The sequence below is a fragment of the Lagopus leucura genome, unplaced genomic scaffold (assembly GCF_019238085.1).
Source record: "Lagopus leucura isolate 7727_CA_CO unplaced genomic scaffold, USGS_WTPT01 Super-Scaffold_739, whole genome shotgun sequence".
Lineage (NCBI taxonomy): Eukaryota > Metazoa > Chordata > Aves > Galliformes > Phasianidae > Lagopus > Lagopus leucura.
Window position 1 is genome coordinate 5,059,035 of NW_024962255.1, and position 72,089 is coordinate 5,131,123.

Sequence of the window (72,089 nt, forward strand, 5' to 3'; positions counted from 1 at the left end):
AGGCTAGATCAAGCAACACATGGCTGCAACACGTGTAAAGCTAACAGTAATCAAGTCCGATGTGAGGAATGGACTTCCCTTAGTGCATACTTTTTTTGGCATTCATGCACGATGTGCTGTCTCACCCTCAAACAGAATGAGGTCAACTGACTTCATATCCCCTGCTCTCTTACTTCCTAGTTATACAGCTATGATCAGAACACCAGCACAGACAAGCTGCAAAGCCTATCATACTTCAGTTCTCTGCACGCACTTGCCAAAGATTATCTGGTTGTTAATTATGTACAAAAAAATTAACTGTCAGCTAGTTCTAACAGTACTTTTTCTGTGACCAGAGACTCTTAGCTCAGTTTAGAGAAACTTTAGAGTCTTTAGAGAAACCTGCATTCATTGCTGATAATGCAGCTATTACTTAAAAACTCTGTAACTTTTTTATACGAGGGGCTATGTTGTAGAAGAATTCTGCAAGTAGGTGTAATCTATGCATTTAGCTATTTCTAATCCTTTACTGGCTTTTGAACACTTGCTATCTGAAAGTGCAGGCAACAGTAACAACAATTTAATAATGTTGAGCCAAAATGTTTAGAGAAATGAAGTCCTGTATTGAAATTGGAGAAATTAATTCCAGTCCAACCCTTGTAATTAGAAAATTCTGTTTGGAACTAGAAATGTGAGCATTTCTAGTATAACCTCAATGTTTTTATCACTACTTCTAACCCAGTGGTTCTGAGTAATTAGCTTTTTGCAGTTCAAATGCTGTGTCTCCTTCTTTGCCTCTGAATTTAAATAAGCTACTATTGGGGAAACAAACAGAAACCGTAAAAAAATGAGCTGCCCTAGCATTCTCATGAATGGATACTAACAGCAGCCTTCAAAAGAGAAACTGTCAAAGAGAACAGGCATAACAAGGAATTTCTTACATATTTTATTGTTTTGTTCTGTGTTTTTTTTTTTTTTACATTCTCTGATGGAATTTTTATGCAACTATTATGCCACAATCTATGACACACAATGAAAATGGAAACCTGCCATTCACCACTTACATTTCTAGGTTAATTTTGTTTCTTACCTCTGCATTTACTGTGGCACAAGTGCATTTATCATATTTCATGCAGCACTGACCTGCTTTATGCAGACTGAGAACACAATGAGTGGTGCCAGCGATATTTAGGCGCATTCAATTATTACCACAGAAACACAGATTCATAGAAGCATTAAAATACTTTGGGTGATGGTTACTGCCCATCAGTGTAATGTTTTGAACTGCAGAAATGGACAGGAGACAATCTTCACTGCTGTCAACAGCAGTATTTTCCAAGTTCATTAGGTTTCAAAAGATTGAATTAACTTCAGCGTTTCAATGACAGAGAAAGCCCAAGGCAACCAGCCTAATTCAAAAGGATGCTACTGATTTTTCATGAACATTTAACTAAGCTTGGTTCTGGAACCCACGTAAGCACCTTAGCACACCAATTTTATGCTCTAACAGGAGGATTGATTTTATTTTTACCATGCTACCTCCAGGCTAAGCGAAGGGACAGCATGAGGTGCACATCCCCTTTTGGTAACCTGCTTGTACTAGCAGCAAGTGATCATAGCTCAAAGTTTTTAATAGAGCTTTTTACTTTGACAAGACAAGATGCCTTTCAGCATCACTTGACTATTTCCACCAAGCATAAACTGTCAACCCTTATTATGTCACAGCCAATACAGCAACAGCAGGGCAGAACTTACTTCCAGGAACAAGAGCATGTCCCAGGAGCACATTCAGGACAGGGAATTGGAGATGGCGGTCTCCTCTACGTGTTTTCCAGTCATTTGTTATGAATGGATCTAGCACAACCCTCAGGCACTGTAGGGGCACAGGGTCCTCACACAGCTTAGTATTGTTTTCTGCCTCAACACAGGCACAGCCATTCCTCCGATTCCTGCCACACCCATTGCAGAGTCTGCAGCCAAACAGCTCACCCCCCATCCCATTTCTCCTGGAGCAGACGGAGCAGAACATCCAACAACACTAGGTCTTACACAGAGAGGGGAGTGGAAACCTGTGCCCACCTGCTTTTTGGCACTGCAGATAAAGCTCAAGCAGTTTGACATCACCCTGCCATGCAGTGCCTCCAATGCAGCCAAGCACTCTCTAGAGTGCAACCATCCCCTTGCTGCCCCCTGCCACAGACCTTCTTGATCTTGCTGTCCCTAAGCTGCCTGCCAGGGTCAGCCCTTAGAGGAAGTCCCCCTTTAAGCCCATACTGAAAGTAAACGGCAATTGATAGCCTAACCAACAGGTAAGCACGAAGGATCAACAAAATCAGTTACAATTTCATATAAAAATACAGCACGTGCTTTTGGTCAATCAGGAAATGTTGCTTGCCCACCTTCCTTGACGTAAAAATGGGTGAGTAAATTGGAAACTGACATTTCAGAGTTGAATTAACACCAACACGGAATTTTGAGGGACTGATTCAAACTGGACAAAGCAGAGAACCCAGTACTTGCTGACAGATGCACATTTCTCACAGCCTTTTTACAGGTGCTACCAGGTCAAAGGTGGCAAATCCTTGTACTATAATGAGAGAAAGAAGCCAAAGAGGATGTTCATAGGACCCCCCCCCAGTTTCCTACATACTGTAAAGCATCAAATCAGGCATCCAAAGGAATGGAAATAATTGGTACTGTCATCTCTTACTCTCAATTCATTTATCCCCCACTTTGCTGCTCAACTCTACTGTTGATATGCCACTGCTCTGATAGCTGTGGTCAGCTCCATTGTGGTGCCTCTATTTTACATCCAAATAATCCACACCACTTCTGTAATCACCCATAGTTAACTGACTTTGTAATCCTGACTATTTTGAGCCTTGTCATGGCAGTTTACCATCTCCTTCCAATATCCACACCCAGTACGTTTCTGTACCTAAGTAATCCATCAGTGTCACAATAGCAACTTTCCTTTTTGGTTTTGTTATTCCTCTCCAATATGCCTAGAAACAACTGTCAATCGCTGTCAAATGATGCATCTTGTTTCTTTAATGGCTTCTTAAACTCACTTTCCTCTTTTTTGGGGATGTGCACAATGACATCATGCTGTCCATGCCCTCTCAACTTAGAGCAATTTGAAAATGTCAACAGTCTGAGATCAGAGCCTTTCTAAACTAGATTCTCCTTGTCCCAAAGATCTCCCAATCTAAATAGAAAAGTGACACAAAATGGTAGAAGTTGCTTTTTTGTTGTTTTTTTTTTTCTTACAAACTGGGAGAAAAGTGCAGAGTAATGAAGTTAGCTGCTGGATCCTTACATAATTTCCAGCATTTCTCCTATTAATTCTTCCCTTCGCTGCTGAAATTTGAGACAGTTGTAGATAGAGATGAGACAGTGTCCTGCAGTTAGAATGTCTTTCCCTCAAAGGCCTCCAGGTTGAAAGCTGTATCCAGGAACCTTCTGAGCGACACCAGATGTGTGTTCTTGTTGCCTGTGGCAGCTGCAGCAGCAGGCTCTCGGCCAACATACCTTTGTGACAAAAAGAATTGGGCAGTCAAATGAGGTAAGAAGAGAGATTATTTTGACACTAACGAGTATGGGAGCATGCTGCTAAATGCATTTATTAAGTCAACTCAGCAGATTTGAACAAATTATTATCAATCTTTCTTAAATAAAAATATAATCAAATCTAATTTGTACCATCAGTTGTACCTTCCAGTCAGCTCCCACCTCTTTCTCCTTCACTGCATCTTCTCCCCATCCCACCTACAACAGACAGCTACACTGTCTCATAATTAGATAGCTTGCTCCAGGCAATGAAATGCTCCTTCAACAGCTGCATGTGCAGATTTGAGACAATCACCTACAGTAAATGCAAAGCTAACTGAATGAATGTAATTCTTACAACTACTATTTTCCCCAAGAGCCCAAAATGTAGATGGAAATTTTTATTAAAAAAGACACATTCATAGACAAAACAAAAAAAGCCAGAAGAGTTAAGCACTGTGCAAAGAAGTAATAAACAGAGCTAGATGCTACTGATTTTGTTTCAGAACTACAAAGAGGATTGAGATGCTTGTTATGTATTTGAGAAATAGTCATCTAGACTCTTCCTCCTTCAACTAAGAACCCAAACTCACAGTTTTCTGATTTATGGACAGACTCTGCCTTCTGCATAAATAAAATCCTTAAGTCAAAAGCCTGCCAAACAAACTGGACCAGGAGATGGAGCAACTGTTAAAAGTCTCATACCAAATAGGTCGAGTGTGGTTCACAATAGTGCGGAAACGAGGTTTGACGTAATCGTAATATCCACTGTTTTTGTGCTCCTCCTGACACCAAACTAGATCTGCATCTGGATACTTGTCAAGTTCTTCTTTGAGCAGGTCAAATGGGAATGGTGAGATCTGGGAAGAGAGATTCATAACTGGCAAAACTTTCTCTTATAAGGCTTTAGCCTCCGGTAGTAAAACTTTTCATCTCTCACGTATTATAACCAACTATTGTAATGAACTATTTAGTACCAGAGGTAACTCTGGCACAGCAAGCCCTTGCTAAAAGTATCCCCAGCATCTGTCTTTGGAAGGATCAGGGAGCTCACCTGCTCAAGTCTGGTTATAGCTACTTGCTTCTCCAAGTCTTGATTCTTTCTCTCTTTCACAAGATCATAGTACACTTTTCCTGTACAGAAAATCACTCGCTTGACCTCATGTGGTGCTTGAGCTGCCAGTCCATTCTCAGGAATCACACGTTGAAAAGTGGTACCTAATTATAGCAATAATTAGAAAAGCTTTCTCAGTGGAAGTGACACTGGAATAAAGCAGCACAGGAAATGTAACGTCACCAAGCAACTGACAGATTACAATGGTCATGGGGCTCTGCTACCTCTCTGTCTTTTCAGACTGACAATTCTGCTAAAGCAAATTTCAGTTTCAAAAGTTGAAAGACCATGAATAGTTAGCTCTTCCACTCACAAGATGGAGAAATATATTAACAGAGAACTGTATTTTAGCTTTGTGTTGTGCTTTACAGCTTTAATTTGATTGGACAGCTGACTGTCCTGGTTTCAGCTGGCATGGTGTTGATTTTCTTCATAGCATTTGCTACAATGCTGTGCTTTGGCTTTAGGAGAAAAACAATGCTGATAACACACAAATGTTTTAGTTGTTGCAAAGCAGTGCTGTAAAGAGCCAAAGACATTTCAGTTTTTCAGCTTCTCATATCATCCTGCCAGTGAGGGAGTAAGGGAGCACAAGGAGCTGAGAGGGGACAGAATCAGGACAGCTGACCTACACAGACACAGGGATAACCCAGATCATACAACACTGTGCAGAACTACCACACTGAGAAGATGGCTGGGGGAAACCACTGCTTGGAGACTGGCTGGGCACTGGTCAGTGAGCAGGGAGCAACTGCATGGTGTGTCACTTGTTTTGTACACAAGGGCTGCTCTGAAAGTAATACCTCCTATTTTCTTATGTTGGCCTCCAACACTGAGAGGTAAATTTGAGCGGTACAGCAATAGAGGTTGAACCTTTCCACCAATATTGCTACATTTTGCTGCTGTGGGACAGGTGGCAGCAGAGGGGCAGTCTGACAAACAGCATCTGGTATAGAAGCGTATATGAAGCAAATGTGTGGAACTGAATTCCTCCACACAGAAAAAAATTGGCACTCATTGACATTCATTGATGTTTACTGAATATTTCAGAGGCCAAAAAGTGAATATGAGACCAATGAAGGATGGGTCATGCATGTCAGCAGTGGCAACAGCAGTGCATAAGACAAGCTGTGTTCTGGACAGCCATACATAGCTGTCACACCATGAAATGAAGAGCATTTCAGTCACCTCATCTGTGCAAATCAGTAGCCTATGACCAAGGAATTGTGTACAGAGCTTGCACAACGTGGAAGTTTTTCAGGATCTATTGGAATGAACACGAGGATGAAGGTGACTGTTTCTTGGTTCACATCATTACTGATGATAAGATGCGGTATCACAACTATGAGCAGGAGTCAAAACAACACTCCATGGACTGGTGACAAGTGAATTTCCCCTGAAGAAGAAAAAGTTAAAGATGCAGCCCTCAGGAGGTACAGTCATGAGCACTGTTTTCTGGGATAGGAATGGAGTGATTCCTCTGGACTTCCTGGAACTTAGGCAAACCATCAACTCTGCCTGCAACACTGTGACACTGACGAAGCTGAAGGCTCAAATCTAGAGTCAGACCAGAGGAAGAGAGAAGCTTGTAACTCCATAAGGCCATGACCCAGTTGCCAATCTTGTCCTTACCACACCCAGCTGTGCGTCCAGATTCACGTAGTCCAGATTTGTCACCTTCTGACTTCCACGTGTTTGGACTGATGAAAGGCAGACTGCATGGGCAACATTTTCTGAGTAACAATGCTGTCACAGCAGCCATGAAACAGTGAGTTACCTGCACTGGTGCAGACATCTACAAGTGCAGCATGCAGGCTCTTGTTCATAGCTGACAAAAACACGTAGATAATGGTGGTGACTATGTTGAAAATAATGCCTTGTAGATGGGAATTTGCTCCATCAAATAGTGTTATTGTGCTCTTGGTAACTGTTGTAGTTTCCACATAAATAAATGGGAGGCATTACTTACAGAGTAAGCTACATACATATACATAACTATCCTAACTGGTATTTTTCCTTTTTTGTCTTAGTATTTTTTATTTCAACTTCGTGGTTTTCTTTTTTCCATTTTTCTCCCCCATCCCACTGGCAGAAGGTGGTGCTTAGCCACCTGCCAGCTTTAACAACACCACTCACCTTACACAGCGCAACTAAATATGGTAACTGCAGAAGTATTTAGACACATGCGCATTACCAGCACATATTTATGCGATTTAAACCTCTGAGAGCTAAACCAGCATTAGCTAAAGGAAGAATTAGCATAGTATAGATCCATATGCGTAAGTGATAAAAAGAAATTTCAGATGCAAAACCTGACTGCTAGGTGTCTGCTCCTCTATGGTATCCTCTCCCAGGAGAACAGTTTGCTTGGGATATATGAAACTGGAAGGTATGAAAGGCAATAATCCTACACTGGCACAAAGGGGAACTAGAGAGTCTAGAAATTCCTTTTCTTTGGTCCTTGCTATGATTGATTAAAATTATTCCCCCATTAACCAGCTGCAAGGTAGCAGACAGCAACACGACCTCCCAGACTGAATAAGCACACCCACTTACTAGGAAAATAAGCTACTGTTTGAAGAACCATTTATCTTGGGGGGAGAAAAGCAGCAACACAAACATAAAAAAAAGAACTGATTTATGTCAGAATTAGCCTGTCTCACTGAACAGCAGAATTCATCATTAAAAAACACTGAATCTGTGCTTGACTGGGCCAGCTGTCTCAGCTTTCAGTCAAAAACAAAGCAAAAAGTGTGCTGAGAGTCAGCAATACTTCTTGCTGTCAACAAGACAGTAAGAACATGAAAGTAGTCAGAACTGGATACTAACTGTGAATTTTGGCAACTATCAAAGGTTATCCTCCTATCCCTGAAGTAGCAGGGGCTCTCATTAAGCAGAGACAAATCACAGTGCTCACAAGATTTCTGATTTGACTCATTCCAAAAAATATTTGAGCAGTAATTGAAACTCACAAATTTATTTGCTTGAAAAGCAAACTTCATTCACTTACAAAAAGGAGATACTGCAACATTTCCATATGTTTATGCGCTACAACATGCTTTGAAAAACCTGAGCGGTTATTTTTTTCTGACAGCAATCAAGACACCAGCTAGAATCTGAAACAGACCACCACACCTAAGCACTCACTATGAGCAATTATTTTTCATCATTTACTATGCTTTCCTCATGCCACTCTAATATATTCTAGCCAGCTCATGGCAAGACCTATTCCTTCATTTTTTGATGTCACATCTGTAGTAAACACCTTATCTCTTGGTGCTGCCAACAGTAGTTTCAGGTAGTAGTGTATAGCTCTGAACTCACTGTAGCAATGAACTTAGCATAGATCTCTGGTTTGACAACTCAGCCCCAGAACTGACTGCAGCAGTAAGAAATACAACCTTGGTTCTTCCAAATGGGCACGTTGTGATTACAGCCTATTCCTTCCTTCTCTGGGGGGACAGAAATTAGGACAATCCAAACTTTCAAGTTTAGGGAAAAAGAACAGAAAGATCTAATAGTCTATCTACTAAGAAGAATATCTCTACAGAGAAGGGATTGCAAAACTAATGCCTGGTTACTAGATAACATGTTAAACATCTGCATCCGAATGCATACATTTCGGCCAAAGTCTAGGCTAGAGCTTGTTAAATCAGCTCCACAGAAATTAAGCCAAAGGAAAAGGCAAGCTCCCCAGAACAGATTCTCTTCTTCATGTTTTCAATCTGACATGTAACTTCGTATAGCTGATTATTTGTTCATAATACTTTAACATCACTTACCAGAGACCATTTCATCAAAACTGGATTTAGCTTCTGGATGCCTCAGCAGTGACTTGGGTGTCAAAATGATTAACTGCAAAACAAAAAAACAACTTCCAGCACTGAGGAGCAGCTTTATCTACATTATTATTTGCAATATTCTTATCAATGTTCATACAAAAGACATAAACTGAAAAGACAAACTGAAATAAAATTAATATGAATAGCAAACAATAAATTTTTGTGGTTTTTCTCCTGTTTTGAAACCCCATGGAGTTTAATAATTATTATTAATTTAATAATTATTCCAAAGATTTGGGTAATTCACTCTCTATATGGATTCTCAAAAACCACTGCTTTATGCCTCTCTTTAAGAATAAAATCAAATCACAAGCTACAAACACATGATATATACCATAGCTGTATATGTCTAAGTGTCTTCAAGTTTTAAAGATGCCCAAATGGCTTCAAAAGTTAATGGAGTTTTCTCCAAAAATCTGTGTTTTAGCAGCCATGCCTGAAATCAGTTAGCCTCTAAAAGGATTCATGGTAACTGGCCTTGAAAGGAAGAAATAATTGCAATTCTATCCAATTTTAGCTATAAGCAACATCTACAAGTTTAAAAATCTCAGAGTGATGGAGCACTTTGGTCAGTATTTCCATGTGAAACCAGCTGAGAAGATGTATTCTGAGGAAATCCAAGCTGAGCTTTCAAGTTTCCGCTCGCTGATCCATTAGCCACTACTGCAGTCACAGCAACGCAGTGACACAAACAGCAATGCCTTACACTATATGGTTATCCCAGTGTAAGCATGGACAAATTTGCACTTGTGAATTCTCCATAATAGTACAGAAGAACACCTCTAAAAGAGCAGAGGGAAAGGGTCTGGCACTGGAGTGGAGACAGCATTATGACTCCAAACAAAAAGAGCCTTTTTAAAGATGGCAGTCAGTGCTTACACAAATAGACACAGGTTTTTGGAGCACAAGCAAGTAGACATGCAGGTTGTAGCCGTGCAACTTGTTAGCCACACAGTGTCTTGACAAACCCATCTGATGGACTGCACAGTCATAAAGAAGCCAAGCTGAAAATACAGTTTTAGACTTCTAGTGAGAGTTAAGTTTCACTCCAAACTGAACACCTGCGTGCAAGTAAAGCTTTTCACCTTTTGTTTTCCTTTCAGCAGTACAGCATATGCAAACAAAGATCCCTTCTTTACTCAACAGTTAATACAGCTAGAGTAATGAAGTCCATTAGAGTAACTCTACCGGTTTTCTGAATGGTAGCAAGATCTGTCTTCTGAGGACATGAAAGTAGTTGGCTGGAGTTGAACAATTCACCACAATCCAGTTGCATTCATACAGCTGGGAAACTTCAAACTGTTTGCTGAACTCCTGAGAGAGATATTAAAGCCATTAGAAAAACATCTAAAAAAGATCAGGGAAAAAAAAAGCTTAAAAGTCATCTTTCTATTTCTGATTCTCACCAACTCCCTGTCTCAGAAAACTCCAATAGCAGAGCTCTGCTGAGATTATATTATTAGCTTGGGAAGCATCCCTATGAAACACTCTTCTGTTCTTACTTACTTTTATATTGTTCTAGGAAGAAAGGCAAAACATTTCCTTTAATTTCAGCAAGCTGGGAAGTCCAGGAAGGAAGGGTGAGGAGAACTAGGACTTCAGTAGGTCTAAGGCACAAAATAGAACCTCTCTGAAAGATTTAGAACAGTAATTCAATTTTTGAGAGTATAGTTAACCTTCTCCCTTTTTTTTGGTAGGTGTCCTGTCCTCATCTCAGTACATAAATTTCATATTTTGTATTTATTTTACACATACATATGTTTTATATACAAATGCATATATGGATACAGGTAAGTATTTATGCAGGTAAAATAATCTCAATATTGACTGATACAGCACCTAACACAATGTCCTAGTTCATGTTACAAATTGTTATTTAGCTCCTCTGATAATATTTACAACTTCCTTATTATGTGCAATTAAATTTGTCCTTAGACGTACTGAGTCAAACAGGTCTTTCTTTATTCTGCCAGTACAGTGGCAAAAAACACCTTTACATGAAAAGGAACACTGCTTTGGAATTATCCTTACTCCAAAGGTAACAAAATCAGAGCCAAAACTGAAATGCATACATTGATTTTTCAATTTATGAGCTTTTCAATTAATTTTTAACAGTGCTTCTTATAAAACCCACAGTGGGAAGTGAATGCCCAGTAGCCTGTGGAGTTATGTACTTTATCTGTAGAAATGAATGATCAAGCTATGAAGTCTGAGCTGAATTAAATTTAGAAGCTGGCCCTACTTTCATGCTCCCGGCAGTACAATTTAGCTCCAGTGCAAAAAGCCACAAGTAGTTTCACATGGCCTCCTTTAGAAATTTGCTAGAGACACTTATTTGCAGTATGCACAGCAATATATACAGGCAGAATCACTGGCCCTGAGGAACAGCCATAAAGAGATCATGCTGCCAGAGATTAATTGTATATGATCTCATCTCTGAAATGAAACAGCCTAGACTGCACACTCCCATTATTTTTACTGGGATCAAGTTAATGTTACATTAACTCTTGCAGCTAAATCTTATCCCACTTCCTAGCCAAAAAAAAAGGATTATTCAGACAAAAAAAAAAACCTCAAATTTTTATTCTTCTGTGGCAATAAAATGATTTTTCTAATGATGAAGCCAACACAACCTGGGTCAAAATAAATCTCTGAAAAGTGAAGAGCAGCCAAAAGAACAGGGCTTTTGACAAATCTACTTACTGGATAAGCATCGGAATCGTCATTGCTCATCTGCAGAAACCTTTCAGGCCTGGCTGATGAATGCTCTGGACCCTGGTAATCACATCATTCAAAATAATGTTAAAAAACCAAATCAGCAGTCAGACATCAGTTTAGGCCACTCACTGTTTAAGTACTTCCATTCACCCTTGCAGCTCTGCACCAGGCTGCACATACACCCCCAAATCATTGGTAGCAGCAGCGAAGAGATGAAAGACACACTGAATTACTGCAAGTCTTTGTTTCCCATAGAACACTTTCATACGAGAAGGCTAGGTTTCAATGGATTTCCAACGCTTTTAACTATGAAAGAGCAGTAGGTCCACTTGGACATAAAAAAAAAAAAACTTTGCTAACGCTGGGCAAAAATAAACAGGAGGAAAATAAGGAGTAGAAACACTGTGCTTCAGCATAACTGCAGTGTTTCTCATTTTTGGGGGGGCAAATCACACCTGTATGCAAAGTTAACTGCTGACAGTCTTTGCTATGTTAGCAACCAATGTAGGCTCAGGATCTCTCTCTCAGCATTGTTAAGTGATCAGTACAGGACAAGATAGCCTTAACGAATGCTTCAGCTAAAACAGATCAAAATGCATGTAAGCACTGTCTGCCAAATTAGTCTTTGATTAATTACTGCCTCAAGAGGTATTTATTCTGTCAAAGTACTGTATGCTCACATCTGCTTTCCCACTAGAAGTACCGAAGGTAATTTTTTTTTTAAACATACAAATATTGCTAGATTCATTTTTTACTAGCAAAAAGTGCACATTGATCATGGACAATATCAGGAAAAAGAGATGTAACAGAGGGGATGTATCTCCCCTCTCACGTCCTCATTTGTAATGGATGAGAAAGCTGTGAGGAGGAGAATACAGTGTGCTTTTTTATTTACCCCTAATGCTGGCAGTCTTTGCTTGTTCACTTACCAAACAGTAACTGTTAGGACAGACCTTCATTTTGGAGAGTCTCCAAGTATTTTAACCTGAAAAATCTATTACACCTCTCAATTCTCTCCATGGCTTCTAAGCTAATCATGCTTTTTTCTTTGCGTGTATTTGTCTGTTATCATAACTTCCTGAGTCAAAATATGAATGAATGCTCTTCAAAATCACTACTATGACAGCCAGTCGTTTACTTTGATTCAACACATGATTGTCTCTGCTTTCAAGCACAGGGTTTACTCCGTGCACTAACAGAATTCAAAGGAAAGAAACAGCTTCTTCACTGGAAACGTATGAACAGCACCAACAGCCATGAACTGTACCCCACACAAGTACTGTGGAAGTCTGTCTCCACTTTTGAGATGCTCAATAATGCATGTTAGGGCTTGTAAAATAAGAAGCAGAAATAATGATACAGAGTAACAGTCTAATATTGCAGTACCACTGCTTTACTTGTCTATTTGCTGTAAAACTATAAAATCCTATACTGTGTACAGTCTTAACATGTACAAAAACACTGCTTCACAACTAAACTGAATGGAGAACGCTGGAAGCTGAGATGTTACTAAAAAACAATCAGAGGAGTGACACGGGAGGCTTCCCTAACATACCCACACACACGTTGCCCCAGCAACAACCTCAATGCAGGGCCTCAGTCTTCACATCCATCTTTGATTTCTCTGCTGACACTGCCAGTCAGATTATCAGTGACAGCTACGTGGGATGGAGTAGGGTTTATTTCTATTGTGACCACCTCTCTGGTGAGACCTATACTGAATCCATTAGCTACTTTCAGATGAGCCCCAAAGGAGCCATTTGACAGCAGAGTCTTTCAATCACAGCCAACTTGCCTCTGCATGCATGACCTAGAGGTGAAGGGATCCATATCCCATTACGAACCCTTCCCCAAATCATTCTGTCCCCAACACTGTAGTTAGAGAGAATAACACTCCTGTAATGGAAAGCTCCTCTGAGAAGGCAACAGATTTCAACAGCCTGGTGGCATTTTTAAATATTCTAAGAACACCTGACACCAGCAGCAAAATAAGCACATTTCAGAAGTGCTGGGAAAGTCTTAGCTGCCAAGTGGCTATGAGAACAGAAAGACTGATTACTGTAAGTAGCAGAGAACTAACTCCTCTCAGCTGAGTGCTTCTCTGCACAGGACCGTACTTCCTGCTGAGGGCACGTTCAGGCTGTCCCTCCTGATCCATTTAAAAAAAGAAAAAAAGAAATGTATTTATCAAATCTCTTGTGAAATGCTCTAGGTCTTTCATTTCATACACACAAACGGGAATGAAAAGCCATACACAGGATATGAATGCAAATCAGCATTTCAGGACAGGATTATAATTGAATGGAAATAAAACTAAATTGTTTGTGAGAATGAAAATTGAGCAGTTTGTAGTGAAAGGATCTGGAGCATGTTTACTGACAGAGACTGCTGCTGCAACATATGATGCTTTTCTTAGCAGAAAACTAGAAATATACAGGCACCGATTCACAAATGTCTACATATCTGAAAAGGAGCAAGTTATCCTAGTCTCTCATGTATGTATTATACTTAAAAATAATTTTAAACATTTGAAAAACAAGTCTACCACTGATAAGGATTTCATGTACATTATACACAGAGCCTATGCTCTTTCCCTCTAAGACACAGTAAATTTCCTACTGCTAGCCACCAAAGAAGAAAGTCAGCTGCTCTCAGAAACATTTTCCTTTCCAGAAAATGGATAATTTCTTATCAAAGTTACTTAACGTCAGTGATTTCTGAAGAAGCTTTAGAATTTTGCATCATTTCATTACAAGTGAATTTAGTACAGTTTACAGAGACATGCTGCATGCAAAATAAAACTAAGTATTGTTAGACAATTTTTTTTGCTGTACATGGAGAACCCAGCTTTTTAAGGAGAAGTATTTTCTTACAGGAAGAGAAAGAATGCACAGCAAAGTCATAGAATTGTTCTTTGTATTCACTTGCTGCTATCCATTAACACATTAAATGTGCTGTATAACATAGAAAAAGTGGTACACACCACAACACAGAACACCACACTAAGTACTCAAATATTTTTCCATTTTCTCTAGTTCTCACTGATCCATCTATCCAAATTAATCTTTGTAGCAATGAAGCAGTCCAACATATAAGTACCATCTTCTCCTGCTCCACCTTGATATCACCACAGGATCCCCACAATGCTGGTGGATTTTACAGATGGACTTAATTTTCCTCACAGTAGCCCATACAGCACTGTGCTCTGTACCTGTGGTTAAAACAGCACTGATAACATGATAGAAGTATTTTGGCTGCTACTGCTGACTAGTGCTGGCACTGCACCAAAACTCTCTCCAAACCCCTTAAAGCCAGGAGGTTGGGGGTGGACAAGAAGAGAGGAGGTGAAATGACCAGGGCAGCTGACCCAAACAAAAAAAAAAAAAGGGAACATTCCATATCATATGACATCACACTCAGCCAAAAAACACTGGGGAAGGGGCTCTCGTTATAAAAACAGCTGTCCTCTCAAACAATCACTGAGGCCCTGGTTCCAAAGATGTGACCAAACATCGCATGCTAATGCGAGATAGAGAATAAGTGCTTTCTTTCTACGTGGCTCTGCTTATTTTTCTTCTTCCTTCAATTAAATTATCCTTATATCAAACCATTAGCTTTTTAATTTAAATCATTATTTCTTCCCCTCCTGCTCTTGCTTTGAGGAGGGAAATTGAGGGTGTGGTGAAGTTTAGTTGGCCATCAGTCAGAGGCCCTTACCATTCCTTCCATGCCATGCGGCAAGAGCAGAACAATCCCATTGTGACGAACCCACTTAGCCTGCCCTGAGCTGATGAACTGGTCTATTATACACTGCGCCGTGTTGTGGAAGTCACCAAACTGGGCCTCCCAGCACACCAGGGCATTCGGACTTGCCATAGCGAAGCCAAGTTCAAAACCTAAGAACCAGATAAGCAGGAGAGTTAGAAAACAAACACCTGAAAAGACTTAAAATAGAAGAGTTAGAAAGGAAAGACTTGATGAGAATTCTGTTCGTTTCTCTTATAAAGTTAAATTAAAAGAAAACCAAAATGACAGCATCAACTGGATTTTTTTAGTGCTGATATAAATCACGCAGTTTTCAACAGTGCCATCAGAAAGATCAGCAAATAACTCTTTTGCAGTACTGACTCTAGTTCTTCAAGATTTCCTCAAATACGTACATATAATATAATTTTTAAACAATTAGAACTCTCCCTCAGTTCAGAATTTTGTGCAAAGTTTTCCCAAGAACTCACTGAGGTAGATACCATTTTCTCCTGTGGAAATCTACTTACAGTCTAAGATTAGTTCAATAACCTATTTTTTTTTTTTTTTTTTTTAACTACTTGCACATCCCAGCATAATTTCATTGAGAACTAATGAACATGTGATTACAGAAAGTTTAAACAAGGTTGTCCAATTCCACAGGGAAAACTCTCAGCAAAACTAACTAGCTCTTCAGTCACAGTCAGTGTGCAAACTTTCCTGCAAGGTTAGTGGATGGACAATGACAGGATAAACTAACTGCACAAGAGAAATAGCAACAAGAGCTCCAAATTAGACTATTTATGGAAACAAAAATTTTAACACACTGGATTTATAGAATCTTCATAGCATACTCCTTTGTGATTCCAACCCAGCATTTTGTTTACCATCGCCATGGCATGAAAGCTTTGAGTCACTTAGCTTCTGGAGTGAACTCTTAACAGTCCATCCATGACTCCAGCAGATGTTCATGTTCTCACCAAAAAGAAATGGGTACATTACAAAGCCAAAAGAAGACTGAGAAGTTAGCCACACTGTCTTTGAGTTCTACATCCCTACAACGGTGCATGGCTTTTGCTGACCATTCTTTTGGCCTAACTGCTTGAACAGCCTTGCTTATACAAAATATTTTATCTCTCTGTTCTCCTTATTTGTGTGAATCTATTGTATTTAGCACAATGCAAACAGTTAAAAAAAAAAAAATCTACACAACTCCTTCAATGCATGTTCCCAAAGGTATCTGAAAAACAGATTTCCCTAGGTAGGATAGAATCCCATTCTAATTTTACGCAAGCATTAAGAGACCATTTCTACTGATTAGGAGACATGGTTGAAAAAATATGCAATATGTTCAAGGCTTATTTGTGCATATGCTGCTCTCTGTAAGAATGGGGTAATCTAGCTTTCAGAGAAGAAAAATTTGAGGTCCTGACTTCAAATTATCAATAACCACACAGTGCTTTTAGAAGAGCATGGAGTTGTATGTGAACTCAAAACTTGGTCAAAGTACACCAAAAATTCTGTTTCATATAGTGAAATCACCTGTAAAATTTCATATGGAAAAAGAAGTGCCATTTCTCACTACCTATCTGGTTGCTCACTTTGTGCTAATAACCTCTAGCAGGTGATGCTGTCCCAGGTGAAGCTGTATTAAAAGCTGTGATTCTAACATGGATACCTTTGGCAAGCTTTCTGACAGCCATGAAAATAGTTGGGAAAGGATATCCAAATGTAATGTATACTTCCTGATTAATATTCTGAAATCAATGCTACAAGGACTACTATTTAATGAAACATGCATCACTGGTGCACATGTTTGGTATTTCAGAACTCATTTTCCACCATGCAAATTATAATGAGAGATCTTAACATCAAAGACTTTCGACTAGCAATTATAGCAATCACTATGAAGTTTGCCAAGAATTACCAACTTCTAGCTGTATATGCTGAAAACTATTAAAAGAGCAAGATCTGAAGTGCTAAATATATAGATACAAAAAACCATAGGTGCAAAGATGTGTAGAGCAGCAATATGGCCAGGAGAAGGCCAAGTGCTTTCCCTGAGGAGGATTTTTTGGGAGTACCAGATGGATTCAGGTCAGCAGCTAGAAAGACTTCACAGTTCTAAAGATGAGATGGAACTGTGGGGGAGCTGGCTCTTAACCAGGCCCCTTAAGAGGGCTTAACTTCAGACCAGACTAAAGAGTTAAAGAATACTGCAGCAATGACATGTACTGTTGTGACTGCAGAGCCCAGAACTGAACGTTTCTTCACAGTCTTATATAAACTTTGTGATTGTAAAGGATTAATTCTTATATAATGAGATACCCAGAGAACAGGTTTATGCTAAGAGCAAACCTAGTGCCAAGACAATTAGGCTCAGGATTGCAAAGGAGAAAAGCTGAAGAATCTGCACCACCCAAAATGTGTTGGAGAGCCTCCAGCCAGCTCCTTAGCTCCCAGTAGCCTCTCAAGGCTCAGAGCGTATTGGGGCACAGGGGACCAGGAACCAACACAGCAGTTTGATAACCTTCTGTACAGAGAGGAAGACACAAAAGAAAAACATACAGCACTTGACTAAGGCTGCAAAACTAACGTTTTAATTGTTGAAGTTCATTAAGGTCCCTAGATGACAGGCGTAGCAGAAATGCTTGTTTCTATTAGGCCAGACCCTGCTGTGCTCCCTTACTGTTTTTGTCACTCTGGCAGAGGTGGTTTCAAGCAAAGTGGCAGCTTACACAGCATAATACTCTGCGTTTTTCCCCCTAACATTCTGCATCATTGTCATAAGAACTGTAGCTTTTCCAGCTGTCATAAGTGAGGCTGCAGCTTAACTCAGTATGATTGCAAAAGGATTCAAGGCATGAATGTTAACTAGCAGCTAAAGATGGCTTGTCAATGCAGAGATAAAACTGCAGAATGAGAGAAGTTATAAAGTATATACTATGCTTACTGCAAAATCCAAGCACAGGGACTAATGTAGGTACACTCCTGTCTCAAAACATGAGTACAGTTCAGTAATAATTTAAGTTTATGCATATCTGGTGACTGACTCTATAGAACAGAAAGACTTCTGCCTTGGAGCTCCATGTAGGTGCTGTTGAGAACCTGTTCCTTGGTTACTATGTACTGTCCTGTTTTCCAACACCATTTCTGAAAGCCAACAATATTTGTTAGTCCTAACCAAAGAAAGTGCTGTTATGAATGAGCAGTAACATTGTACATTCCATCTTAGCAGTGCATTGCAAAAAAAAAAAAGTCTTCAACAACACCTGTCCTTTTCCCTTGTCTTGTATTTTAAACATTAACTCCCCCTGGAAAAAGCTATACACCAGTGCTGAGCTATGCACTAGTTCCAAGCCTATCATGCTTGGACATTCTCTGGAAGTTCCCAGAATAGGACATAACAGCCCAAGATCTCTCAAAGCCAGTGATGAACCTGCCAGAGAGAACTGCTCCTCCAGGATGGAGAATCAACAACACACAAGTCATTTTGAGGGTGGTAAAGAAAGAGAGGAGATCCTGACACATATTTAAAAAATGCTGAAGAGACACTACATAGAGCACCTGTTAGTTCACCTTTTCTATCTTGATTAGCAAACAAACTCAGATTCATCAGTTTAGATGACTTCACACAACCACTGCTTACTCTCCCAGATATTCTGTTTCAATGAAAGGAAAAATATACAGCTAGACGAGAGGGGACACAGCTAAATTGTAGTAATCTGGAGGTAGCTAAAAACAGTAGACAAGGGATGTCTAACTGAGTTCGTAGAGGTTGTTAAATACTCTGATTTAATGCCCCAATATAAACACTTGATTGCTTCCTGTATACAAAACACAAGCAATTGTTTGAGCTATAACAAGACTGCCTTTGTATTCTAAGAGGAAACAATCTTGTTAGAGTACTACTTTTAATAGAGTGGTTACACTCCAGGAGTTCCTAACCAGCACAACAATAACTTGGTGCAAAGCTCACAGCTCTGAGTGGATGCCAGCTCTTGGCTTGCCCACCTTCCAAGGAAATAATCTGCAGTTTTATCATGCTGAGCTGTTCAATCCATTAGGTCAATTTTCACTTAGCTTTAATTCACAGAAACAAAGGGAATTCCCAAAATGCCTCTGAGCTACTGCCTGTTTACAGTCATAAATTGAAATCTTAGCACTTTTTTTTTTTTTTTTTTGCTTTGCATCCTCCTCCAAATACTTTAGAACACCTAACTGCAAACTATTTCTGTGTAACTCCCTTACACAGCAAGAAGTAGCAGGCTGTAGAAGAGAGAAATAAAATTGTTGGCTTTTTCCTCACTGTTTTACTGCTCATGAAGAATCAACTCCTTGAACTGCAGACATTCACTCACTCTTTCACTCAAACCATGATGATACCAGCTAGACAGATAACAATCTAATGTCCCTTCCAGTTCAGTATTCAGTTAGAGGGGCCATGTTCACACACCGACTGTGCATCTCACACTCTCTCTGTACAGATACAACATACAAATATAAACATATCCGAGAAGGCTGATATGCAAAAGTTAGCAAGGGAGCACAAACTAAATTATAAACATTTCAACATAGAGCAGTTTTAGTAAAATAATCATCTCTTATGAACTGTTTCTGATGATTTAATGCCCTTTACTGATAGAGATCTCATACAAGAGCGATTTAAAACACTTAGCAATTAAAAATATCAGTATTGTTAGCTTTTAGGAACCTTTTATCACATCTCCTGAAGCAGAATTGAACAGGAGTATACTCCTGTTTTCAGTGTAGAAACAAACCTAAATTCTGTTTTGAATTTCTTGCAATAAGAATTAACCTTCATACCATATCAACACTAGGCATCCTAGATCGATCAACTGAGACGTAACTTCTGGAACAAAATCACAATTCAATTGTATTCACACATCTGTCACTTTCAAATTCAGATACATTATTTCAAACCACGACCCACTTACAATAATACTTGCAGTAGTACTGTAAACACACTCAAATTAAGAAACCCCTGGCCAAAAGTGTGAGAAACAGTAAGAAATTGGGAACAACATAAAAAATTTATGAAGTTCAATTTTTGCTTTCTATCTATGCCACATTCTTCTTATCTTTGTACGTATTCTTTCTTGCATTCTCCCATTTAGTTTGCATGTAAATATTATATACTAGTTCAAAGAGATGCAAACTTCTCCTCACACCAATTCTGCCTGGGAGCCAAGAAAAATACCTTAAAATCTCACCTTGTCAGCCCATGCTCCAACCCTACAGTTTTAAACCATTTTAATATTATTAGCAAGAGGTCATATGGAGCATATACAAAAATGATTATGCAGTGAAGTATTTCTGGAACCCTGAAGGAAGCAGTTATGAATTACTATCTTTATAACAATGTTTCATCTTTTTCATTCATACTACTTATGAAATGGGTATGAAATTGTATTTCATTCTTTATCCATAGAATCAATAACATTTTTTTAATAAATTATTAGATCCACTTCTTCTGTGCTCCACATTCCTCTTGCCATCCTTCTCATGTCAGAAGGAGGTTATCTATTCACAAATTAAAATGTCTGTCCAATACCAACAACATACTCCACTATGATTAATGCCATCTGTAACAAGGATTTGTTTTTTCAATATAGCACATTCAACACAGCACTTCAGATAAGCCTAGGCTAGATTTTTGCATTTGTGCTACAAAGTGTTCTTAATTTTGCTGATAGTTCCTCCCCTTTTGTTAAAGTATTAGGTACGTGTTCCAGTGCTGCCAATCACAACAGATGGATACTTTCAAACTGAAATCTACAGCTGTGGAAAGTGAAGATTCCTTTTTAAGAGATGCCAGAACTTGAGAGGGAGAGCTTTGAAATATTTAGTATACAACTCTTTCACAGCCTTTCCCTACACTCTCTTCCTTGCTGAGCTCTTAATGTCTTGCTCAGTGAAATTCATCCTCTGTCATTATATGTGATTTCCTGTTAAACAGTGTATAATCAATGGATATCAAGATGTTACAATCACAATATAGTCAAGAGTGTTAGGCAAAGTGGACAATGATAACAAAAAAGAATAAATGGAAAGCTTACCCTTATGCTGGGCTCACCTACAAAACACAAGAAGAGGCAATCTCCAGAAGAGATCCTTCCCCTCTGGTAGCCAGCTCTTAAATAGGTCTAGGAGAGGTGCAGCCAGGCTCCACCCCTTCCGGCAGCACAGCTGAATTGCCTTCACCTGTGCTCCTCTGGCTGGCTCATGGCTCGCCTCAGGTGATCAATCAGAGGTTCAGGCTGTGACTCAGCAGTTCCCAAACAAACAGTAATAAGATCAATGCTACCGTACTGTGTAATGCTTCCAGCAAAAGTTATTTCAGCCTCCCAGTTTAAATTTTTTAAGTATATACAGGTTCTAAGCAATCTAAGCAAATAGCTGTACTACTGGGAAACAGTAGAAAGTTTTGCACTAACAGCACATTGAAAACTATATATTCATATGCCTCATACTAGAGATAACATATTAAAAAACTAGAAAAAAGAATTTGAAGATATCCCATCTCTTCTCTAATTTGTTATAATTAGAAACAAGAGACCAAACGCATCAAACTATAGAAAAAAAATAAAGCTCAAAGCTTATAGAATCATGGAATCATAGAATGACCTGGGTTGAAAAGGACCACAATGATCATCTGGTTTCAACCCCCTGCTATGTGCAGGGTCACCAGCCACCAGACCAGGCTGCCCAGAGCCACATCCAGCCTGGCCTTGAATGTCTCCAGGGATGGGGCATCCACAAACAATACTACAATAATTTTTAAAATCCCCTTCAAATAATGAACAGGGTTGGTGTACTATAGAACAACCCCTTCAAGGAGAAGTGCTGGAACAGAAATCAGCATTTGGACTGGATTTTACATCCCTGTTTCATACTTCCCAACTGAGTCAAAACTGGTATGGATGCAGTAACATTGAAATACAACAAAAGCAGAGTTTGTTTTTAAATGTCATTAGCAGAGGGAGCCATTTATGCATTTTGAAGGTTGGCAAACTCAAGCAGCAACGCAAAATTTGGTAAGCCAAGAAGCTTAACTGCTTTACAGCAAAATCTGAAAAAAAAAAAAAACATTCTCTAAATTAGCAGTCATCAATTCCAACATCCTGAGACCTATTTAAACATAAGCAAGTCTCAGACAGTTACCCCGAGACGTACCTAAGACACCATATTCGGAAAGGGAGCTGTTGCACACAGTATAGGGGGCCTGCTGCTCCCAGAGGTGGTTCATGGGAACACACGTTCTTTTGTCAACTTCTTGATCATGAAGCACATGATGGCGATGGCTGCAAAGAGTCGTTGAAATCTGTTAGCTAACAACACTCTGGGTTTTAACAGTGCTACTTTCAAAGATAAGCTTTCAAAGCTACATTCTAGAAAGTATGCATGTAACAGTTATCTTTGGTTTAGATAACACGCTAGTTTGGTTGAGATCTAGCAATATGATTGTTTAAATACAATTACTGCACCATACGGACTTGCACTGACTATTCAAGACTGTTCTTCAGCATTCAAGGAAATTCAAAACACATAATTGCAAGTTGAACAGGGAAGGCAGTGAGGTGGAGGCAGGGGGTCGTTACACAACATTTTAGACTGACAGAAATCAAAAATCAAAGGGAAAAAATATTACTAGAACATTTTACTCTTCTTTGTGGAAAATGTCATTAATCTTTTCCTTAGGACAATTCTTTACCTTTCTCACAAAAAAATAATCTAATCTAATCTGAGCGCCAACACTTGAAACAGTTTCATCTTCTTTCCTGCTATTTCCATTCACACCACTTACAGTTCCCTGGAACACCATTAATCAGCATTAGAATGGGGCACCAAGGAGCGCTATCAAAACAAAGATGACTAAAGTAATTACTGCAATCCATTAACTCTCTGAGCAGACTAACTGAGTGAATCACACCAATATGTCCAACTTTATGACTGCTAGCAGAAGGACAGTTATTATACTAGTAACAATTACTGTGTGTTGTATAGCTGCCAATACTGAACTGAAGACCGAGTCAGTTTGTGCTTCCCTTTGCTACAATGAATACTAGCTCTGAAATTTATTTAGAAGTCACAAAATAAAACCAGGAAAAGACAGAGACTTTGAAGATTAACAGAGAGAGAGAGGTAGAATGGAGAAAATACATAAGAACTTCTGCTACAGAAGAAATAATTGTGAAACTATCAGTTTTGTCATTCAGATGAGGACAAAAAGTGTAAAGACATAAGCTTCTTGAACGTGAAGCTGTATTTCTTCAGCAAAAGCTAATTACAGTAAGCATAGGTGGATATCCAGGTTGCTCTGAAAGTAATGATTCCTTATTTATTTCCATGGATATGAGAGACACAAAGAGCTCAATAACACTGCTTGAGAGAGCAAATCCTCAAGTACAAAACACTGTTTTTCAACATAGTTACCATTAGATGTGTGGTTTTGACAGTGGTGAACAAGAGCTCTTCATTTCATGGTGTGACAGCTGTGCATGGCCAACCATAACACAACTTGTCTTTCATATCGCCGTCACAACTGCTGAAATGCACCACCTCCTGCCCCACTGTGCTCACATCCACTGTTTGGTCTCTAAAACATTCAGCAAGCATCAACAAGCATCAATTGGTGCCATTTTTTCCACATGGAGGAATTCAATTCCATATGTTTGCTTTATACACACTTCATGTCAGATGCCTTTTTGTCACACTGTCCCTCTGCTGCCATCTGTTGCACAGCAACAAAATGTGATGGAATGCCGGTGGAAAGGTTCAACCCCTACTGCCCTATCACCATTTGCCTCTCACACTGTGGGTCAGTACAATAAAATAGGAGGCACTGCTTTCAGAGCAGCCCTTGCATGTAGACATGCAAGTCATATTTTCCTGTTGTAACACCGTTGTCAGTTAGCTGTCAGACTGGTACAAAATCAAGTCTCTTTACAGGAACACCTCTTTAATTCTTTTTTAAAGGCTGAAGAATAACATCCAGGTAGGACACTAATTTTCAGGTAGTCTTTGCCAGTCAAAATAGCTTTTATTTGTGACATTTGTTCTGTGTTATCTCAGTATTTCTGTGAGCGCAACAACTATTGTCATCTTAAACACTGAGAAAATCTGGACAGTAGGTCTGGCAAATCCTCTTCCACCAGTTAGAGAACTGAGAATACAGAGAATCAGTCTTCTTCAGACAAGTCTATAGCTGTGCGTCAGACTTAACACTAAGCACTCACCAGAATTAGGTAGGTAGTTTGCTGAACAATAAATATGCATTCCTGCCATTTACAAGACCCTGGTACTGAAATCAGGGATGATGAGAGAGGGGAATCTCCAGGTTTTCAGCTTTTTTTTTTTTTTTTTTTTCTCTTGTCTGAAGGATTTTGTTAAGCTGCCATTAGAATAGGAGTGGGGAAACAAAAAGCCCAGTGACCGAATACCAAAGGAAGCTCAGCACAGAAACACAACACTGCACCACACGATGGAAGTCAGGCACCAAGATTTCCTCCTTTCCTGCAAGCATTCACAACTAAACCTAGTGAAGCTGTTAGTTAACTCAGCCCCAGCAACAGGCTTTGCATCAAAGAGTTCAATTAAATACATCATTAAGATTTTACTCTGTGGAGAGACAGGTAAGGCAGCAGAACTGCATATATTTTATGAAGTGATGAAATTTACCATTCATTCATGCTCCACGGTCTTTAAGAGTCTCAGTACAAAGGATCTTGTTTCATAGAAGAGCCTTGCCAACTGGCAAGATATTTGTTCACAGGACAGTGGAGTTTCAAGAAGCTACCAATAGAGCAGTATTTAAAGGCTTCAGAATTTGTAGCAGCAAATGCCTTTCTCTTACTTATCAGCAATTGGTGGATTGTAGCAGAATTCTTACTTGAAAAGTAAGAAATAATTTCTGCTTTTCAGTCAGATAAGGAAGAGAATATCTAAAAACGTTTATTCATTTCTTCTACCTTAAATATTACTCTTTAAAACACTCCATTTACATAAATGGGAGATCATCTGCTAGAATCTATGACATTAAGACTGATGTTGAATAGCCTCAGCCTCCCTCTTCCCTCAAAAGACTATATTGTTTAAAAATTGCTTATGTGTTTCTTGAAGTATCGGACAGCTTTTAACAGTTATCCCAGTACTCACCTAAAAGTGCCTCTCTCTACGTCTTGTCCACTCAGTCGGACATGAATCCCTTCTTTCAGAAAGGAGCCAAAAGCCATGTACTCTGCCAAGGCCCAGTCAACAACCCTGTTCTTGGTCATTTCCAAGCGGGCTCTCAAAATCCGGGAGAGTCCTATTGGAATGAAGATCAGAAATCAGTGGATCTACTTCAGAGATATTTGACATTCACATTACAATCACCATTTTCCTCACTGGTTACAGTATACAGGAACAGGAGAACTCATCAGGAGAACTCAAAGATTGCTGTTTTTAGTCTTAGTTGCTGATCCAATGTCTCCATGAAATGCAGAAGAACCGCATCAAGTTAAAACAACATTCACTTTGTAGACCATATTAGTTCTCCTAGGTTTGAATTGCTAGCAAAGTAAAATAACTTGTTTCCTAAACAAAGGTTTGTACACTGTGTGTACCTTGCTCTATCAGAAGAAAATGACAACTCTGCTACCAGAGACTACTGAGAACAACTAGAGTGACTCAGGGTCAGATACTTCTTTCTAAACATTTACTTTCACTTATCTACCACCAAGTACTGTTTTGTAAAAGACCGAAGATGTCATCTGTTAAGTTCTTCTGTCTTTATCACTCTTATTTTTTCTTGGCATTTGTCTTATAGGATTCTAGAGGTACTATAAAGAAACAAGCAAAATTAATCAATATGATGAATATCTTATAAATAAAAAATCGTAGTAGCTGCCAAAGGATTTTCAGTTGGTAAGCAAAGGTTAATTTTAGGATAGGTTTTTTGTTTCTTTTGCTGGTTTTTTGTAGGTGTGTTTTTTGTTTGTTTGTTTTGGGTTTTTTTTTTGTTTTTTTCTCTCCTCTTAACTTGCTGTTGTTTGGCTTTGGCTTATTTACAAGTGAAGATTGATTCACATTGGTGAGTCAAAATACAAGTTGTAACACCGCAATTTTTACTGGAAATAAAATACCCTTTGAAGTTTCATACAGGTGCTCCCAACTGAGGCTATATAAGCCTAGAGAATTCAGTGTCACTTAACACTACCTTATTTGCATATCTGCACTGATGCTCTTGGCAAGCTATTCTATTTGCTGTATTCCTATTCTTCCCTTTGTTACTTTCCCAACCTTTACAAAAATCACTCTATTTCCTCTCCATTTAAAACTACATTCTTACAATTTGTCTCTATTTAAATAAGAAAATCTTGAAGATCTTTCAGAGAATATACAAAATACTTGACAAAACAAAATCAGCTTCCACTTTTTCCAGGAAGACTGGGAGATATTAAACTGTAGCTTTCTTAGTGGAAGGTCAAAGCACTCTGAAGTTGTTCTTCCCCTTTTTTTTTTTTCCCCCCTCTTGTGGCCTTTTAAACTGTGTAAAAGAATCTAGAAGACCAAAGTTAGAGAATTATTTGCCCACGTGGAATAGTTATAATGGCAAATAATACTTGCTGTCAAGGTCAAGTTAATAAAGAGAGGCTGCCTCTTTAGTTAGAATGTCTAATACTGAATTTTATTAGCTGACTATATTTTAGAATTTATAGTTCAAAATTATAGCATCACCAACAAAGTGTGCAAATCTGTAGAAGAGTTTTAAAGTTCATCTTCAGTTGTACCTGCTCAATAAGCTTACAGTTGATAACTAGTAATGCCCTATTTCATTACTCCAGAGGAATATGAAAACATGGAACAGCTTCAGCAGACACTTTATTCCTCAATGGGTGATTCTGGAGATGAAAGAGTATCTGGAGGTTTTGCTCAGAAAACAAAACAAAAAAAAAATAGCTCTTTCTTTTAATCCTAAGTACATTCCCAAGCCAATAAAAGAAAAAGGTCCCTAAACAAAGCAGTTCCATGTTTCACCAGGGAATGAATGTGTCTTTGCTCCCTGCAGAGCTGTTAAGAGTTCAACCTGACCAGGAAGTACAAGAATTCACTCAGAAGCTTGACAGAGTGCCAGGAGCTCCCCAGTGTGACAGGCACATTTAGCTTTTTACTACAATAGATGCTAAATTCAGAACTGAATCCCTTCAGACCAACAGTTAAGACTTTTTGAGAAGGTAGATTTATGCTATCAACACTAAATGCTGTTGAAAGGAAAACTGTGTCTGAATTTGCCCACATGGAGTTCATTCAGCTGTACTACAATTACTCTCATAGCATATCAGCAGTGCTGCCAGGCCTGAAAAGATCAAGCTATTCTTCTGAGCAGAAAACCGTCTAACTATAAGAAAAGTGTCTTAAGTGAACTCCAAATTAACACTGCTTTTAGTATTTGTAAAAGCATGAATAGCGCTGAGATGGATTCCTTACTTCCCCCAAGTGCTTCACAAAAGGACTTGACAAATCAAAGGATTACTAACTTAACATTACAAAGAGTTTAACCTCCCTCAGAGAAAAAACTATTTTAAGGAGGTAGGGAACAGAAGCAGTGTGAAGCCGAAAAAACAAGAACAGGCAGTGTGAACCTGTGTATAAAAACTGTATGGATGTGGTGCTCAGGGACATGATTTAGCTGTGGGTTGCTTGGGTAGTATGGTTGGGTTATATGGTTGGACTCGATTTTTAAGGTATTTTCCAACCTGAGCAATTCTATGATTCTTTGATTCTAACCTTAACTGACACATTCTCCTTTTCCCCTAGGATAAAAGAGGTGAAATAAAAATCACAGGCATTTTCCTCTATGGAGAACACCCAATAGCAATTGATTTGCAGAAAAACAAAATCTGAGCAAGAAATACAGCCACTAACAGAAACAAAGATTCCAGCTGACCTGCATGTATTTTGAAGTCTTTGACTGGCACTGAACTAGCTACATTGCCAATGTGAGTCAGCAGGTCTTCTGAAATGCCAGTTGGAGGACAGGACATGCTCTTGGGTTCTCCATCCACATTAAAGAATCCTGGAAGTAAAGATCTAGTGAGGCGATCACGTTGATTCTAAGAAACATACTAATCCCGTTCTTCACCTTTCAAAGGGAGACAACCATATTCCCATTTTCTGCATGACAACACTACTTAATCTTGAAGACACATGATGATCTGCTTTATTTCTACTTTTGCTTCTTGTGAAAGAGGTCCAACTGTGTGGACATAGGTAGACAATAAAACGCCTACGGCACTTAAATCCTTCAAAAAAAAAAAAAAAAAAAAAAGGATGAGATATATTTCTTCTTCCCATATTTTCTTCTTCTCCTTTTCTAGTGAACTGAAAAGAGAGCTTTTTAAGTGTCAATCTTAGTTTCCACATTTCTTTTTAAAAAACCATCCTCTTTCAATTTGATCTGGCAGAATGTTTCATTTACTGTTAACATGGGCAAACCAAAGGTCTACTTTAAAGAAATACTGGCTGATAAAACATTGAAGAATTCCAGACTTAGGATTCAAAACAGAAGCACAATTGTATCAATACCAGGTTATAGGAAAGGACAGTCCTTACCAGGCCAAGGTGAATCAAGCCAGTGTTTAATGTGTAGAATCTTATTATCCTTAGATCTGGTATATGCTTCTTCACATATTCTATCATACTTTGCAATTTCTTCCTGTAAAAGAACAAGAATGTTCTTTTTAAAACATCCTTGCAACTCCCATTCAGTATTTAACTCCAGAACAAAATTTAGTTAAAATTATGGAAACGTTTTCATTTTATCTCGGATTTTATCTAGGATAAAATAGGGTAAAAATTCTTCTAGAAAAATGCTTATTATCCACATAACTCTGAATAAGTTATTTAGTTTACTGGAAAGATGTTAGAGAGGATAGGACTGAGAGACAAAGTGACAAGCAGTACTCTCAAAAGACAGAATTGAATATAATTTGCAGTCACATTTCTACATCAGCATTATTCAGCTTTTACTTCAGGCCACAGATACTAGTAAAGACTAGAAAAGAACCTTCTAGAAAATTGGCCTGATTCTAGCTAAGGATCTGCTTAGATCCGATAGAAAACTGTATTCTGAGGGAGAATAAACTGTTTGACAATACCCACATTTCAATTGAAAACCACATCCAAGTGATTTAACTTGCTCATCTTGGAAGTATCAACAGCAGTGTGAACGTTAGTCTGCACAGCAAAATATCCAGTCAGGATCCTGAATCTAGTTGAAGTCCACGCCAGCACTGGTCCACTCTTAGAGCTATTAAAGTTAACTAGTGCTGCATAAACTGTAATCGTTCTTAAGAATAACAGAAGGCTTTTTAGCTCATCCTCAATACCAGCTTCCCAAAAGATCCTTTGTTTCATCTGCACTCTACTTACTCCCTTTTAGAGAAGACCTAACTAGCTCAACAAGGACACCAGACCCTACATTTCATCCTTCTGGAGCATTTCAAGTTATCTCTGTCTGAACCTAGGTATCTGAATCATTGCAAGAAAATAAAAAGCTTACATGTTGGTGTTTTATTTTATTGCTGAATATAACTGCCACTTGGTGATGAACATGAAGCTGTATGTTATACCTACGAGTACTCCAACACCATCCTACTAATGGTTTGGAGGTGAATAATTCCTGCATCTCCAACCTCTCCTTCTACAAATCTCAGAATCGATTATTTTTCTTTTTTCTCCTAATATATGTATTAATTACTTCACAGTACTTTCTGTTCCTTCGGTATAAGAATGCATATGTACATTTATGTGGAGTTTGCTCCTAATTCAATCATAAGGCAAGGGTTGAAGTAACAAATTTGACCAAAGTAGTACCTCTGTGACAATTAGCTATTAAACATGGTATTTTACATAAAAATGCAAACTGAATTGGATCAGAAAAGTGTCAAAATCACAGCAATGTAAGAAAGATTTGCAAGCAGACAACATGCAATGACAACTGTGTCTTCCTGCTGACAGTTCTGTAAGTTCCTTTTAACTCTATTGATATACTGCACCTCAAACTCCTGCAGTGTTACAGTCCCATCTGCGATCAGTTTATCAGCATACTTCTTCAGCACTGGCACCTGCTTGTGAATCTGCTTGTACATTAGGGGCTGGGTGAACATTGGTTCATCCATCTCATTGTGCCCTCTCCTACGGTAACAAACCTACAAAAGGAAAGATTGTTTCCATTGGTGACGGAAGATGTAAAATGGAATTCTTTTATTTCATAGTTGTACAGAGATATGGAAGCCTCTGGTAGAAAAAAACGTTTATCGATTACTGCAGATCGTTTTTTTTGTTGTTTTGTTTTTAAAAAAGAGTCATTCAAATGACTTTTAAAAGTCATTCAAACCAAACTATGTCTCCTGAACAGAGAAAACTTAAAAGAATTATACGTATACACAGAATGAAAAGTTATGAAAACCAAGACTTACTAAGTCAACAACCACATCTTTGTTGAATGTGTTTCGCCATTCTGCAGCTACACTGCACACATACATCACTGCTTCAGGGTCATCAGCATTCACATGAAAAATGGGAGCATTGACCACACGAGCAACATCAGTAGGATATGGAGACGAACGTGCCATACGGGGGTCTGTAGTGAAGCCAATCTAAAAAAATCCAGGAACTTCCATTACAATGATGTAGATGTCACCCTCTACTTTGCTTTGAACACTTGGGTTTTCATTCGACAATCGCTTATGCAGCAGTAGTCTTAGCTTTTCATTTTGGTAAGCCATATGAGCTTTTTTCCCTTTGCTCCCTTACAAACTAAACAAAGCAAACATAACCCAGTTGTTACAAACTGAATGAAATAAACGTAGGTGTTGAAGTGTTATCCAGTCAGTTGCTAGACACTATGATTGTTTTCAGGATCATTCTAGCCATTCTAATGGACAGAGGATACAAGACAACAAGCTAGTAAGCAAGAATAAATAAATAAATATACCAGCAAAAAAAAAAACCCAAAACCAACAACAGTCAGTACATAAATTGATTTGAAAATGTTCTTTTTATTACCTGGTTGTTGACAACAACATGAATAGTTCCATTTGTGGTGTAAGAAGGAAGGTCACTAAGATGAAATGTTTCATAAACGACACCTTGTCCTGCAAAGGCAGCATCCCCATGTAACAATATGGACATAACCTAAGATGGAGGATTGCACGCACAAAATCACACACGTATTAGAAAGTAAAACTCCAGTTCTCGGCATGATCTCTCTGCTCTGTGTTTCTGTAGTGCTTATGAAATAGAATCATATTTTTATATCAGCATCCTGCACTGTATTTTTACAATAAACCATAGACTTGTCAGCATTCTGTTGCCTTTGTTCAGTTCCAAAATGAAATAGTTTTAAGTCTGCCTTCTGAAGTTTCCCTTAAGGCACCATTCTGAAAGCTTTATCCAGTTAAATAGGTTACCATCTATCTCTTCTGGGAAGGGGACAGAGTGGAAGAGTGCAATACAAAATTGTTAGTAAATTATTTTTATTAAAAATACTTTAGAGCCTACTAGCAAGAATTACTATAACATTATACAACCTTTACCTTTTTTCCTGCAGTATCCCCTCGATAAAATTGTTCAGCCTTTGTCTTCCCCTGCACAACAGGATCGACTGCTTCCAAGTGAGAAGGGTTAGCCATCAGGGATAGAGTAATCTTCTTGTTTGTTGCTCTGTTAATCCTCTCATGATACATTCCCAGATGATATTTTACATCTCCAGATCCCTAACGTGCAAGATGTAGTCAAAGCTCAGGAATGTTATACACACAAACTGCATCTGACTACAGATTTTTTTCTGTATGAAAATTCTGCTTCATTCTGAGAAATGGATCTAGCTAATTTTGCATCAGTACGCGCTACCATTTTATGGAATGAACACAGACCCCAATTCCCAGTGCTGTGTGGGAAGGGAGGCTGAACAGGATAGATCGACTGAAGACTGTCTTTAGCTTGCCTTTACTCCTCACTGCTCAAGTCTGTTGGTACTTGGCAATAAATCACATTGATCTCCCTTTGATGAGCCTTGTTTTGTTTGTGACGGTGATTGGTAAGTAATCTCCCTGCCCTTACCTCAACCCAGGAGCTTTTGCTTCATTGTATTTTCCCCTCCTGCTCTGCTGAGTGGGGAAGTCAGTGAGCAGCAGTAACTAGCTGTCAGCATGAAACCACCACAAATATCTGTAAAATATTGATTCTCATTTCATACATGCAAAGGTCACTCCAAAAGTAACGCCTCCTGTTTCATTATGTTGGCTCATGATGTCAGAGGTGGATGTTGGTTGTATGGCAGTAGAGTTTGAACTTTCCATGGGTATTCCATTCAATTTTGCTGCTGCATGATAAATGGCAGGAGAGGAGCAGTCTGACACAGCAGCATCTGACATGGAAGTGTGTAAGAAGCAAAGGTGTGGAATTTTATTCCTCCACGTGGAAAAAAATGCATCCAGTGATATCCGTTGACACTTGCTGAATGTTTATAGAGACCAAACAGTGGATGTGAGCTCAGCGAGGCAGTGGATGGCGCATCTCAGCAGTTTTGACAGTGAGTCACCTCTGCTGGTACAGATGTCTGTGACCACAGCATGCAGGTTCTTGTTCATAGTTGGTGAAAATGCACAGCTAACAATGGAGACTATGTTGAAAAACAGTGCTTTGGAGATGAGAATTTGTTCTAGGAAATTATTATTGTGCTCTTTGTATCTGTTGTAGTTCCCATGTAAATAAATACAAGGCATTACTTTCGGAGTGACAACGACTCCCGAATACAACAAACTCAGTTAAATCATCTGGAACTGACGTATCTTCACTCATTTTTTTAAAGTCTCTATAATCAAGACACCTTCTGCATGTTAAAGGCACAGTACAGTCTTCGAATTTATTAAGAAATTTTATCAAATGACCTTTGTCCTTAAACGAGAGAATACAACAGTGCATTTCAGCACCTGATAATGCTAGCATGACAACTATGAAAGGTTAGGTCGCAGTTGGACTTTGTGACCTTTAAGGTCTTTTCCAGTCTGAGCAATTCTATGATTCTATGACCAAAAGCATCTAAAAAGTACACTGAATGTTTATCTCTCTAGGTATATCTACTGAAGAAGCACCTTACCTCATCAGCTGCTTCAAGTTTGGGATCAAACTGACAGAAGATCTGTTCCAGCTCTTTTCGGATGACATTAGCCAATACATTCAGCCTACCTCTAAGAAAATTCCAAACAATATTATGTCTCAAAAATGTAAATTGCACAGAGTCAGGAGCATAAAACTTTTAAAACCGCAAGACACCCCTGTCAGAAATTTGGAATTCAGTAGTTCACTTTGAACTACTGAGCTTGAAACCCTTCATTCTGTCCCCTTCTAATGCATTCCCAATGTTTTTAACATCTACTTATCCAACTACAAGCAATGAATTATGCAGTTATCCAGCAGTTTTAACATGATATTAATTAGCAATTAGCAGACCGCAAAAGTATGTCTATCTCAGCCTGCTTTCTCAATTCTAGACTCAATGGAATAAATATCACAGCTGCTGCCACACTTGCTTTCAGCTCCAAAGTTCACCTCTAAGGGCCGCAGCTGTCACTGACACGTCTGTTACATTTCTGCATAGCCATTGCTCACTCTAACAAACTCTTGCTTCCACAGCTTCTCTAACATCAATTTTATTAATAAAATTCAACTGCTCAAAGCCTGCCTTAAGACTAAAACCATGCACTGGGGGTTTCTGTTGGCATTACCTATGAGGCATCCCCATTATAACATATTCAATTCCCATTTCACTGGATTTATCAATGATCGTCTTAAGCGCAGGAATCATTACTTCACATCCTTCCAAGCCAAATCTCTTCTCAGAAGACCACTTGCGAGCAAGGAAGTCTTCAAATCTTCACCAAAGGAAAACAAACAAACAAACAAACAAAACAAGAAACAGTATTTACATTACGAAAATGTAGCAAATACTTATTGTTTATGAATACATGCTTATAGGCCTCCAGTTATCAGTCACACTTTGGGGAAAGGGGTAGAGAGAGGAAGACAAAACAAAATTAAGTCTTCCTCCTCCATTTGAGAATTATTTACCCTGACTTTGAAACGATTTGGATAGGCAGAAGAGTCACCATCTTGGTCAAAATTCAAGTTAAACAGTGCTCTTTCCCATGTACAGCCCTTCCTAGAAAAGAAGTCTTCTCTATGGATTGAAAAAAATAGAGAATCTGTATTTTCTGGAGATAACTATTAAATGCTCAAAGAAAACAGCAGCAGAAAGCATGCCTATTTCAATAGCAGAGCTCCACAAATTGCCTGATGTAATGGCTGGAAATGTGCCAAGAGAAAAGACACAGGAATTTCTGGTCCAGCTACATCAGGAGAAAAGTGTGGATCCTTGACAATTCTATGCTTTTTCATTCTTTAATGCATTTGGACCAGAGGCAGTGCAAGTGGTTAAAAAGCACCTTTTAACAAATACCAAAAGGGTCATATGTTGTCAAGCATGGAGATAAAAAATGCAAAGAGAATACATCTTCATTAAAATAACTGTATAAAATCATCTTTGCAATGTCTGGGCTTATAACGCTGCCATCATCCATTAAGACACGGCTTATTCCTCACTTAAAACGTTGACATCTACATCTTTGAAATGAAATTGAGGAGAGAAATGAAGAGACTCTCCTTAGATAAACATTGAATACCTCGGCTAAAACATGCTGCCATAATTCTGAGGAAGTCAGTGGGGTCATGCCTGCTCATATGAACTGAAAGTGGGGTCCCTATGCAAACACCAAGCCTTACAGAGCAAAGAAGAAACTGCTTGTATACAGTTTTCCTTCTCTTTGCAGCTGAAAGCCAATACTGCACAATTAGAAAGCTTGTAATTTAAGTCAAGCTAGCAATAAGCGTGTAGAAGTACAATATTTCAGCCACATCTTGCAAGGCCCCCATACGCTGCTGTGAGTTCACAAGGGCAGGCAAGCTGCTGCTGCTGCTGCTATGCATATCTGGTGCTCAGCAAGGAGCAAGTTTTATGTAAGACAGCTGCTAACAGAAGGGGAAATACGGAAAGACTTGACCCTGCACAGGTATAAGATGCCCAGACTACACAGTCGTTGTCCAGCACTGATATGTGGAGTAATGCACAAAGCTCAAATATCTACAGTCATTGTTTTGTGGGAAGAAGATCTTTTGTTCAACAGGCTACATGTAAACATCGCAAAGAATGAGAAATCTTGCTTTAAAATACAGTTTCAAGTACCTGAAGTATGTACTTGGAAGTAACAATTTTAATATCAGGATCCTTAGGTAAAATGATGTAGCTTTACAAAGTCTCTTTACAAACTGTTCTCAAGACCACAATCAGTTGTTCACAAAACCAGATTTCTTTTTTTCTTGTTCATTTTCAGACAAAACTAGCACACTAGATGGACAGAAACTTAAGTAAAACTTTTTTCTTCCATTTACAGCAGAAAATTTATTTGGTAGAAGATGAACATTTGGCTGCTTTGTGCCACTACAAACTGCAGATTTTTCCGTAACTTAGATAAACAGGAATAACAGCAAAAATTTTTGTCTCCAGAGAAATGGCGATTATTACACTGAGAGCTTGAAAAATGAACTTACACAGGTGCAACATTCACTTGATCAGTAAGTGACTTATTTCTGTTTAACTTACAACTGGACAAACAATCTTGTTATAATATTGGCAAAGAAAATGCCTGGCAATTTACCTTCCAAGACTTCCAATGCACCCTTCATTTTTAAGTCTTTGAAAAGAGAAGCTTAATCAAAAAACTTGCCTTTAAATATTGCTAACTCTCGTGTTTACCAAGGAATATGCAAACTGTTTCAAAACATAACAGCTAGCATAAATCTCATGCCTGGGAAGAGAATCTAATTCAGGCTCTGGAAATAAAGCATTTCTATACAGTCACAATGAGAGAAATCAATGAGCTGCTTCCAGACATGCTTTCCTACACTGCAGAGAACAAAACTCTTGCTGCCAGCACATTTCAGTGTACCTCAAAAGGCAGAGGACAAAAACTAGACTTGAAATAATATCTAAATCCAGTCCCATCTTGACACAGCTTTCCAAAGAGACTATTAGTATCCCAGTGAGTCAAACAAAACTCAGGTTAACATTCCACTCATCTAAAAATTCTCTTTGAATTGATAGTTATGATTGATATGATTTCTTTTGACCATGTGCTACCAGAAAGATATACGCGTGGCAGAATATCAGCACTCAAATTTGTTATAGAATCCTTAGAGTTGGAAGGGACCTTTTTATGACTCCTATTTTTTGAAACAGGCTATGAATGTTCTCACATAGATATCACTAGTCTGCTGAAACATTTTTTCCCCATTATTTCTCCAAAAGCTAATCCAAACATTGCCGCATTTGCCACAAAAGTCTGTGTGAGTGGCAAAGATCACCACTTCCCATTTAAGAAAACAGAACATTAAAATTCACTACACAGACCTTGATAAACCTCATAGTACGCGCTTCCCCTTGATAATGTGGCCAGGTTAACTATACACACTTGCATTCTAGGTTTCATTTCAACTCTTAACCTCTACCTGAAATTTACTGAGCCCACCAGCTTCCCATGTTGACGTATACCCAGCAGTCACAGAGAAGTTTCCCAGCACCACCCCAGCATACCTCATTGAGCGCACCAGCCGTGCCAGCAAAGTCCTTTTTTCCTCATTTGTAAACTTCATAACACCTGGTGTCTCAAACTTCTGCCGGATCCATTGGCACTGCTCCACGTCATTGATGAACATAAATTCCAAGCCTATGTGTTGGCAGTAGGTATTCTAGGGTGTAAAAACACCAATTCAGGAGGCTTTAGGAATTAATGGGTCATGAAAAAAACAAGTAGAACTTGAAAATCATACTTTCTTGCACTTCTGAAAATCCTGTTTTATCTTCTCTTCCCCTAGATTCTCCTCACACAAATCCTATGGGCAAATAAACTATTTTACTGAATGCAGGCTTTGCCTCACTAAATTGAAAGCTTCCTCCACAGAATAACATTGAATAGTTTTGTACTGAAAGACTTTCCTTTGGATTACCAAAGGATTTTCAAAATAGGCCAACATGTCTGCCTTAAACTTCCCGCCATATTTCACCTAACTCAAGACTCCTCTTCTGGACATACACAGTCCTTCCTTATACGCAACAGCAAAAATTCCAAATAATTTATTAAAATATATCCCGCCTTTTTAAAAAGTCACCTAAAGTAATAAAGACAATGAAAAGACAACTCATACCTCATACAAGTAATCAGATAGCTACCAAGAATGGAAAAAACAAAAACAAATCCAAGCAGCTGAGAGCAGAGAAAGAAATGAAAAGCAAAAACTACACAGACACTTTAAAATTTTAGCATATTTAGTATTTATTTTCTTCTTACCTCAAAACTAATATTTTACCAGAAAAATTGTGTTTAAAATACAGTCAATAGAAATAAGGCATTGTGAATTTGAACACATAGCATGTGTTCTCTACTGCATCTAAGAAGTCATTTAATTCAGCTTCAAATGAAAAAAAAAAAAAATCCAAAGCTCTGGTGGGAGGAAGGAAACTGGAGGGTTATTCTCTTTAACACAGATCAGTTTTTCAAGGCTTTTAGATTTTGCTATTGATTTTTTCCCCTTATTTGTACATTATAATTTTAAGGATTTTTTTTTTTTTTAATATTACTGCTGAGAATGCTGGAAGTACAAAAAAAAAAAAAAAAAAAAAAAGCACATTTTGAGCTCCAAAGCAAACACAGTAGACACTGTCTGTGCATTAGATAAGCTAATGTAACAGTGGGTCATATGTGCAACCCAACTCACTCTCTTACACTTCAGCAGATTAAAGCACAGAGTTCCTATAAGCTCAGTATTTATTTTCTACTTACTCATGTTGCTTACTCATGATTCAGTTCTCTATTTTACCCTTCTAAACCCCACTCACCCCTAGCCCTATCTACTGCAACGGATTTCACTGCCATGCAACAAAATGAAATCTCTACTACTTCAACACTACAAGATCCCCAAAAAAACACAGTCAAGAACACTCCATGTCTACTAGCTTAGTAGTTCACAAATTCACTGCAAGTTCTACTTAATGTTTGTAACTTCCTCTATGTACATTTATGTAAATCATTTACTATCTTGGATGACTTCACATGGCATAGCTGTATTTGTCAGAGAACAAAACTCAAAGAAGGGGACTGGGGATAGAAGCAACGATCATCACCGTCTACAAACAGGACACCAAGAGAAATCTCTGCACATCCTACATATTGTTTGCAAGTGTTTAATATGTGATAGCAAGTAAACACAAATTATAAAGGTTCTACTGGTTTCAATCAATGGATCAATATAAGATCTTTTTTGCAAAACTATGGGCTGAATTAGTATTCTACATATTCCTTTTTTATATTTATCCTTCAACTACGTATTTCAGATGAAACTCATGGAACTACTATCTCTAAAAGCAGTACAGGAGAATTTCTTTTGTCATCTGAATTCTACGCTTGCTGTATTAATAAATGACAAATAAGTTCTCTGTGACTTACAATTGGAAAAAGTTCACTTCTGCAGGGATGAAAACAAGCCACAAATCAAAGATGTCATACTGACCTCCAGCCGTTTGATGATCTCTCGTAAAGAAAGACTGTTCTCATTTCCTCCTATGAAGGTGGTTGTAGGTAGTTGAAAGACTTTGTCCAAATCTGATTCATGCAAGCCGTAAAACCCTAAAACATGTGCATTATCAATTTGCAAAGCAAGGTGCAAGGCAAAAAGGAAATCAGAATTGTTTTTCAAACAACCACAAACCGAAGTTTAATAAAGAAATATTGAGAAAGATTAAGAATTGAAAATGAGAATATTTTGAAGGCATTCCTTGTTATAATGCACTTCACTCTGTATTTTAAAGAAATGTGTTCATTACAGTTACTGTTTGACTGGGAGTTACAAATCATTCTTTCTTAAACGCTCTTTAAATTTTACCATTTAAACACTGCCACTGACTCACTGACACTCCGTACTGCATTTTGTACTTCACTGTTAAGTGAAAAGACTAATTCACAGAATCACAGAACTACCAAGGTTGGAAAAGACCTTCAAGATCACCCAGTCCAACTATCCACCTATCACTACTAGTACTCAGTAAACCAGGCCCCTCAACACAAAATCCAAACATTCCTTGAACATGTAATTGTAACAATCAGTGTAATTGTAATGATCAGGATCTCTTCCTTGTGGGAAAAAAAAGCAACAAACCAAACCAAAAAGAACGAGCTTTCACACACAGAAACAGTTAATAGGCTGGTTGGATGCCTACCAGATTGATTTATCTAATATTAATAATGAAAAAAAACCAGAACACATTCAATGCAACTCTGCCCAAACACTCTGGTAGAATTATCAAGGTATTTCTTCCCCTGTCTTTTCATGGGGAAGTTAGTTTCAAAGATCACTGTGTGAAATGACCTGTACAGCACTATTTCCAAAGCAGCTTATAAAGCAGATTACCCCACTAAAACACAGTGTTGTTCAAGCATATCACATCATCTAGATTTAGAGCTATACAAATCCATGGTTTAGAATACAATTAAAAGAAAATATTTAACCATCATGCAGTTTCAAAAGCCAAAATACAGCACAGGCAAGACAGGCATCAATGCAAGTTAAAGAGTCCATGGGACAACGTTCAATCTTGACTTGTTAATGAAAAAATACATATAATCTTAAAATCTTGTTTTTATTCTGGAAAGTTGCAGGCATCCACTTTAACACTGATCTGAAAGCCAACACACAACTTCTAAACCCTCATGTAACAGTGCTGTGTTCTCTGTTATTTTTTATAATACAAAAGAAAAGAAAAAAAGGCAATTAAAGACTAAATAACTACAGAAGTTAGTATTTAGAGCTGGAATCGGGCCAAAGGACTGTGCTGCAAGACTTTTACTATACAGCACTTTCAGTAATTCTGTTTTAAAGTTAATACTATACATTGTTAATTTTTTTCTTTTTCATAACACACACAAAAAAAAAAAAGGTGGGGGGGAGGAGGTGAACAGTTCCATTTAAAACAAAGTAGTGCTACCACTCTATACCCTTTTCTTTGCTGTCTGCCAGACTTCACAGGCTCTTCATACTCTGTTATAAAAAAAACAACAGAACAGAACATGTACAGGCACACATAGAACACCTGTGCTTTGTACTGCAGCATATTTACAGAAGCATCACTTTGTATTTAAAGAGCCATACTCTTAGTGAAACTAAACAGTTCCTCAGCAATTCTAGGACTTGAATGTGCAGTAGGTATACTGTATATACTGTTACTATACCTGTAACTACTGCATTTCAAAAGCAACTCCCAGAAGAAGCTTCCTACCAGAAAGTTGTGACAAGGAAAAATGCAGAGGAAAATGAAACATTAAAACACCTTCTGTGCTATTTGAGGCTGTTCTTATGTTTTCTGCCTGAAACATTCAAAGATTTTTGTGACAGACAACACTTAAGATAACTTCTAACCTAATCATGGAAATTTTAGCTCAGTTGCTAAGATTTCAGACACATTCTTCCCATCTCATTCAGAGTCCAAGCATGTTTTTCCTGTGCTCACAGAGCTTGCAGTATCGTCTCTCCTGCCCAATCACTGCACTAAACTATCTGTAAAAAGTTAATCTGTATTGACATTGCAACAATCATTTATGATCTGAACAAATTATCTTCAGTTAGTACATATCCATTTTATTTTTAGTAGGTTCTTGTCTTTAAGGCTGACAAACTTCACAGTGAACCTTGATTTGTGTCAATACCTCTCTGTTTACAGACTTCAGCACTCCACTGCTTTTGTATGATCAAGGATCAGAACTGCTTCCCTTCGTGCCACCAGAAACAGAAAACACAGAGACTAAGCAGCAGCAGAGGTACTTAAAGTAAAACAAAGCAGAACGTGTTTTATCTGCTTCTTGCACCACATTTTATGACTAGTTCAAAAAGCTTCCCTATGTATCAAAGAAAAATTGATTCACTGTCCTTATCAGGCAGAATACCACCTTTCAAACAAACCAGGTATATCGAAGAGCAGAGAAAAATCAATCAGATGTTTTTTCATTCAAGTACAACAGGAATAAAGAAACCAGTCAGTACTACTTCTAAAAGACATGCCCTCTTAACAAGCAGAAACCCTCATCCTTACCAACCCCCTCAAAAGCAGATCCCTGTTTACTCTATTCTTCCAGCAAACTAATAATATATATAATAATATGTTTGATTATATACAATTCATGAATTCTATAGTTCCCATGCTTTCTTCTGATAATTTCAGACTTTGCTTCTTCAAGTGTAACAGAAAGGATAAATACCAGAGGCTAGAACCCAACTTAGGTATGAAATTTCTGCCACGGTGGTTCCCCTGTCCACCATTCTGCTTATTTCTTGTTTCGACTGGGGACATCTGAAGTTCAATCAGGATGAAAAAAAGGTACCAAGCATGAAGGCACAAAAGTGATTTAGATCACCAGAACTTGGTCTGATGCACTGATTAGTAATAATTTCTGGTGTCAAAAAAAGTAAGAATTTGTATATTTATATTTAAAATTGTTACTCATCTGAAAGTGAACTCACAGCAACCTTATCAGTGACCTCAGGGTAGAAATTTAATCTTCATGAAGTTTGAGCCTCCTTACTGAGACTCAAACACCTAACTATTTTGTGATACCATCAAGCACAAAAGGTACAAGCCTTCCCGCAATGTCTCATTCAATCACCTCAGCCCAAGGAGATAGAAAAAAGACAAGTAACCATTGCAAATAACAAGGTACGCTGTGTACTCACCAAGTTTATCGATTGTAGTGATTAAGTCAGATGGAACAAACGAATCCAGGTCTGCATCCAGAATCCCAAGAGGATCTAGCTGAGCCACATGATGGCCACGGATCTGAAAACAAAAAGTGACAGAAAAACAAAATCAAGCTAATTAAAGTCAGACAAAGGGAATAAGTCACCGCTACCTCTCCAAAGCGCGTAGATAAGCCATGAAGTCAAAACAAGGAAACACTGCTAACGTCAAGAGTCAGAGTCGCAAAGTTTGCCCCTAAAGAACACAAAATAAGCATTATTAATATCTCCAGATATTTATACTATCCCTATTAACAACTGTAGGCTACAAATTAGGATGCAAGGTTTTTGCTTGGCATTAAACTTAAAGTAGAATTACACAGAAATATAAATAAAGAAAACTGATATAGATGGCAAAATCTGAATCTTTGGATAAAGTTCAGAAAATAATTTGTATATTTTCTACTTTGGTTGTTTTATATTTATGCCTGAGTCTTCTTTTGAGCAGATGCAGAACACCAAAATATGGTATTACTGACCTTAAAAAATGGATTGATGAAAAATAATTTTATATCAGGATTTAAAAAATCAGTCTTCATAATCACATAGCAATCACATCATAGCTTCACATCACATAGCAATCTCTATTTTCATGTGAGAAATTCCGGAAATTTAGTCTATGATATGAATGATACTGAAGATACTAGAGAACACACAGGAAGTGGGGAGTTTAGTCAGCTTTCAGTTATCAGGATTGCTGCTGTCAATGCACACAAGTTGCTATAGATTAGTGCCTTACATTAACACACAACAATACTACAGAAGAAATAACTAATTAATTCAATAGAGACACACGAGTGCTTTGTGTTGGTTTTTTTTTGTTTCGTTTTGTTTTTTATATGGTCTCTGTTATGCATGAGACTCCTAGACCAAATTACCTCATTAAAAGCTTTTAATTGATGAAGATTTGACTACTTTCTCCTTACTACTTTTCAAGGAGAAATTCAGATCATATGAGCAGAATTTCATTCACATTGCTAATATCTCAATTGTCTCTTTATATTAATAAACTGGAACATTAATAACTTACATCACAAAGTACTAGAGAGGGATTAAAGTGTGGCTCATTTATAAGAAGTGACTTATAAAAACACTATTCAGACGTTCTGTATTTGCAGAAGATTTCACAACAAAAGCCATTCCACTCATAAGCAAACAAACTGAAATAAGGCATCTTATTTAGAACCACCAGCCCTGCAAATTCAGTCTGGCCTCTGAGACTCTTTGCATCTCATGAATCACCAGTAATAAAGCTCTGACAGGCAAAATGATGCCCACGGCAACATCTGTGCCACTTCATTGTTTACAGCAGCACAAAGTCTATCTGACTGGAACTAAGCAAACAATTCTGTCTCCAGCATCATCAACAGGAAAGAATTCACCTCCCTAAGCTACAGCTGCTCTCCAGTATTAGCTGGAAGATTATTAGCAAGAGTGCCAAAACCCATAAGAGCATATTAGTAAAGCATTGTGCCATATTACCAACTGCAGGAGCAGTTGGTCTTTACCTAAAACACAGTACACAATATCCATTGTGCCCAGTTTTCACAAGAGATAGAGGGTAAGAGTGAAGGAGAGGGTAAAGGATGAGCCAGCACAAAATTATAAGCAAACATGAAAAAAGAGATAGTTGAGCACGCATGAGCAAACACATGCAAACAAGCAAGAAAGCAAGCAAGGCAGATCTTGCAGCTCAATCAGATGAGATAAAACAGTCTCTAAGTGCTTCATTTCCAAGCTTAGCAAATCTGTCTTCTACTGAATCATTACAATTCTTTAATCTGGAAAATATACACATCTTCTCAAGTCAAAAGGATTCACACAAGTGACCACTGATTACTAAAAGATAACAGCAAGGGCTAAATCCTGATCCTGTCAAGATCATGAAATATTTTCACACTAAGAGTTAGTACAAAAGACCTTCTAAATAACATAGCAGTTACTGCTGAGGACAGCATATCCTCTAAGTATGGTTTGTAGATTGTTCCCTGATAGACACCCCTCAGCACAATCAATTTTACGCATTTTGCACATTTCACCTTATTGGAATGAACAGGTGAAACAGGCAAGTAGAAATGTCTGATGGTTGTCAGTGTTTCTAAGAAATAATTAAATACTGTCCTAATATTACATCTAACAGGCAATTTGCAAAGCATCACAAAGCCATCCAGCTAAACTATATACATATATATTGCTACATGCAGCAACCATGACCGTCAAGTGAAGTTTACAGTATTTCTGTACTACACTTTGACTTATCATTTGCGAAGTGATTCTGCAGCCCGTGGCAAAAAGTTTTGTTATTTTTCTTGTTTCAGACTAGGGTGCATTAGAGACTGGGTACTTTTACTCTCCTCCTCAGTTGCAGACCTTTTAACATGAGGAAAAATGTATTTCTAATTTGAACAAAAATCAGCTACTAGATATTGAGGCACAACAAGAACAAAATTTAACAAAGTCTTGCAAACGAAGCCATCTAAATGCATCTAAAGGGCAATTTTACTTAAGTATTTTAATTTTTTTTCAAAAAAAAACATTCTTTTTTCTTTTCTTGAACCTAACAAAAGTCATACTTTTCTTTTTCAGTTTAACACTACTAAAATCAAAGCGTTTGCCTGCTATTACAGAGGCACCGGAAATGCCATCCTCCATGCCTCCAGAAAGCTTTCTGTAGTATCCACAGCTTCAAGCTCTGTTTAAAAAACAGAAATGAAAGGAAACAAAGTCAAATGGATATGGCTACTCCTGTAGTTTTTGCAGTATCTTACAAGAAAAGAAAAAATTTAAGAAAAATTACCCCTTATCTAACATGAACTGCCATACTGTGTGATCTACCAAGTTCAACAAGACCAATTAGTTTTATTCCGTACTATTTTATGAAAACAGAGTTTAAGAACATAGTTATTTTCAACACGAGCTCATTCGCCACATCCTAATCAGATAACATTTAGCAGAGGTGCTAACATGTATGTGTTAATTGAGCTGGTTTTACTTGCTAGGAGCTAAACGATATTGAATTCAAAAGAACCACATGCAGGGTCAGAAGACACAAACTCAGAGGGACCAAGCCAAAACACCTGAGTCAGTACTGATGGTGGAGACAGGATGCCAAAAGGTATGCTTCTGTGCCAGTGCCTAGCTGAATTTTTGGAATATCTGCTCCAAATATCAAACAAAAGTCCATGACTGTTATGCACTGGTATAGAACTTAAAACCTCACATCCAATTCAGCTTCAAATCAAAATATAACTGTCATTAATTGTATCAAGACAGTGGCTTATTTCACAGGCATCTCACTAAATCACAGTGCATCAAAAGCAGCAGTCAGAAACACCATTCTGGACACAGATTCCAAACAAATAATTAAATAAAAGAGGAGCCAAGATATTAAACTTAAAAGCATTTTAGTGTCTGTGTTCATTTTTGTTAAGCACACACTTTCCACTGGAAATCCCTTCATTGTGTCCCGTGCTTTGCGTTAGAAAAGCAATAGATTAACTGCCTTTCCAGAAGACCTGCTCAACAGACCACACGGCAGTTTACCACAAAAACCATAAAACAGTGACAGGTCTGAGAAATGAAGATTCTGTATCTTTCTCAATTTCATTTCATTATCAGGCAAAGGAAGGTCACAAATTGATCTAATCCCTTCAACGCTGAATTCAGAGGGTATTAAATACCTTTTAAAAACAGACAGTTGCCTTAGGTAATCCTCTCTCATTGTCTGTCACAGACACATAGGTTCGTGCCATTTACAAAGACATTTCTATTCCATCACTTCAGTCAGATAACGCACACTTTCAAACGCAGGAGACAGAACAGCCATTCCTTAAAGAGTTTCAAGTCAAAGTAGCTTCATGTTCCCTAACTTTTTCCAATTCTTCAACAAAATTTTATTGCAAGCAAAAGTCAATAGGCTGAAGGAGTCGTTTACCACATAGATATTTCAAAGTAAGCTTCGTATTTTCTCTGCATTCGCAAACCTTTCTACTCCCTTACAATATTTCTCCAAAAACTGGATTAATAGGATTCATATCTGAATCAGTGGTGACAAGGCAATATATGTAGAAAATGAAGTTTTCACACTGTTTTTAAGCCCTCAGTGAAATTAAGATACTAAACACAAGACCAAATAGAAATATTTCAACTTGCTTTAGACTTGGCAAACATGTAACCAAAACCGCTGCATCACTTCCAAAATCCTTTTTTTTCTTTTAGAGGAAAAAGGAAATTATGCTATTTAATTTAACAAAAGGGTTAAAAAAAAAAAAAAAAAAATCAGAGTGTGAAATAAAGTCAATTTTGATGAATAGCTTCTCTAAATGAAATTCATCAAAGCTGACCTAAACTCAGTACCTTTCAGCCTCCCAAAATTCAGTCTCTGCTTCGTTCATTATTTCTCCTCTCTTTTTCCCTACAAATAATCCTGCTCATATCAAAAACCTCAACATGCACACTGGATGCATGAGAAGGTAAGCACATTTCCTTCTGTCTTACAGGAGGCTGAAGCATTTAGAACTGTGTAACAGCTTCCAGTTCAAGACAGACTTGAACTGTGGAAAGGTTTGTTGCTGAAGACTGGGAAAAGCTCTTATTTAATTGTACACATCTGAACATCAGCACCTCCATACTTTCTCTTCGTAAGACGTAAAATTAGTTGAGGTAATTATTACTTATCATCCCAATTTGGTCAACTGAGCTGGAGAGAAAAAAAGTCTTAATAGGCAGATGTTAAGATCAAAAGAAAAACGAAAGGAAGGAAAAGGTTGGTCACAAAGGAATGAACTCCTCACCCCTTCCCCTCAGTACACTTACTTGGTACGCTCTTATTAAAGACTGCACAGCAAGATGATCTTCAACAAGTTTTTCAGCTTTCCCCGGTGTCCGGGCCAGGCCATGGCTCTGAAGAAATGATGCCTTTCTTTCCAACTGATCTGGCAGTTGAGGATCATACGTTTGGCCAGCGTTCGCATTACGGAAAAACAAATCCCAAGACTGGACATGCGTACAGAGAAGGAAGGAAGAAAATTCCTTACCTCAGATGAATATTTCAATCAAAAGCAGCAGCTTCAAGCTACTAATTGTATCTCACTGCATGACAGTCTTAAGTACAACTAACAGCAACAAAAGAGCATATTCAATGCAGGATAAAAGCTCTATCTTTTCTGCCTCTGTAACCTCATAAGCAATGATAAAAGACCAGAATATACCAAGCTAGAAGGATGCCAGAAAGGTCATTAAGTCCAATATGTAAATGCTCCACACCTTTGCAGCATCTCCATGTCTTAGTTTACGTAGAAACCTTTTTGTCTGCCTTCTTAGACTGAGCTTACTCAGTGGAAAACTCCAACAATACGAGCGCAAAGCACCCTGATACAATATTCATTCACACGGCTCTTTTTCACGGCAAAGCTGATTCACACAACCAGTAACAGGTATAAAATTGTGCTGTTAATAAAGAGCTACCAAGCCTCTAAAACTGAAAACCTCAATAATTGAAATGAAACCATTCCTTTAATGATACTTAAATAGTTCATGATATTTAAGATACTCAATGAATATGCTGACTCAGTCCTTAAGAACTTTTCTTGAAGAAACCACTCTGCTGAGTGAGACTTTTGGTCAAAGATCCCTTCCCTGCTAGCTCAGGACACCTTACTATCAAAGAAATCACAGCCCTGGTTTCAGTTGCAGGTGACAACTTCAAAAGAATACACATTTCAGAAACAGAATTAAAACAAAAAGTCCTTTTACTTCCACCTACACTTTTATATAATTCACTTCAAATATTCATTGCAGAATACACAAAGGAAAGAAAATTATGTAATACCAGTTAGGCAACAAGAAAATATTTTTAAAATTATATTTTCATTAATAAAGACAGTTTTCACACTGGTATTTCTGCAGGTTTTAAGGCATTCAGGAACACTATGAGCAGGCCAACCTATGGTGGCAAAACCTCACTCGGTTTTCCGAGTTTAAGTTGTAGAAGTAGGTTCAGCACTCACTGAACCTGTGAACAGAAACTTCTTCATGAACATGAGCATAATGCCAGAAAGAAACTCTTCTAAGGCACCTCTTCTACTCTGTTATTAATATGAAGATGCATTGCTACAAATATGATAAACACATTTAATTATCCACCCTCCTCTTATGCAGGCTTGATGTAACACAGTCTCATTCGTACACACCTTGCAAATCAAGATAGGCACCTCACACGTCGTGGTTAGTTTTAGGAAATAAGTCATGCTTACCACCTTTACTCTTCTTTGCATCACACCTTACCTGTCACAATTAGATTAGAAGTCCAAATTCATGTAACATCCTATAAATGGTCTTCAAGAGTCTATCAGTACAACTGTATTGCCTTTGATATTCTGTCTATATACCTTACTCCACGTTAAGAACCATATTGTTATTCTACACCTATACAACACACGGTCGGAGAGATTGCAGGTCCCAGACCATGGTAAGCCAATACAATATCTTTGTGTTGAAAGTAAGGCTACGTAGACTGCAAGAATTATTTTGTCAATACAGATATTAATTTTCATTATTTTAGTAATTTCCAAACACACGTTTCGAACCATGACAAATCTGACATTCATGCAAAGTTTAAATAAAGAATGTGTTTTGCTTATCTCAGGGTTCATCTCTTCCCAGCAGAGCCGATCGTATTTCTTTGTTTTGTTAAAAGTTATCACAGCACAGTCCCACAGAAAAACTGAGTATTAAACTAGTGGACTGCTGAGACATCTGCTAATGAAATCCAAGAGAATTTGCCCAAGAAGCTACTGGGTTAAGAGCAAACACGGGATCCCTTCTGCATGCAAATTCACAAACAACAACAAAAAAACCTTCAAAAGGTTCAAATATGAAGACACCGACAGCTAAGAGAGAAGGAAACTACACTATTTCTTAGCGTGTTTTTGAACTTATTGATTTGTTGAGCCGGTTTGACATTTAATCAGAGGGGAGGGAAAATATATCATTTGGCTACAGAAAATTAGTTTTTTCTAGACATCCATCCATCAAAGCCTTTAAAAAATTCTGTAGTGCCTTTCAAGATTGATACCAGATTATAGTCCTCAAGTCTTGTGTATTGATGCCAGTTTCTGGCAACGGCATTTACCAAATGACTGAAAAGACATAAGACAAACTTGGTCTCACAGCTTACCTAAAGGTTCTCAACTAAATTTAAATTTTAATTAAATTTAAAATATGGTAGGGAGAAATTATAATAGAAAAACACATCTATACACATCTATGAGGGAAAAAAAAAAATCTGAAGTGGCACAGAAGTGATACACGATACATTCTTCTGCTTTTTTTTCTGACAGCAAATCCCTACTGCAGTTAACCACTATTTTAATTTCTCAATTAACGACATACAATTCAAGAGATTAAGTGGCGATATCTTACTCATATAATAAACAGCATTACACTTCAACAACTAAAACATCTGTAACCTTGCCAATGTTTATTTTTTCCCCTAGTGACATGATATTCATCAACTGCACTAAAAAGAGTAAATCCTTAGAAAGACACACACTGAGCATCACTACATAAAAACCAAACAGAGGAGAAAAGTCAAACAGAGGAACAAAACCACCCTTTTTCCAAGTATGCATAACAAGAAAGTGATTACATGCTCAAGGTAAAGCAGCTGCATACAGGATAATATGGAAGACATTATGTACTCAATATCCAACCATGCAATTTGTAATTAATCTTGTGATAGTTATAACTGAGCTTTGTCAAGCTTCTGCTTTATGATCTATGGCTCTGACACCACAATTCAAGCAGAAATAATGATGCCTTTCTCAAAGCCCACGTCATTTTATTCTGACTGCTGTTTTGGCTACTTTAAGGACAGGAAAATTCAGAAGACAAGGAAAAACAGGAAACAATCAGGAATTGATTTGCACAATGAATAGAAGCTCCTACGAAACAAATATATGCTAGCAAATACATATGCATGGTTGTATGGGAACTGCTGAGTCACGGCCTGAACCTCTGATTGATCACCTGAGGTGAGCCATGAGTCAGCCAGAGGAGCACAGGTGAAGGCAATTCACCTGTGCTACCGGAAGGGGTGGAGCCAGGCTCCACCCCTCCTGGACCTATTTAAGAGCTGGCTACCAGAGGGGAAGGATCTCTTCTGGAGATCCTCCTCTTTGATATCTTCTAGTGAGCTCAACCCAAGGGTAAGCTCTTCTACTTATTCTCTTTTGTGATCCTTGTTTGCCTTACTCTTTTGATTATATTGCAATTATAACATCTTGGTTATACAGCTTTGCCTTACTCTTTTGATTATATTGCAATTATAACATCTTGGTTATACAATGGTATATAAAGAAAGGAGACATTCTTAGGATTAAGAATGTTTTAAATATGCTTTCAAATAAACATACACGGCAAGACATACCTAATCAATGTGGGGAAAATCACTTGAGGAGCCTTGACTAACTGGAGTTTCTAAGTAAAAGTAAATAATGTGATCTTAAAAGCCAAGAAAAATAATAATAATTTAAAAAGCCTTTTCAGCTCATTAAAAAGGAGAAACATCTCTGTTCATAAGAAGGAACTACCTATGAGGAAAAAAAAGGAAGGAGAATATAACATATAAAAGCCTAGCACAAGTTGTGTCTTTGAACAACGCAGGATATAATGGATAAATAATGAAATCACCGTTTTCTGTAACAGAACGACAAAATCAGAAATTCACCTTCTGCCACACAACTATGGCATATATTTTCCTTATCTTTAAGAAAACAAAGTGACTAAAGTTCTCAGCATTTTGTTTTTTTCAAAGGCTCATCTAAACAATTTCTGTCAATAAAGGCAGTTTAAAAGAAATCAAAAATTAAATTCATTGATTAAACTAAAATTTAAAAGTTACGCGTGATTACAGCATTAATCTCTTCTCTCAACTGAAAAAAAAAAAAAAAAAAAAAAACAACCACCAAAAAACCACAATTATTTAAGCGTGAAGATTCGTAAAGTAATTCTGTCAATCATTTAGCTTTACACTCATAGTTCATTCAGTTCATTACTGCTCCGCTACGAGGGCGGTGGGGTCAGGGAGGCTCCCGCGCTGCGGGGACACCGCGGCGCAGACCGTTCAGCACCACAGACAGCTCCCGGCGCTCCGGTAGGTGACAGCGAGTGCCCGGGCTCGGCGCTACGACTGGCCGCGCTGTAAAGGGTCTGGATGAGAAAGGCCGCTCCTCCCAGTGAAAGAAGCTTGCTAGAAGTTGATGCAACTTAAATACATATTTATATAAAGACAACACCTCAAGTAGCACTGAGGGATGTGTTCATACGCACAGCATGCTCACAATGAAAGGGCTGATAACAAACTATACCACCAATACCAGATGAAGGCCTCATACATTACAGTCAATAGATTGACACAACACGCTGCCTTGCTCTACACTGGTTGTCGATGTAACTGGCAGCGACAAGAAGACGAATCAAAGAGAAATAGCATGAGAGAAGGAGCCACCCCTGGAGAAGGTCTCTTCAGCTGCAAGTTAAGGAACAAGACAAAAGGCCTGGCACCTGGCTGCTATTGGAACAACATTCAGTCTCAAGACTCATTACTGCCTTTTTCATCTTTTTCATCAAGATTGCACTCAGGATTCAGAAAAAAAAAATAGTTCCAGAACTGCTTATTTCAGTCCCCTTTTTTCCCCTCTCAACATGCATCACTTGCACGTTATCCATCCTGCACATTCCTAGATAGATTATCAGACCTACAGCAACAGGTTGTAAGTGATATTTTGATGTACGTGCCCCAAGAATAAGGGAACATACAACCAATTTGGTAAAACACTTCACACCGCTTCTGCAGAAAATTAGTCATTTGCCTTAGAATTTATCTAACTTCCATTTGCTTCTTAAGTTAATAATATACATGTATCATTGTAAGAAAGCCTTCCTTGTCAGCAGAAAGCTTATTAAAAAGAGTAAGTCCATGTATTTTGCCCATGGGATATCAGCAACAGTCTAAAGAAAAACAAAAAAACCAACAACCAACAAGTATCTGTAGCCTAGAAAGACAATGGAATAAGTTCTTTCCAAGATTCTTAAAGATTTTTAATTTTTTTTAATAAGGTTATGACTTGCACAGTTACCTAGAGAAACATACATTCATCTTCTTTAGACAGTTTAGAAGCAACAACATCAACATAAGCTACTGTATCATCTGATACAAACTTCCTATGATGAGCTAAAAAATTAAAGGTATTTTATTTCTTTGATCCTTCTCAAGATCTGATCACTTACTTCGCAATCTGCTCTAAAAACCTTTACATGGAAAAATGCTGAAGGTTTCTGAGTAGCTCACTATTGCTAAAATGGACTTCTCATTCTTTCAACTCAGGTCACCAAGCTCACGGCTCCTCTATACTTTTGTTTTGCTGCAATATCACATCTTAGATCAATCAATATGTGGGAAATTAGTTTCACATTTTTCATTTCATACAAGACTTTTTTTCTGGTTTTAACTTGCCTTATAAGAAATCCAAAAAAATCAATTCTACTCAACCTAATAGTATGATTTACAGTTAACTTTTTTACTCACCTTATGTACACTTTGAGGGTTTTCAAGCCACGCATAATACATTTCCTCCACATAATTTGAATTACTTCCACTCAGGAATGGCTCTGAGGTTCCTGATGAAACACAGCGTTGGCTACGGAAAAACACCCTCCTGGCTACATCTGGCTTTCGCAGAGTTTTAATGCCATGCCACTTCACCGTAGCTGCAAACAACTTCATATGACTCATTTTTGTTTATTAAACAGAAGATCCAAGTCTATTAATAAGACAAAAACAGAACTAATTAAAAAAAAAAAAAAAAAAAAAATCAGCAAATGAATTACAGACACATTCAAGTCTCACAGCAGAAAGTTAAGTTTCTGACTGGAGTATTCTTTAATAAAGCCCTTTAACATGTAGGCATGAAGTCATTGACAGGAGAGAGGCCACTCCATGACCATCTGTAGAGCTATACTTACAGCCGTGGAAGTGCTGCTGATATCTATTCCCCACATGGAGCAGCTCATGTCCCAGGTTCTGTAACTGGTAACAGCACCCTGGTTTCCAAAGCAAAAGCAATCACAACTCCACTTGCACCGTGTGCCCCCTGAGCCCAGGGTCCCTGGGAATCAACAAGACTGCTAATCATTGACTTTGCTGGAGCTCCTGGCAACCGTAACTGCAGTCAATCAGCTGAAGAAAGATGTGACCTCTTACAGAGCCTAACAGGGGTAGGTTCAAGAAACAGTTTTCAACCACAAGCACTGTGGCTGAAAAAAAAATTATGTATATATATATATATATTATGCCACGTGCAATGATGCTAACAAAATAATTATATACTAATAATTATATACCACTAATAATAAGCATTAGTTAAGTCTTCATATTGACACATTCACTTGCCATTTCCTATTTCACAGATTCAAACCTTGTTATACACTGACTTGCTCCTGTCTCAACACCTTGCCCATGATAACAGCTCCTGACAACTGCAGGAAGATAAAAGCTCCTAGCACTAGTTTGGAAGCTGATTAAGTCCTGCAAAAGCTCAGAACAAATGGGACAACAGAGTTAAAAATAAACTGTCCCTACACAAAATTCTTTCTTAAGGCATAATAGCACTAAAACCACTATAGATACGTAACACAGTCTCATAGAATTTAATAAGATTCACGTGTTTCAACAGTAAGAACTGAGATATCAGCAGGATTTCCTATCTATGCCCATCCTGCCTGAAATTATTATTGCACACTTTACTCCAGGTGAATCTCACCCTCTACTACAAAACATCTGTACACGTACCACAGGGGATGGAAGTTTGTTTCTAAAGGGTTACCAGCTCTCATTTAAAGTGCTTTGCTGAGATAAAAAGGAATTAAAAAAACATTGTATTCCAGTTTATTGTATTCCACTGGCAAACTTCTTAAGTACATGTAATTTCACATTCCTTCTTGCTAAAATACCTGCCTAGAGATGTGTGTATCTGTCTTCTAGCAATAAGCAAAATAGTTTATAAGGAAGATTTGAAAATGAATGCCAATTCTGCATACAGCATTATATAATCAAAACAAAGTTTATTATTGGTACCAGTCACTTCCTCCAACCCCAATTTGAATTTCACAATCCAATCTTAACTATTAACATAGAATCTACAAAGACAGATATGCAATACATATCTGTGGAGGTATGAAAGTCACAGGTGAATAAAACAATTATTACAGACATTATTCCAAGTAAATCTCCAGTGTGTTCGTAGAACATTCTGGCACACCCAGCCTTGAGACTGTCAGTCAAAAATCAGCACACAGGACAGCATGCAGAAGCTGTTAGGATTGCTCCACTCTGTTATGTTTCCTAAATCAACTCTGAAATGGAAACTGTGATTGACAGGGAATCAAGCTGAGCAAGAAACAACCAAAAGGAAGATATTAATTAAATTGCTACCAGAGGTCAAAAATAAGAAAGAAGCAATAAACCAGATGAAGAAGAACCTGATATTTAATGCACCAAAGCACCTTTAGAATGGTGAAAGTAAGTGAAAGCTGTAAACAGGTGAGAATTTCTCCAGTGCAGCTCTGCAGTATTGTGTGCAGACGCCAGGATGCAAGCCAGCTTTCACCTTGGCACTCTGAAGCCATGACGTAACGTCAAGGACAGCCTTGCGGACTGTTCCAGTCAGGTTTCTAGAGGGTATCAAGCAAACAGCAAGGCACTTCCAGCATTTGTTCTGCTTTCTTCTAGATTTTATTAAACAAAGACGTTACAAAGGCAGTCGCACATTAATCAATATTCTCCTGGTACTGCCAGCACCAGTACTGTGTTTCCTTAGACCTGAGGAGCCCTGACACCAGTGCTAACAGACGTTCCCTAGGACTTGCGCCAATTACACAAAAATGCTCATTCATCCACTACCGTGTTCATTTTCTCCTACATGTTGCACGCAATTCACTCCGAGAGCTCTTCTTTGGATAAAAGAATTCTAATAGAACAAGGCTGGTAGGGGGAAAGCAATGAAAATAATGAACAAATTACACTCAAAAACTTGCAGTGGATCACTGCAAATAGAGGGGCAAACATGCTGCCGCCCTACATACAGATGCACAATTGCCCAACCAAGCAGGACTGCAAGAAACTCACAGGCCACTCATTTATCGCAGGGCGAGCCCCGGGGCACCTCTAGTGCTTCAGGGCGAGGAGCGCCTCGAGAGCCCAGCCTGCCAACGAGCCCTGAGGCCGGACGGCCGGGAGGCACAAGGGCGGTGGCTCCCCTTCCATCCCCACAAGGCCACGACCCGCCGTGCAGAGCCCCGTCCTCACAGCGAACCCTCATCGCGGCCCGGAGCCGCCGGGGCTGCCGCGGGGCTGCGGTCCACCCTCCTCGGCCCGGCGGCCGCCGCTCAGCGCCTCGCGGGCAGGCCGCGCTCACAGCCCGGGCCCCCGTCAACCCTCGCGCCCGGCCCACCCCTACGAGCCTCACCCCCGCCCGCGCCGCCAGACACGGGGCCGCACTAAGGGAGCGGCGAGCCCCGGGACCGTTACCTGCGTCACGTGAGGCGCGGCGCAGCGACCGGTGCGTGCGCTGAGGTCACGGCGCCGTGCACACCGGAGCGGCCGCCGCGCCCAGGCCACGCCCCCCGATTCACCGTACCTCGGCGGCGCGCGACCCCGGCGCCATTTTGGGAGGGTCGCAGCCGTGCGGTGTCGCTGAGCTCTCAGTGACGCGCTGATGGGGTGGGCGGCTGTGAACGGAGCGCTGGAGTGAGGAAGGAGCGCAGTGCGGGCTGTTCCAACAGCGCCTGTGAGGGCGGCTGGAAGCTTCCTAAGGGAGATGGGAAATGCCCCAAGGCCGTCCTGTGTGCCATCCAGGATGAGGATGGGCAAGGTCCGGAAGCAGCACAGCTTGCCTGAGTGCCTACAGCTGTGTTTAAGGCTTTTTTTTTTATTGCCCCAGGTTATGTGGCCGAATATAAAACGCAAGACAATAGTTTTAAGTTTTTGTTTGCTACCCATATATTTATTTCTACCTTCCGAGTCTTCCTTTCCTGGATGTCCATGAATTCTGGGCTCCTCAGTTCAAAAAGGCAGAAAACTTCACAGAGCATCCAGCACAAAGAAGATTTGGGGCCTGAGCACCTCCCATGCAAGGAAAGGCTGAAAGATCTGGGTCTCATCAGTCTGGAGAAGAGAATGCTGAGAGGGGTGCCAAGCCGATCAGTGGCACACAGCAATAGAACAAGGGGTAATGGCCACAAAATGCAACACTGGAAGCTCCACACAACCACGAGGAAGAACTTCTTTACAGTGAGAGTGACAGAGCACTGGGACAGGCTGCCCAGACAGGTGCTGGAGTCTCCTGCTCTGGAGATACTAAAGACCAGTCTGGACACCTTCCTGCTCAACCTGCGTTAGTAGGGACGTTGGACGCAGTGACTTCTAGACGTCCCTTCCAACCCCTACGCTTCCATGAAGTTATTAATGCCATTCCATTATAGTCTGCTGTAGTTCAGACACAACATATTTGTTGATTTATACTGCAAAGTGAATGTGTGAATATTTAACACCAACGGTTAAACGTGTTTCACGATATAGTGTACTGGGAATAGCCTGCCCAGAAAAGCACCTTACAGGGATGAGGCTGGCAGAAAAGGGGCTGCCAAGCTGCAAAAGGGAGGCTCATCAACCCTGTGAAATGGCACGTGCTAGGCAGGTACTTGCAGACAGCCAGGTGCTGACTGAGCCTTTAGGCAAGTGGTGAAATATTGTTGGTTGCTACATTCACTGATTGAGTTTTAACCTTATTATGAGCAGACAGAAGCCGTCTTTAGAGCAATCATGCTACGCTGACTGAACATAAATGCAATTAAAAATTATAGTGAAGATGAGCAGACCTACCTTCCATCTCAGAGGGAAACCCACATGTCAAAGGCGACTTGGAATACCATTGCAGTGAACAGGCCCCGCAGTAGACAGTTGCCTGCTATTTTTGTACGGTTCCAGTTTTAATTCTTAAAATTTCCATTCACAGTTCTAGCTGTACGTGCCCATTTGTTTGCTTATGCCTTCCTTTTACTCACCCCTAAAGGAAGACAGGTACACCATCCTTGCTTCCTGCTGAATTGTCACACTTTCAAATTGTCTGGGATGAAAGCCCATTGGTGAAATGAAAGCTTAGAAAATCTGCAGCTCAGAGCAGACACAGAGCCATGTTTGACAGCTTGCTTAGGGTCGTTCTCATGCCAGCTCTATATCAAAAGAATTCATGTTATATGTTGAGGAAACTGTGCTAGATAAAATATGTGATACAGGATAACTATGATAGTACCCGTGAAATGGAAGTCAGATAGGAAATTTTCTGTTGTGTTGAAAGACATGCTGCCTCACCGTGGGTTGTTTTTACATTTATCCTTATTTTCTGTAGTGTGTCAGCTTTAATCTGACATGCTTTCTTCTTTATTTGTCTCATGTCTTAACTCAGGCAGGAATTAACAGAACTAGAACCACCAAACCAAACTACATTTTAACAGGACTAGAACCAATTTGTTCTTGAAAATTGAATGTGTTGCCCTTCAGTTCTCTTGAACAGCAAGGAGCATGATTTGACTTGTCATTTTTATTACTGCCTAACATCGTATGACTGTAATGCCTTGCCTCTGTCCTTGCTTGGTTTGGCACATTGGCTTCCTTGCCAGACCAGCAGCTACTTGCAATCAGCACCGAGGTTCCTGAGGTTAATTGCTTCACACAACTCTCTCAATAACACAGCATGACTTCTCAGTAGGTTTGTTCCTTCAAAGGGTAATCTCATAGGAGGTGGTCTGGATACAGGATTACTCAGAGAAGGACAATCTCATTAAGAGCTCCCCCTCCTGAGACAGATACATTTATTTATGTATTTTTGGCAACTCTTCATTGTTACCAGTAATTTCACTAGAGACAACACTTATCAGAAGTTCTCTTCAGCCAAGCGCAGAAACTCCATTTTACTTTATTTCCTAATATGTCTATTACAACTGAAGTCTAAAACCACAGATTGATAGATTCACATCTAAAGTACCATCTCTTAAAGCAAGACGATTGTGAAATGGTAAAACACGGACTCACTTTGGGCCTAACAGTAGAGACAGTGAATATCCTATGATGTTTGCTCAAGTTGGCTCAGGTGGGTTCCACTATCTAGGACTACCCTTCCCTGCTTCTTATCTTAACAGGTGCACAGATTCAGAACATTTTGCTTACTATTACAAAGTCAACAGGTGAAACCACAACTCTGGTGCACCGGTGGCAGATTTCCATTCACTTCAGTGCTTTCTCTCAGTCTCTTATACGTTCTCTTTTTGTCAAGAGGTATCATTTATCAAACTTTTCTCCCTCCCCTGTCCTAGACAGGAGAAGCATATTAATTATCTATGACATCTCAGCAGCTAAGTGGTGAGTTTCATATTGGTGATTTGCATTCCATTTGCTTGCAGAAACCTTGGCTTTGTATGCCATGAATTTCTGTAATATCCCTGACTTCCCAAAATAAATATGGGCTGCTGAGTATCTGAGGAGCACTAAAATCACCTGTAACTTGGTGCTTCTTCTTGTATTGGGTAGGCTAAACAGGAGTCAGCCACAGCCTGGCAGTGAGGACAAAAAGCATGCCAGGCTGTGCTAACAGAAGCACAGCCAGCAGCTTCAGGGAAATAATCACTGTTCTTCCTTCAGCAAGTGGGATAACTGGGAGCAGTATATAAAGAATACAAAGCCATGCTTTCTACCACAGTGCCTGGCAGGAGGGTGAGAGACTCAGAAATGGTGATGGTTCAGTCCAGATAGAAGTAAAATGCTTTTCACTCAAGGTTAAATAAACAGCAACATAATAGATTTGCCATAGTTGGAGTTTCAAAACCTGGCTGGACAAAGTCCTCGTCTGACTTCAGTGCCTTGAGCAGGAGGCTGCCCTGGAGAATCTCCAAAGTTCCTTCAAGTGTGATAGGAGTATTTACCTTTCATACAAATTTCACAACAGAAACTAATGTTAACAACTTCTCGCTTATTTGGTCTACAGACATTCTTACGTACAGTTTTATATGGAGAGCATTTACCTGGTTTTCAATTGCCCTCTCTTCTGAAATTTCTTTCTGTGGAGGAAGCAGTATCTGAGAAGAATAGAATGTTTTATCCGAAAGCCCAGATAAGTAGAAGACTGCTTCTCAACTGATTGTGGACAACAGGTTGTTTTCAAGTAACTTCAGTCAGCAGGCCATATTCCTAAGTGGAATCACACTGCAGGACTCTAGGTGGGCTCTGGCCAAAGATCCATCAGCAAGAGAATAGCTAGAGAATAGCTTCAAATGAAACTCAGTAGAAATTTAACTGGATTTCAGATGTTTGTGAAATGCAAAACGCCCTGCCAGCATTTGGTATGTTAACAGTGAGTGAAGTGGTACTAACTGCTTAACCCAGAAAGAATTAGAAAAACAATATTTTTTTCTATTTTAACAACAGATTATGAGAAAACTGCTAGAAAATTGTTTTAGTATTTTCAGGTATTTCATAAGAGAATCTTAACAAAAATAGAAATCTTTTTTCTCAATAGCTTCCTTCTACCTACATCTAAAATACATTGTATTTTTTTAATATCATTCTTTTAGGAGAAAAAAAAACTTCATGGTAGCTGACATCATCATATAAGGCAGGAAAATTATCCTCAGCTCTTAGTCTATACCACTGGCAGTGTTTTCTTCAGAAGGACCTATTTTGATTTTTAATGCTCTTTATCCTAATGAGGGAATGTGTAATTATCTTACACATGAGGCAAGATAGATCTCCGTCAGTTAAAACTTCCAGGGTGTCTGAGATTTGCAGTTTTCCCTGGGAGTAAGGATTGCTAATGACGCTTTTGAAGCTACAGTGGCAGCGTCTGATTGTAATTGCTGAAAGGTGACTCTTGAAGAGGTTTATTTGCACTAATCAACACCATGTTGTGCCTCAAAGCTAGAGTTCTCTTAGATGCACTGTCCCTACCGAGTAATACAGCAGTAACCAAACAACATTTTCTGTTTATTTTTGTTCTGGCACCGTGTCTGTTTTCCTAATGGGATCCTTTGAAGCTGCTCTCCAAACCTGTTGTACAGTTAAAACTTCATAATTTCTTTCTAACACTTTCTTCCTGCAGCTCCTGCCCCCTTCAGCCCTGCTGCCTGAAGCCAAGGGGACTTTTATGAAAAGTGTTAATGTAAAATATCCAAGGGTTGAAGAATGGGCGTCTATCACATACAGTGTAACAATCATTTCCTATTTTCCTAAATGGTGGCCAATTGGAAGCACGCATAGTGCTGGAAACAGCTAGGCACCATCAGAGTGATTCTAGTTTGTAGCTGGAACAGCTTTGTACTTTTAATCTTTGCTGCCTGTATTTTACTGTCAAGTTGTTCTCCAGTAAAGTAAGAAATAGCTTGAGCATCTCAGTTATCGAGGTGAGCTAACTGTGTTTCACAACTGCAACTGCTATGAAAATAGTGGTGACGTTGTAGGAAAATATACAACAGCCAAAGCTTGCCCCAAGCATGCTATTTTTTGTGCTTGTTTTATTAGCTCAGCATTAACTGTTCTCATTTTGCTCTAAATTCCTTGCAGGTTTTGCTTTCATTACATGAATCCTGCTATTTTACCAAATCTTCATCCATTGATGCTGAGCTCATTGAATCGTACTCATTAACATGAAGCAGTTGTAGTGCTCTGGGTACAACAGCGTAACTGTTTTAATATCTCCAGTCTTCTCATCAGGGCAGTGAGGAGTGGATGCTTTTAGTGTGTTTGTTTCACTAGCATGAAAACAGTACTGCTGCAGCTCTATTTTAAAGCATTTTGAGCTGTGTGAAAGTCCGACATAATCCCACCATCAATGCACAGGACACTGCATGAAGGAGAAAACCATTATGTGAAAGGTGGAATCAGAGAATGGCCTGTTTTGAAAAGGACCACAATGCTCATCCAGTTCCAACCCCCTGCTATGTGCAGGATCGCCAACCATCAGACCAGGCTGCCCAGAGCCACATCCAGCCTGGCCTTGAATGCCTCCAGGGATGGGGCATCCACAGCCTCCTTGGGCAACCTGTTCCAGAGCCTCACCATCCTCTGTGTGAAATAGTGAGTCTATATGACTCTGAGTCCATAGTGAGATGAGTTTTGTGATCACAGTGATGTTGGGTTTGGATTTGTATCTCTCCAATTGCTATGGCAGTCACAGGCAATTCCAGGCACTGCAGTGAGGAACAGCAGAGCTTTCTGGCATCGCACCCATTCTGCTGGATTTGCACGGTGCCTGGGGAAAGCTGTCACTGAAGCCAATTAAAGGAAAAAAAATTGTAGACTCTAAAGATGTTTGCAAAGTATATAAATCCTACCTGTCATCTCTTACTCAATCAAGCTAGCAAATCATGATCTTCACTCATTGCCACTGCTGCACATTGTAGCAGGTGAAAGATCTCACTCTGAAGAGCAAGGACTGTAAGTCACTTTGCAGACTCTAATTAGCCCCAGCCTTATGTAAATGAGTTTGAAGCAAACAGTTCACTCCGTAGTCCAAAGCTGCTAAGAATAGCTGGCACATAGCGTCACAACAGGCGCTCTGTATGAGGTAGAGGCTTGGAGGAGCGAGCGGGAGGCTGAGTTACGATGCAGACAGGGTGAGCCTTGCAGGCCACGGCTGAGATCATTGGCTAGACACTGCTGAGGAAGACAGTGGCAATGAGGCCATCGGACCAGAGTGCAAGGATATAAAGAAATCTCTTTCTGTAAACAAAGACTCTCACAAGGAATTAACATGTCCTCAAACACAGGCCAAAGCACACATGGGTTTCATCCCTGAGGTCTAGTATTCTGGCACTTGTGAATTTTGCCTTTGTACGACATGGGCACTGCCTGTATCTTGTCATGGTCTCTGAGCAGACGACTGTCCCTGTCACAAGTCCCTGAGCACCTTCTGCCTCATGTTTCCCACCCAGCCCTCCTTAGACAATTTTGCCAGCCCAGGAATATTCATTTTAGGAAATGCTTTAAGGTACAAGCTCCTAGGTACAACATCATGATACTTGGGGTGCTAGTTACTTCTTCCATTTTTGTCTCAGTCCTGGAGACGTAAAAGGGCACGGAGAACATCTACCTTTATTTTTTCAACACACAAGATGTGCTCATTGCAATCTATAACCTCAGTGCACACCTTGCAGAGAAGCACTGCACGAGTATTACAAGACATCAGAATTTGATATTGGATTTAACTTCTTAAGTCATAAATCTATTGGGTCATTGTCACAAATTTTCAGAACAGCAAAGCCTTATCCTGTTCATTTAAGCATATACATGAATTATTTGGCCACTGACTAATCATTTTTCATGAGTACAGTTTTACAGGAGCTTTTACTGGACTGTAATAGAAGCCAATCTAGAAGTAATTTATTGACATTTTGAGGCTATGTGAAGGTTACATGTAATCAAGATTTGAGGGAAAAAGAGGGGAATGTTTGTTTAGAGCAAGCAAGAATTTGATTAGCCCTGAAGCTTTTCAAATTACCAAAGCCAAAAGCAATCCTTATAGGCAAAGGAGGTTCCTGTTGTCAGTCATAGAACTGCCCCAAACTGTGACACAGTTATCTAAGTTATCTGTCTTTTGGCTGACTGTGTACTTAATTTTCATTTTAAAAACAAATCCAGTCCTCACGATTGCCTGTCATCAAATGGTTGAACTTCAGATAGCAAAAAAAAAGATTTGAATTCGTTGTGTTATTAAATTTAATCTACTGGATTTGGGTGTTACTTTTTTTGTGCATGTGGAGGTGGTGAAATGAAGGCCTAGGGGACCCAATCAATCAGTAGGTGATTTTTTTCAGCACAAAAGCACAGGGAATTGTCATTATTAACTATCACAGAATGGCCTGGGTTGGAAGAGACCTCAAGGATCATGAATCTCCCACCCCCCTGCCGCATGCAGGGCCACCAACCTCCCCATTTAATACCAGACCAGGCTGCCCAGGGCCCCATCCAACCTGGCCTTGAACACCTCCAGGGATGGGGCATCCACAGCCTCTCTGGGCAGCTGTTCCAGCACCTCACCACTCTCATAGTAAAGAACTTCCCTGTGACATCCAACCTAAATCTTCCCTCCTTCAACTTAAAACCATTTCCCCTTTACAGTGTAGTCTAAATGCCCACTCAGCAGAAATTTACAGCATGGAAGAATTGGAAGCCTCCTTTTCTCAAAGTTAGGGCATTTTCAAGGCTTTCTCAGCACACACTGGTTTTTCTTTCTCCTCAAAATTCAAAGTTCCGATTTTTCACATAACATCCCTTAATTCCTGGCCCATATTTGCAGCAAGTCAAGTAATTATGAATGAAAATATAAGATTTTTGTTTACCACAAAGATTAAGTTATGAGATCTGTACTCCTGACATCTTATTAATACTGTTCTACTATAAAATTCCTCAGGCAACAAGTAAGTAATGACTTAGAACTCCAACAGAATAATTACTTTATAATGCAGGCATTTTGAAGATAGAGTTAGCTCTGGATTTGAAAATACTATTTTTTAGGACCTTATCCATGACACAAAGAATGTGAAGCACTTACTATTAATTTATTTCTATGACATTTTGGTTCAGATCCAATCAATTCCCAGTACATTAAAAAAATCTTGTCATTATTCAGTAGTGAAACTTAGCTTTTCAAAGCAGTTTTCCTACCCTTTAATTTTGAAAATGTAAATCTCATATCTTAGCAAAATGTAGTTCTTGCCATGACTGAACATTGATTTATACAGTATTTTTATTGTATCTGGTTGCTCTGCAGAGTGGAAGAAATAAACACATTCAGTACCTTCCATCAGCTTCCAGCTGAAGACACAGCGTGCGTCAAAACAGAAGTGAACTCCTTACTAAGAAAGACATGCAGGAAGGTTTTTCTGATGCATCTCTGAAGTAGATTAGGTAAAGTACATCTAAACCCTAAGTGGATGCTCCTCAAAATTAACAGATTGAATTTAGCTTCCTTTGCTTCCAAAGGGAAGTAAAGTTCCAAATTAAACTTCCAAAGTTTAATTCTTTTTAGCAATAACCCACGTTAAGTCAGAGTTCAAGATAGTTAACTTGCCCAGTGTTCCTTTGCAGGTACACCTCATTGGAAAACAGCATATCAGACTGATTCAACAAATGAATTTCCTTTCTGAGCTGAGCAGGCAAAATCCCTGCAATAGGGGAATAACTTTGTATTGCATTTCAACTGTTAGTACTGCAAAGCCAATGCACGCTAGTGGGAACATCCTGCATTCCCTATACATACACAATTCCTCTCTGCCCAGATGATGAAGATTATAGAGAGGAGGAGGAAGCTACTCTGACTTATTAACAGGAGAACACTGTTAGTACTGAAGACATGCAAGGGAATACGAATATTTCATCAGAAAGCTATTTTCTGGCATTCCAGCTACACACACACACACACAAAAAAAAAAAAAACAAAACCCACATCCAACTGATGGAACAAAGTAGTCTGGAGAATTTTTTCCACTTATTTGTTACTCTCAGTTTTGAAGTTGCAACATTATGACCATGCTAAGTGCTTAGACTTCTTTCCCCACTGAACTTCAAAACGGAGGTGACACAGTGCCTCATTTAATGGTTCTCCAGCCTGAGTTCTCAGACCCTCCACAGCCATTGCAAAGCATACCTAGCCACAATTCAGAGCTTTTCTTTCTCATGCACTTCTGATGTTTTTCTCAGTGTGAATTTAATTTACACAAAAGTCATTTTGCAACCATACTTCTAGACAAAAACACTATTAATACCATCAGTCCTTAGCTAAATTCAGCCAATAAAACAGCAACTATGTAAGGAGACACTAAAGGAGTTTGCTGTTTCCCATCTGTCTTCTGAACTAAACTTCAGCTTCTTTTGCTTGAATTAGAGCTTTCAAATAATGTTTATATAACCATACACACTTTTACAAGAAATCCCCTTATTTTCTTCCATTGCCCTGAAAACTTGGAATACCAAAATGGTTCTCTCAGATACTGAAGAGGAAAATATGGATCACATCTCCCATTTTTGATACTGCCTGTTCAGCTTACCAAAAGAACTAGCAGCCCAGGATTAGGCAGTTTTTGTTTAAGGCAAGTAAGCTACTGGAAGCATTCCACATGCAATCTGGAACAGAGTTGGCTGTAAACGCAGAGATGTGCAGACACCAGGCAGCCAGCAAAGTCAGCTGGCAAAAATAACGCAGTATCTCTACCATGCATTAACAACCTGCACTGCCAGCAGTTTGTGTCAGCTTCTTTAAGCTGCTGCAGTGTATGTCTTACTCAGCACACACAGCGCGGTGTCTGTGTCTCCTGTGCATCTGTAAGCCTCACAGCACTGTACCACAGTACTTTCAGGAAGACTTAGAACATACTAGAGCTTCCTTTAACAGCATTCTGAGTGCTGCTTGCCAGAACCAGGCAATCTAACCCCAGCTTGACAGCTCAGTTAAGCAGAAATTGATGATATTGTCGTAATGGAGCTATCAGTGACAGATACCTCCTACATGGTTCCCAGGTCAGAATCACTTAAGCAGTGATAAATGAGCATGAAACACTGTTAGCACAAAACAAGATCATAAACACTCAATTTTTAGTTAAAAATCTTGAGATGGCTGCAGCATCTTGCTACTTCTATGGCTTTCTGGATGCTTTTATTCTTGTCAGAAACACACTACTTCTCCTGGATCCCTGTCCTCACAGCTTATAACACACATCAACCCTTTTCTATCCAGTCATCACGCTATCAGAGCTGCCACCTCCAGGCTCTCCAACACTTGATATCACCATGAGGCAATTGGTTATTCTGGCCATTCGCCCAAGATTAAATCTAAAACCAGGAACAAGCAGTGGATCAGCCTTTCCATTTTCTTTGCTATTGAAAACTGAAATGTGAGCATAACGAGTACAATTGCACCCGCCCCAGAGTCTCCTTCAGTAAACCCAGTGGATGAATTCACTCGTTAACTTGGCTAATGCACAGTGACTTTGCATATGGCACTTACTCTTAAAAGATAAAAAGAGGTATAAATAAGCCAGAAAATAGGGAGCAACTGCAAAAAGGTGCAACTACAGGACAGAGCGGTCACCAAGAGTCTCTAACTGGGAAGTTGCTCTCAGGGGCTGATGTTTCATTTGCCCTCAGGCTCTCTTAAGACTAACCCAAATTTGCAATAGTTCCCTCCTTTTTTAATTACTAAGCACAATGAATCAACTGCCACACTATTATACAGCATGAACAAATTATGATATTGTGAGAATTATTAGATTTACTACTATGGCAGCACTGGCAGTCAACAGTACAACTCCTGTTGGGCCATGTACATTCAGATGTACTGGAATCTCTCAGTCCTGGGAAGTATATTATAAGATAAAGTAAACCACCTTGCTTCAATCAATTTTTTAATTGTATTCCTACAAAAGTCATGTAAACATTAGCATACAGATCCAGAAAAATCAATAGAATATAATGATGCATAAACTGCAGTTCAGAAGAACGTCAGGAACAGTTCATCAATTTATAAATTAATATATACAGAAATGGGTACTCAGAAGAACACCTCATAACCAAGGAGTTTAGGTGCCAGAGCTGTAGAACAAACAGCAGCACTCTGACACCAAACTTCACTAGGAGGCAACACTGCAATCTATATGATTGCCTCTTTGATACTAAGCATTCAGTTTAGCTGCTAAAACAAGTATAAAACAATAGTTTTGGTAGGAAGTTTATTGTTATCTGAAAACATATAACAAACATCCTTAAAGCAATAATAATAATAAAAAAAAGAGCAATACTCCATAAACAGATTTCTAGGTTTCTAGAATTATGAAGATGAAGTTTGCTAGGCTGCGAAGAGCACTGGGCCTTCTGTTCCATGCTATGTCCAGAGCACCAAAACACATCTCCAGCTAAAGAAAACACTTCAGGTAGGTTATAAATGGAGAGTGGTAGCTGGACAGAAAAAGTGAGGTGCAGAGTACACGTTGGGCTCAAAATTCTTCCTTCCCCACGCAGCACTCTGGGCACTTCAACACTTACTGAATTCCAAAGCCATGGCAATCGAACACCATTGGTAACTCTTCAACTCTTGGCTTTTTATCGTCCAGAAAAACAAAACAAACCAAGAAAAATGTAATCTCCAGCCCACCTGCAATCGAAGTCATATTCCAAGAGTTCTTACAGTGCTGCCCTTTATGAGTTCAGGGACACAAGGCAGAACATGGGATAGATCATTCTTACTCAGATGACATTAAACAGAAAACAAGTTTTCTTTTTCTCCTGTCCACGTAGTCATATTTCAGGAAAAAATGTATGGGAAACATATCCTAAAGAGCAATCTCAGAAGCTGTTCTTTCCCCTGTTTGAAAGGTCTCAAGTATTAGTGAAAATAAAGCTGACAGAACTAGGAACTTCCTAAAATAGTTGACACTCCAAAACGTAACTGAATACACTACTATATGAACTTCAGAGAACCTTTCCAAAACTAAATATATATTTTTTCTGTTTCTAGAGCCAAACTAAAATTTTATGCCATCTTACTTAGTACGTTTTTCATTAACAGAAGAATCATTTTCCCTCAACAACAAAAATAAATATTGCACTACTAAAGATGCATGTATTTACGATAAAGGGGAACTCACATCTGGCCACCTAAAACTTTTTGCTGTATTTTCTTCCAGTTGGTTGGAACAATTTCTTTTCACCTTTTCTATAAGAAATCCTGAGTAGTACAGTGAAGATGTGGCAGGTAGCACCAATTTTGTCTCACGGCTCTTAATAAATCAGGTACATTTGTCATCAGCACTGCATCTAGAAGTTCTGTCATTGCCAGAATCTCAGCCAACAGGAAAACACAAGGAGCAGGAGAAAAGATTTCTGCAAAGTGAGAGGATACAAGATGCAAACGCTAAGAGGACCCTGAAATTCTATTGTAAAACTTTTCCTTGACACGGATGTGTGTGAAGAAAAACATAGCTGGCAGGAATAATAGGACAAAAATCAGCCAAGCTGCTGTGTGTCACATTTGAAGCAACAATTCCTAGTGGCCCACTGCAGCACTGATGCAATGGTGCAGCACTCTGAAGTCATTTGTAAGTGACCCAAACAATTTGATACTGCTCTTCCACCAGAGCAGCTCAAGCAATGGGTGCTTTACTGCTAGCCAGACTATCAGTAGCTTCCACTATTTCATTAGTAGGTTACGTTTCAGGCTTGCAGATATTTTATCAGACACCAACCAAAAGGATTTGTTGATACTAGAGCTATAGCTCACTACACTTCCTGCTGTTGTTACTTGTATTGCTCAGAGAGCAGCTATAACTGACCAGGCAGATCTGACACACAAGAGATTAAATTTAGCAATGCTGGCCTGAACTTAAATTGGGTTTAATTACTAACAGAAAACATTTCATTGAATCAACCCTGTATGTAGACCTAGAAAGTTTTTTTCACCTATTTATCTGTAGATTTCTGTAAAATATTAACATACTACAGAAACAATAATTTGGTATTCACAGAGACATTAAAAACAGTTTTTACAGATCTTTTGAGCTCTCTCCAATGTTATTATTCCCACGCCTAAGACAACATAGGTGCAAATTCCTCACAAAACCTTATGTTCTTATCTGTAGCCTGGGCTTTCCTCCCACTGATATGCAACTGGTTTCCACTTGTTTTCCCACAGGTATCTAATGCTCACATGCTGCAATAAGGGAGAACTGATATGAGAGTATCAACAAAATTACAGCAGACCTTAATTCAAATGAAGTTATCAACAACAGTGATCCTTGAGGAACTTCATGTATACTAATATGCTTACGACCTTGTTCAGTGTTGTAACAGATAGCACCAACAAGATGGTTTTAGAAGTTTAATACATGAATGTTTCCTTCTGCTTCTAATTCTGATCACATACCTCATTCTCCCACCCATCTGTTCTTCAGACTGTTCTTCATGATAACTTTTTCTAATTTGACCAAACTAATGCAGTTCTGAAATGCATTATAGCTCCTCCAGAATCTTCACATTTAGCCATTTATTACAAAGTATATCAAAACCAGGACGTTTTAAACCAAATGTAGGAAAATTTGGATAAGAACAATGGAAGTACCACGGCAGTCTTAAGGAGGTAATCAAATTGTTACAACTGTCAATAAGAACAGTAATTACAAAGTTTCTCTCTAAGCTCATTCTGGGGGTTATATGGCTGCACGTACTCCAGCACTAGGCTTAGCAAGAAGTCTAGATACAGAGAAATCTTCTGAAATCTTTCAGCAATATCTTGATCAAAATACAAGTGTTTATAAAACCTCCTGCTAAACAAAGGTGTAAAGCAAACCAGATTTACCAGAGAAATCCTCTCTGTACACACATGAACAAGTTTCCATGTATGAAGCCACCAAACAAGCTATCATGCCTCTCAAAGGTAGATTTTTGGATGTTTGATAACTACCAATGCAATCAATATATATTAAGTTATCCAAGTCATACTTTCCACTCAGCAATTCAAACGAGTGGGAGGAGTTGAACAATATTCCAATTAAACACATTTATCTTAATCATCAAAGCACAACCCTTTTTCTTCATCATCATCTGTAGAATCTGCATAGGACTCAATGGTGTTATATATGAAAGAGTACAGCTTCACTTCTGGTCCTGAAGTAGAACAGGTTCTGCATTCTTCATTGTAGTATCTGAGTAGCAGCCTATAAACATCCCCTTGAAAATGAAAACAAAGAAATATTAAATCATGCTATGAACAACATATAGCTGCAACTGAAGACTAGAAATGCCTGAAACAGTGCCAAGTGATATCTCTAGATGAGCAGTGAAAGAAGAAGTAGACAACTGCACAAGGGACACCCTACTGGTTCCAAGTTTCTTCATAACACAGGCAGACTCCCTCCTCTTTCTGCTCAGCTATCTGAACATTAATTCCCATTTGTACCACTCACAAACGTATTGCAGGTTAACAAGCTTCCTACTTTTGTCCCAGAAAGTAAAGACTCTTTAAAATTATAGTGGGGGCAGTGGGTACACTGCTTTCATTGCATTGCAGCTGGATAACAGGTTTGACTACTATTTTTTCTTACAAAAATCAAACCAAAAGCACTATAACTTAAATCTATACCAGGAATGTATGAGCAGATTTTTATTTAAGCCTTTAAAGTTGTATTAAAAAACTTTTGCAAGTCTTACATCTACAACATCAATATTTTCCAAACTCTGAGAAGAACTCCTAAATAAGCTGTTCTAGGATCCTAGAGGTCAGATGAACATTGCTGAGTTAACCCTGTATCAGAAGAGCTCCCCTGAAAACAGGTGCCAATAAACCAAGACCATTTGCTTGGGCTCAGGACTTGATGACAATAATTCTTACTGGATTATTTCCAGTTATACAGTAGTCTGCATATATGAAAAGGTTTATGCTCACCAACAGTTTGATTCTTCTCACAGAGAAAAGTATGCATACTGTAAATATCTCGCATCAGCTCCACATCTCCAAAGGTAAAATAAACAATATCACGTCCAGACTCAGCAGCTGCCAATATCTGTATTAAGGCTGAAAGAAGAGGGGAAAAAAATGATAATAATACATGCTTGAATGCAAGACAAAACACAGCATAAGTTTTACAGCAAATAATTATACCACTCATGTTCAAGTGAACACTACAAAGCAATGCAAACAATAGATAGAAAATTACTTCTACTTTTAAAGCCAAGCTAAGTATTGAAGTATTCTGATGGAGCCACTAGGCATAATTTTCCAGATAAACAATACCCTTAAAACAAAACAACAACAAAAAAAAATATAAATTTAAGTCTGTTCTCCCCAGCCCTAAGCTGCATACAGCCATTAGTTAACCAATAAACACATCCAACAACATAAAAAAAGCAGACCATCCTGTTATAATCCTGGGTTTAAGCAATTTAGATGAGGTTAGAATAGAACTGACTTTCTCCTCTTTCCTTCTGAAGGAACATAGCTAATCCTTTCATTACATAAGCTATACAAAGCAGGAGCTGACCAATATGGTTTTTTTTAATCTCCCAAGTGGAGATCTATGATTCTACCATGCAATTTAAGGTGTCTATTTTGCCCACAATCAAAGTGCACAGCATGAAATATTGTGTCTTGTTGTGACCTCTAAAAAGGAAGGTCATGATGTCAGCAATGCGACTGTGGTTTATTTCCAGCTTTGTGTCAAATTCCCTGAACCAAGCTGCATCTCACGTTCCGGCAAATGCTAAGGCTATGAAGTAGGCTGGCTTTGCTATAGGGAAAATGAACAAGAACAATCCTGACTTTGGAAACAGACTGTTGAAGATTTACACTAGAAAATTATCTGGGGTGCTGGCCAATAATCTAGCTGAGCCAAGATAATGATCTGCTGCAGTTGGAGAGAGTGGCTCTGGTCCCTTCTCACTGTTTGCTGCTGCTCTCAGGTACTCATTAGCATCTCCCCTGAGCCAACTCCATTCACCAACCTGGCAGAAAAGTCCTCTGACAAGAGAGTAAAAGCTAACTGTTCTCTGCAAGACAAGCAGTTGAGTTGGCTGAGTGATGGGTTTACTGAGAACCAGAACTGATGTAAGGAAGAGCACCTGGGAAGGGGAGCAGAAAAAACCAGACCCTTTGAGGCAGCACCCAACTATTAAATAGCACAGCTTTTTCCCCAAGCAATACTGTGAGGTTGGACTGTCACAGGCACGTATCATCAATGACACATTCCTTTAAAGTTATGTTACATCAGTCCAAATAACAAACTCCCATAAACTATTTTTGCTACTTGTTTCAGAACCTATGGGTACAGCTTCAGTGTTCATCCTCATAATGACTATCTCAATCACAATTAGTTACTGGGTAGAAAAAGAAAGATTTTATTCTAAATAAAACAGCATATGTAGTGCATTACCACCTGCAATAGAAGCTAAATAGAAAGCTTGTCATAGCTCAGCTATGAAACGAGACTTAAAATATTGCATTCTTTAATCAAAAGCCTCGTAGACCCATAGCTAAAATTATAAATTACATGAAGCACATGTGAAATTAATCTCAATCTGGGAATGATAT

The 72,089-nt window shown here is 38.9% G+C and overlaps 2 protein-coding genes across 3 annotated transcripts in view; both read right to left on the reverse strand.

Annotated features, from left to right (window-relative positions):
* Positions 1-941: 941 nt before the first annotated feature.
* Positions 942-52,705, reverse strand: OGDHL (oxoglutarate dehydrogenase L). 2 transcript variants are annotated; one of them, XM_042863403.1, is made up of 22 exons: positions 52,499-52,705; positions 46,726-46,905; positions 41,848-41,950; positions 38,638-38,753; positions 36,665-36,819; positions 33,744-33,890; positions 33,116-33,206; positions 31,551-31,730; positions 31,021-31,149; positions 30,432-30,611; positions 30,009-30,161; positions 28,564-28,666; positions 27,899-28,027; positions 25,126-25,276; positions 22,144-22,271; positions 14,920-15,098; positions 11,188-11,259; positions 9,673-9,798; positions 8,425-8,497; positions 4,583-4,746; positions 4,234-4,388; positions 942-3,510 (listed from the first exon to the last, which is right to left on the reverse strand). In XM_042863403.1, the coding sequence occupies exons 1-22, from the start codon at positions 52,703-52,705 to the stop codon at positions 3,387-3,389; spliced, it is 3,045 nt and encodes a 1,014-aa protein (XP_042719337.1). In that variant the 3' UTR covers positions 942-3,386. The 2 variants fall into 2 exon arrangements, with proteins under 2 accessions (XP_042719337.1, XP_042719338.1); XM_042863404.1 differs by lacking the exons at positions 41,848-41,950; positions 46,726-46,905; positions 52,499-52,705 and adding an exon at positions 40,119-40,132.
* Positions 52,706-69,035: 16,330 nt separating this feature from the next.
* PARG (poly(ADP-ribose) glycohydrolase) overlaps positions 69,036-72,089 on the reverse strand; it is a 60,191-nt gene continuing 57,137 nt past the window's right edge. Inside the window, exons 17-18 of the mRNA XM_042862952.1 lie at positions 70,449-70,577; positions 69,036-69,733 (exon numbers count right to left, since the gene is read on the reverse strand). Coding sequence (XP_042718886.1) covers positions 69,570-69,733; positions 70,449-70,577 — 293 coding nt within the window. The 3' untranslated portion in view covers positions 69,036-69,569. The remainder of the gene's footprint in view (positions 69,734-70,448; positions 70,578-72,089) is intronic.

Excerpts from the sequence above, each read along its gene's own strand:
- OGDHL (XM_042863403.1), bottom strand. The coding sequence starts at position 52,705 with ATGAGTCATATGAAGTTGTTTGCAGCTACGGTGAAGTGGCATGGCATT. Across the intron at positions 28,667-30,008 it reads TAACACTGCAGGAGTTTGAG|GAAGAAATTGCAAAGTATGA; the intron begins GTGCAGTATATC and ends GTTCTTTTACAG. Across the intron at positions 9,799-11,187 it reads ACGATTCCGATGCTTATCCA|GAGTTCAGCAAACAGTTTGA; the intron begins GTAAGTAGATTT and ends TATCTCTCTCAG.